Raw genomic sequence first — 66107 nt, 5'->3', positions numbered from 1 at the left:
TTGTGCACTCTCCATCCTAGCTCCATCACTGGTCTCCAGAGTTCAGAGTGCGGCCACTAAATTAAAGGCCAGTGGCAAGCCTGACTAACAACAGTAGCTTCTTCCAACCACTCAGTCCAAAATTTCCTTGCTGTGGAAAATAGGCAAAGCACCCAATTTAAGATATTCCAAGAACTGAAGTATCTTTAAATATGGTTTTCAGGATTCAGCTTACCAAGATTTATTACATGGGATCTGGCTTTGAGAAGCAGAGCCCACACTTTCTAAAATGGAAGGCATTTAAATAAAAGACTCTAAGTAGCCAGAATTATATATCCTAATTGCCTAGAAAGTTCTGGTGTACTCAGAAAAAGCAAAGACAGATGAAAAGAAGCCAAGAGAAGAAGCTCTATTAATTCCAGTTTCCAGATGATGGATAGTTTCTACTTGGAATCCAACATCCTTTGAAGGAGACTGTTCCAAGCCTATATTGTGAGATCATCAAAATACTATACAACAGAACAACACAAGGGAATATAACTGGCAGTTGAATGGATAAAGAAAGCCAACTTCAGCAAATGGCAGAAGGATTTTTCAAGGCACCTGTGAACCTTGACTCCAAATCTGCAACTCTTTGGGGGAATATTTTTAAAAATAAAAAATATGTGCCCTTCTCTCTGAAGGGATAAAGCTAGATAAAAGCTAGAGTGGTTAAATGTCAGACAGTTACTAGAAGTTGTAGCTCTGTAATATTTAGAGGTTCTCCCCTCCTGCCTATAGTGGGCACCTGCTGAAGAAATTAATCTCTATTGGGTGTAGAAAATTCAGCATATTTAGTAGAGTACCTGTTCCCACCAGGTGTCTTCAAGATGTGTGGACTTCAACTCCCAGATTTCCACACCCTGCATGGCCATAGGTAGAATTCTGAGAATTGAAGTCCTAACAACTGGAGGATACAGAGATTGGGGAAGGCGGCATTATAGTAGTACAGTAGTACAGTAGTACAGTTACTCGGCACATATAACACCACCACTCCGTGAGCTGCATTGGTTGCCAGTGTGCTTCCAGGTGCAATTCAAGGTGCTGGTTGTCACCTTTAAAGCCCTTCATGACTTAGGACCAGGTTACTTGAGGAACCATGTCTCCCCATTTGCTTCTACCCATCCAATCCAGTCAGGCAGAATGGGTGTGCTTTGGGTCCTACCAGCCAAATAATGCCACTTGGTGGGGCCTAGAAGACATGCCTTTTCTGCTGTGGCAGCCCACCTCATGGAACATTCTCCCTCCACTGATTAGGATGGCCCCAACCCTCTTGGCCTTTCATAAGGCCTTAAAGACCTGGTTCTGGGCCTGGGCCCCCAGGTGTATGCAGGGACCTGCTACTTGGTTGTGTTAGTGATTTGGGTTGTTGTTTCTTGGCTGCCTGTATTTTAATTTTTCTAACGTTTGTTATTGTTTTTACTCTATTTTAATTCTGTTCGCCCCTCAGATTCACTCGCTGAGGTGGGCAGCCATATAAATTGGCTGGATAAATAAATAAATACCATTTTTTTATTATCTCAGTATGGATTCTTCAGATTGTTTTTAGATAACTTTAAATGTAACCATATAGTTAACATGTAGTACAGCCTCCCCAGTTTTTAATGGACACTTTAACAGGGCACTTCTCTAGCCTCAGTCGAAGGGGCTCCTGCCATGACAGACTCAGTTTGAAATTGACAGGAATAAGCCTTCACCCTACTGTCAGGGATGGCCCTTTTTGAGGGGAAAGTAGTAGCCTAGCGTCCTGATGTCAATCACTTCACTTCTTAATTCACTTTGCCACATCAGATCTTTTTAAATGTCTATTACGAATGACTGTAGGACGGTTCTTGATCACACCTTGAAATTTGGGCAGGCTCCAGAATCTGATACCAGAACCCATTAAGAAAAATGTGCAACATCCCTAGAATGAAACAATAGGACAATTCATTTAAGGATGCTTATAGACCTACATGGATATATAAAATAAGTGGGATGTTTTCTACAGTTGCCAAATGTCTTGATTTCAGTTCAAAGAAAAAGAGATAGAACACCTTTTTGCTAAACCCAGCATTATGTTAAAATATGTAATAATATCCTGGGTGTATTGCATTAAAATAACTATTATATCTCCTAAAATAAATGCATATACTTACAGTGCATTTGTGAGATCATTGCTTTTTTAAAACAGGCTTAAGTGTTTATATGACCATTAACTTTGGAAACCATACTTAGGGCAGCATCTGGACTTTGAAATATAATTTTGATGCCAGGTGGGATTGCATTGCATTCCAAAACCTACTACATGGAAATCCAAGAATAGCATTTATATCATCAATTTAACTTCCAGGCTGCATTATGAAACATATTCTCTCTCTTTCTCCACTTTATGGTTCCATATGTGTTGCAGAAGTGCCATTTGATAGCTTTTGCTGTTATGATCACAACTTGCTTTTTCTTCCAGCTGTGGATTTACTGACCCCATCATAATGATATATTCATCCTTTCCTGCATTACTGAGCTTCTGTTATTGTATTTTGCAAGTTGAGAAACACACAGCAGCTGGCAAAAGCTGTCTTTTACTGGGCAGAAAGCAAAACTGGCAATTTCCCCTCTGCTTAGATGGTTCTCATTTTCTGCTTCCTGACAAGACACTTGTTTTCATTCATTGTAGACCAAATTTATTTTGAACAATTGACTTTCATTCCAAATCCAGCCCTGATCTGAGTCTTGCTGTGCCAGCAGGTCAGTGCTCAGCACAAGACACAGAGTGTTGTCTGCTCTGCTAAAACCCAGAAGCTGAATTTTAAAGGCAATACCATATTTTTCCTGAAAATGAGCAGCCCTTCCCTGTTCTGTGATTTTTCACAATTGCCTGGAATGATCTAAGAGATGTTTAGCTATTTAAAGTGAAAGCAATGTTTCTTGATTTGGCGTACTTTCAAGGCCAACAGCATCATTTAGATCATCCATGGAGCAATGTGAGTTATAACTACTTTCCACAGTATTGTCACCAGTGTTGCTATGGAGCTATCATAATGTTAATACTAGATAGTTTGTGCTATCCATTTTTGTGAAGATGTAAAAGATGGAGTATAGGAGACCCATTCAAAGCAGGTCATAGAATTTAGGGAATTATGAAGATATGGTTCTCACAACAGAAAAAGGTTCCCAAATTAACAGAAAGCTCCCATGTAAACTAGGAAAGACAGTGGAACTCAGCTGGAAAAGTACCAGCAGGCAAGAGAAAAATGCTAACAATGGGCTAAGCCTTGTTGAAAGCTATCAAACGCTGGGAACTGTAGTCCTTTGGAGTCATCACACAGAATAAGGTACCAGACATGGCGGGTTCCCACCTCAATTCTTCTGGAATACAAGCCTAGCCTGCCAGCTAGATTTTGAGTTGACTATGAACTGTATGTATGAATAAAGATGAATAAATGAATAAAACATGAATAAAGCCGTTCATTCAGAAACAATAAAAGATGTAAACATACATTTGTCCTAAGTTTCTGGATTAAAAAAAAATGCCAAGTAGCATTGGAGGTGTCTCTTTATGACTTTTAATATGACATTCTTCCTGAGTGGAATTGCTAATATAATTAATTTGACCAGTAGCCAATATGGTAAAAATGCATCTACACTTAGGAAAAAGAGTTGTATTTTTTTAAAACACACACACACACACACACAGGGAAAACTGTCACATTAAGGGATATGGCTTTGTGCCTAAGGCAGAACTAAAACTCACTGTCCCCAGGTTTCTAGTCTGGTGCCTTAATCACTACACCAAACTGGCCTCATTCTATGTAAGTAAGATATGAAAAATTCATTGTTCTGTTTGGTTGTATTTCTGATCTCTGTATGAACTCATAGGGTGGCCAAGTATCTCAGAAATCAGTTGTGGATGCCTTAGGGCAGTGTTGTCCAAACGTGGCCACTTTAAGATGAGTGGACTTCAACTGCTGGGGAATTCTGAGAGTTGAAATCCACTCATCTTAAAGTGGCCAAGTTTGGACAACACTCCCTTAGGGAGATTTCAAATTAACAGTTTTGAGAAATGAAATAATGAGCAACAGTTAATTCAGGGATATCCACAAGGTATAGTTATGTGAGAGGGTTTCACTTAAGTTATGGTACAAACCACAGACCTGGAGGCTGAATGCTTTCCTTTGATATTTATACAGTGTTGGTTCATTATACAAAATATACACTTCTGCTATATTAACCTTAACTTCTACTCTAACAACATTTAATAAAGGTACAAGTTTCTTTTTTACCCCGTGCTATTAACATCCATCTTTGCTAGCAAAAAAGGCAGTATTACTACAATTCTTCCCGTGGCACTCACTGGGAAGGACTGGGAATTCTGTTCCTTTTACCCAGGGCTTAAAATCTTTTATCATACACTTAGCCCTATATTATCCTCCCCACTCCAGCTCTTATGCTTCACTAGGTCCTTCTGGAGGTTGAAGTAGCCTGGTAATTGCTCCCTTTTACTGATTTGCTTCTCCATCACTCAGGCCTTATCAGTTTGTAGGAGGGAGAGAACAATCAAGATCCAGGAGTTTATCATCTTTGGTTCTTGATGGGGTTGCACTACCCCAGACAGACCCGGTGCATAATCTGGGGATCCTCCTGGACTCACAACTCCTGTTCGAAGAGCAGGTGGCAGTCGTGGCTAGGAGGGCCTTTGCACAACTTCGTGTTGTGCAGCAGTTACACCCCTTTCTCGATCAGGAGGCCCTCCGCACAGTCACTCATGCCCTGGTCATCTCCCGGTTGGATTACTGTAACGCGCTCTACATGGGGCTACCCTTGAAGAGTATCCGGAAGCTACAGCTGGTGCAGAATGCGGTGGCGCGGACAGTTCTGAATGCCCCTAGGAGGGCACATATAACACTGCTGTTACGCGATCTGCATTGGTTGCCAGTCTGCTTCCGGGTCCAATTCAAGGTGTTGGTCATCACCTTTAAAGCCCTTCATGGCACAGGACCAGGTTATCTGAAGAGCCATCTCACCCCAGTTATTTCAGCCCACCTCACTCGGTCCAGCAAAAGGGGCATGTTGCAGATCCCACCGGTCAAGGAATTTCAACTGGTGGGGTCCAGGCAGAGGGCCTTTTCTGCTGTGGCCCCCACCCTATGGAACAATCTGCCTCCGGAGGTCCGGGGTGCCCCCACTCTCATGGCCTTCAGGAAAGGGGTGAAATCCTGGCTGTGCCAGAAGGCCTGGGGGCCAGATGGGCGCTCGCACCAGTGGAGGTGGCTTGTGGGGTGATTGACCTTGCCCCCCCCCGTCATCTTGAATGTTTTTAGTATTTATGTACAGGGTTTGTTGTTTAGATTTGATTTTTAATGGATTATTTATTATTTATTATTTAATGGATTATTATTTAACTATTTATGGGAGGATTTTTAATTGTTGATGGGGTTTCTGATTTTAATTGTGAGCCGCCCAGAATCACCTGTTGGGGGGAGATGGGCGGCATACAAATTTAATAATAAATAAAATAAATAAATAAATTACTTGTCGCTGGCTGTAGCTGGATTGCATCAGTGGAAGGCTTGTGAGGCTGTAAGGCTATGCTACTCCTTGTTCAGCTGTGGTAGCTCCAGAGTCGCATTGCTCACTCCACCAAATTGTTTAAGTTTCACCTCCTCCATGTACAGCTAGCATCTTTTTTAGTTCTTCAGTTCAGTCTCCTTTCTCTCTTCCACAACACTCACACCCTGGGCCTTCAGTGTTTCTCTTTTGTCTCTCTGCAGTACAGGGATGGCCCTTTGCTCTTTTAAAGTCTCTAAGGAAGGAACACAATCCATAAGGAAGAAAAAGTCAGGTCAGCAGCTTTTAAGTTTTTTCTTCCACAGGTTAAAAAAGTTAAGATGGTGACCACAACAATGCAATTGAAAGTCCATCTGTTTTTATGTAGGCCGCACATGCCGCTCACATAAAAAATGGGTGAAGTTTCAATCATACTGTCTGTTTTGACCACATCCTCCAGACACCCCGAATAATTGCTTCTTGAGTGACCAAAGGGACAAAACTCAAAGTTGAGAGAGGATTGAGCCTTGAGAGGTCTCCAATGGAAGAAGATATGTATATGAATCGGTGGCTGAAAAGAGCAGGAATCTCTGTAAAGAATGAAGCTAAGAGCCTACCATAAGCAATTTCACCAGATAGTGCTTGAGAGAAGTGAATCATGATTAGGGCAGGGCACACTTCAAAAGTGATTTGGAAGAAGTGCTTTGCACAAGCACAGCACCTCTGCTATTCATTAAAAGTATCCCCTTTTATCAGGCTTCCTTGAATAAAAGATGTAGCTGCCTTAAACTGCATTACTTTTAATGCATCAACTCCTGAAATGAATCCAACAGAAGAGAATATATGCAGCTCAGAGTTGAACTGTGGAGTTCCTGGTGCTCTCTAAGCTTGGTTGTTTGCTTGCAGATGTTTCATTACCCAACTGGATAACATCATCAGTGCAAGTGAGTGTGGGGTTTGCTGCCTGTTTATAAATAATAGCTGGCAGGACAAGGTACTATTTATAAACAGGCAGCAAACCCCACACTCACTCACTTACACTGATGATAAATAGTAGCTTGTCCTGCCAGCTACTATTGGTGGAAGTGTGGTTTCCTCCTTGATTACAGTACTGTTTTCTGCCTGATTGCTTGCCTGTTTAATGAATAGCAGAGGTATTCATGCTTGCATAACCACAAATATTTTTTAAAGTAAGCACAGCCCTAATACAAATTGCCCAGTCTCAAGGTAGGTGTTTCGCTGTTGCTGGCTTCCTTTGTAAAATATTTATGAAGCATCCTCATGTAATTAAGTTATAGTACATTTAGTCAGCACGGCTGTATTGATATGTACTTTTAACACCCAGCCCAGGATAGGGCAATCTGTAGTGGTCCAGATATTGTATTATAACTCTATTATCCATCACCATTCATCATGCTACTTAGGGATGATCAGGACTTTAACAACTACTGGAAGGCCTCATGTCCAGTTCTGATCCACACAGTCTCCATCACAGGACAATTCTGACCAAACAGCCATTTCATTTTCAAAGCATATTTCTTTTTTACGTTTGCAGAGATGGGTTGCTTTTCACTGTGAGGACTTTCTCTTGGAAAAACTCTTGTCAAATAATTTTTTCTGGTAATCAACATGGTAGAGTGATCTCAAAAGCTGCTCTCAATATTCTCTGAGGACTGAGAATTATACATTTCTCTCTGCCCAGAAGAATCGTGCACTGAATTTAATTGGAGGGAGAAATATAATTGTCCCAGAGGGGGAGTCATTTTTTCCCAGAACTTTGGGACAGAGATGCCTCTCTCCAGGAGTGTCTTTGGTGCATGATGGAAGGAAACAGCTCTCCAATATGTAACACAGCAGAGGAAATGATCAGGTGATTTTGTTTCCAGTCCATACTGAAGGCACTTCCTCCAGGAGTCTGTGAGAGGGCACTTGAGAAGCATTTGTGGGCTTGAAAATGTGCCATGAAAGACATGGCTGAGGCCCAAGGCAAACCTGACTGCTTTCATGTTCTAGTGGGGCACTTGTGGTTTTCAGCTCAGAAGAGGAAATAAATTATTTTTGACAGTCAGTTTGCTAAACTTTTAGGCAGGCAGCTGTGGGCCATCAGCAGCCCAAAAAGCAAACAAACAATTTGAGATTTAGTCTTTTTGCAGAAATCTGGCCCCCTTTTATATCCAATGTGAAACAAAACAAAACAAAAATCACTCAGGATCTCTGTGTTTTCTGATTTGTTCTATGTAAGTGGAGAGCTGTCAACATTGCTGCGTGGATGAAGGGCATGATTATCATTATTTTTCTGGTATTCCTATCCAGGGCTTCCAGTTCTGCTTCAGTCCATTCCAGCTGTGTATCTAATGACTGGAATTGCCCAGGTGTTAATTGCCTTGATGGTGTTTCCTCCACTGAGTTTGGATTTTAAGGTTTTCTTCACTATCATGATGTATTGACTACTAACCTTCTTCTTGACTTCAATGTGCTTGATATTGTCAGCTTGAAGGATACCCAGGTATAGTATTGTTATTGTTGTTGTTGGTCGCACAGTCAGCCAGATGTTTAGACTGGATCTGGCATTTTTATCCACCTATTGAGTCCTTCCCAAGGACCTGGGATAGGCAGATGTTGTTTAATAGTGTTAAAGGTATTGTCACAGGATATACTGTAAGCTGTTCCAAGTAAAGCTGCCTTTTGCAGTTGACTGATGGTGATTCTGTCAATGTTGATGGTCTTCAAGTGGTACTCCAGATGTTTTGGGATTGCACCCAAGGCTCCTATTACTATTGATACTATATTTGCTTTCTTTTGCCACAGTCGTTCTATTTCTATTAGTGTTATTGTTATTGTTGTTAGACCCAGGTAGCCTATCATTTTGGAAATATTTGTTGCAATAGTGGAAGGAAACTTTCCATCTATTTACTCCTGATTTTGTTTCTTGAAAAATTCATGCAGCTAAATTAATAAATAGATATGTGTCATTTTTATGAAATGCACATGTGTATGTATGTCATTTCTATCTTTTCAGATTGCCCATTCGGTATTTATTCTCTAGTTATCTATAATTCATTTTCTTATGGCATTTCTAATCATCTCTTTCAACAAAACATTCTTATATTCCTTTCCTGAATAGCAAAGGGTAATTGCTGTTTTATTGCCCTTTTGCCCAACTCAGTGGCAACACCTAATAAATCTTTATAAAAAAGCTAAGCAAGGCTGGACCCACATAGTACTTGGACGGGAGACCATGAGGAAGTCCCAGGGCTGCAGGCTAGCTGGGAAGAAATCAGTGGCAATCCATTTTCACATTATTGCCAAAAAAAACCCCACATGGACACTTTCATGAAATCACCAGCAGTCCTGATGATTAACAATGCTGATTATATAGAGATAGAGAATATATTTACCCTACCTGTGCTGATGAGCTAAAACATTTCAGTTAAAGGACACTATCAGACTTATGGGAACAAAGCAGCTATATTATCTTCTAGTGTTAATAAGCTGCTTTTAGTCTTTAGAGATTTCTTTTCCTTAAAGGGAAATTGACTTGATAAGTTTAACTGAATAAAATAATATGCTTGGGAAAGGGAATGGACGCATTTTGTTGTTGCAGATGAAGAAATATTTTAAATACATGCTTTGGGGAAAAGGGAGGAGAAGAGGAAAGAAAATAGCTGTGGCTGCCATCTTGACTGTACTGACACCCACACCCCCTTCGCAGATGCCACTGTTGGATTTCCTTTACTTTCTTTAGAACCTTAAACTGCAACAGAAAATTTGCCTCCGAAGAACCACTGTGTTGGAGTTCTAAAATTCTGATGATCAGTTGTGCCTGACTTGCCTGGGATGAGAGTCGTCCCATTTAAATAATGAGTTCCTGGTGGTGTTTTTTTGTTTGTTTTTTAATAAAGTAGTTTTTAAACACTCTTGGGTCCAGTAAATCTGATTTTTATTATATTGTATATCAACTGGTATCACATTTGTTCAACCATGTGAATCATTTAAAACCTTAATAATCACCTTTCCAAATAGGAAATCATCATCAATATATCTCCACCCCTTCCTAACTGTGTCCTGTAGGGTTGGTGGTAGAGAATTGAATTCTTTAAAGAAGCCCATAAATAAATTGGCAGTATCAGGAATCACAGTACAGCCCACAGTGGCAACTCTTTTGATTTGCCAATCATACCTATTTTCAGACTGAAAACTATTATTGAACAATGCTGTTTCAACTAACAGTGACCAGAACAAAATAAGTGAGCTGCAAGGTGTTTATTTTCTCATTCATTCATAATGAAATTAACACTGCAAAGCCTTATCTTAATATATCAAAGCCTTATCTAATATGCTGGTGTATACAGGGTGCATATCAAATGTTACTCACGTATCTGTATTCCTAGTGTGATATTTATGAATGAAGCCATTGGAGTCCCTATTGGTCAAAGAAAGAAAGGGATGAAATGTATTAGGAAGGAATCATTAGACTGAGATAAAGCCTCAAAACAGAATAGCTCCTTTAGACAATAGGGCAACCTGGGGGTGGGGAAATACTCTCATAAATCTTGAGTAATATCTAGAAAACAGGCATTCTCATGCTAAATGCAAAAAGAAAAATAAGTTCTGCTGGTAAATGTATCCTCTAATGTGTCCTTCTTCCAGAAGCTCTGTAATCTGTGATATGATGAGTTGTATTGGGTTTTCTGGATTTATATATTCCTTCTTAAACACTGCAAGTTTAACCTATTGGAAGCTTCTCCTTGTGGGCCATCTTAGAATTGGCACTTTTAATGCCCTTTACAAGTTGGAGGGACCAACTATCTTGGCAAGTATAATCTTTTAATAAAGAAAACAAAATTTCCCGGGGCTTTTATTTAGAGTATTTGCTTGGTTTTAATGATTTTTATTGTCACAAGCAATTGTTAAGTCACCCAGACTCACAAAATAAATAAAATTAAAAAACAGAATTTCCCTGCCTACTATACTGGCTAATAGGGAATCTAATGCCCACCAGTCCAGGCTTAACCCTCTGGATCATGCAAAATTAACCTTACCAGGGAATGAAAAATTGGAAGTACCTTTGGTAGAAAAGCAGCATGGAGTACAGAGTGTATATCTCAAGTCCAGTAAAATGATTAAATTATTATTTTTGTTGCTGCTGCTGTTGTTATTTGAGGAGTTGCAATACAAATATAATCTGTCAAAAAGTGCAGTACCAATATTTTCAGTCAAAACATCTTGGATATTTAAAAATGAGCCACCAGCCCTAAGTGCTGCAGGACACCCTCTAGCATTAGAGAATCTAATATGCTCTCTACAAAATAGCATGCCTGTAATAGTTATTTATAAGCACGTCCACAAAGCAATAAGATGCATATTTTTCTGGTGTTGAACTTTCCATTTGTCTCTGGCCACATCAGCAGCTACAAGTCCTTTTGGCTTTAATCCAGCCACGTCACAAGCATCACTGCTACTCATTCTCGCCTTCTGCTCTTCCCCTTGCCTGCCCTTCCTCTTTCCTATCTCTTTGGTGAGATACATTCTGGCCTTGGGGAGCTCATCTTCCAGTACTATGTTGATATCGTCCTGGTTGTGAATGTCATTTGGATTTCTGGGCAGACTACAGCAGTGGGCTACCATTTCCTTCTCCTATGGATTGTATTTGATCTGACCCCACAGCTATGATGTGCCCACCACAGGTAACATTTCTGGGAGTATACAGTTCCAATACATCAAGGCATCCATGGGGTGCACAAGCTTTTTCCCCACTACAAGACAAAGATCCTCTACGGCCACCCTTCCCAAACTGTGCACTGCAGCACCCTGGGGTACTAGAGCAAACTCACAGGGTACTGTGGGATATTTTAATTTTTTGCAGCATCCATTTGTGAAGCTGGGGCCTTGGTGGTCTTTTGGCCTTGAAGTGCCATGAAAAAAATAACTGAGGCACCAAGGGTGCCGTGAACCAAGAAAATTTAGGAACAAAGGAGATAGTACCTTTTAAGTAAAATGCCTGAAGTTTTAAGAATTTGTGTAACATGACAAGAATATATATGTAAGACTAGTTTTCCTTAATATGCAAGAGATGTTTGCTTTTGTGTTTTCCCCCTAACAGCAACAATTAGAGTAACAACCTCTGAAACCAAAAAAAAGTCCCTTATGGATCATGCCTCCCATTGAATGAGATTGAGAAAAGTAAAGCCATCTGAGTAAGGAAATATATGTGTGAGATTTTACCACAGAAATCCCTAGACAGGGGCAATAATACTGCCTTTTCTGGCAGTGATGCACAGTCATTTTGAAACTGAAGTCCAAAGTAGACATGACATGTAATTAACAATTGCATGAATTGCCTTCTTTTAAAAAAAGTAAAATGAATTACAGATGGGGAGGGCTGGTATAAGGAGATTTGAATTCTCTCTCTCCCTCACACACATGCACACACAGAAACATACCACACATACATTAGACCTGGTCTATATCAAGTCCTTGCACTGCAATTTAGGTTTTTTTAAGCTTTTGGCACAGTCGCTAATTGCAGGAGTGCTGTCTGTCACCTTCAGTTTCGCCTTTTATGTATCTTAGACGTCAAGTTCCCAAATTCATTCCAACAGACTGAACATGGCAATGAAAGAGAAAATGTAGATTGAAACCATCAGTCAGCTCTGACCCTTGCTAAATTCAGTGAGAATCCTGCAGACTGGAATCAACATTCAATATATTATGAAGCACACAAAGGTTTTTCATGAAATGCATGGGAAAACATCTTGTTGCATTCAGATTGGGGAAAAAATAATATTTAAGGCTAAAAATCTGTATGTGTGTGTGTAACACACTGTATCTATATATACTGTATCTATATCTATATATCTATATATACTGTGTATAGCTACAGCTATAGTTATAGCTATAGATATACACATACATATATATATTAAGGGGTTTGCTTTCCTAAAAGCTGTTCTAAAATTACACCGTGTGCACAATTATTAGGCAAGTGAGTATTTTGACCATATCATCATTTTTATGCATATTTTCCACCCCCAAGCTGTATAAACCTGAATGCTTATTGGATATAAGCATATCAGGTGATGTGTATTTGTGTAATGAGGGAGGGTGTGGCCTAAGGAGATCAACACTCTATATTGAGGTGTGCATAATTATTAGGCAGCTTCTTTTCCTCAGGCAAAATGGGCCAAAAAAGAGATTTAACTGACTCTGAAAAGTCAAAAATTGTAAAAAGTCTTTCAGAGGGATGCAGCACTCTTGAAATTGCCAAGATATCGGGGTGTGACCACAGAACCATCAAACGTTTTGTTGCAAGCAGTCAACATGGTCACAAGAAACATGTTGAGAAAAAAAGACGCAAATTAACTGCCAAAGATTTGAGAAGAATCAAACGTGAAGCTACCAGGAACCCATTATCCTCCAGTGCTGTTATATTCCAGAACTGCAACCTACCTGGAGTGCCCAGAAGTACAAGGTGTGTAGTGCTCAGAGACACGGCCAAGGTAAGGAAGGCTGAAACTCGACCACGACTGAACAAGACACGTAAGTTGAAATGGCAAGACTGGGCCAAGAAATATCTGAAGACAGATTTTTCAAAGGTTTTATGGACTGATGAGATGAAAGCGGCTCTTGACGGACCAGATGGATGGGCCTGTGGCTGGATCAGTAACAGGCACAGAGCTCCACTTCGACTCAGACACCAGTAAGGTGGAGGTGGGGTACTGGTATGGGCTGGTATTATTACAGATGAGCGAGTTGGACCTTTTCAGGTTGAAGAGGGACTCAAAATCAACTCCCAAACCTACTGCCAGTTTTTAGAAGACACTTTCTTCAAGCAGTGGTACAGGAAAAAGTCTGCATCTTTCAAGAAGACCATGATGTTTATGCAGGACAATGCTCCATCGCATGCATCGAAGTACTCCACTGCGTGGCTAGCCAGTAAAGGCCTCAAAGATGAAAGAATAATGACATAGCCCCCTTCCTCACTTGACCTAAACCCTATTGAGAACATGTGGGCCCTTCTCAAGCGGGAGATTTATGGTGAAGGAAAACAGTGCACCTCTCTGAACAGTGTCTGGGAGGCTGTGGTTGCTGCTGCACAAAAAGTTGATCGTCAACAGATCAAGAAAGTGACAGACTCCATGAATGGAAGGCTTATGACTGTTATTGCAAAGAAGGGTGGCTATATTGGTCAGATTTTTTGTCTGAAATGTCAGAAATGCTTATTTGTAAATTTTGAGTTGTTTGTTCATTATTCTCACTTTAACAGATTAAAATAAACAAGTGATATGGGGGAATTTTCGTTTTTCATTTAGTTGCATAATAATTCTGCACACTAATAGTTGCCCAATAATTGTGCACACATATATATGTTCCTAAGAAACCCAAAACCTCACTTTTACTTTCTTAAATATTCAGGTTTGAGGTTTATTAACATTTTCGACTGACCAAGAGCACTGTAGTTGTTCAATAATGAAATTCATCCTCAAAAATACAACTTGTCTAATAATTGTGCATGCAGTGTATTTACCTCATGGATATGTGGTTTGATATCCTCCAGAGGTTTTAGATTTTAGGCAACAAGGCTGATAGCAAACACTGTGGGACTTCTAGCCCCAAACATCTAGAAAGTTTCATGTTGTTCACTATGATTTGCACTATGATACATACACAGTATCTTATTTTAGCAATAATTCTGGCCTACTACATTTCATTTTATTTCCTTATTTGAAAAGCTTGGATTTAAGAATATGTACATATTTAAGGACTGCTATAGGTATAATTGTGTAGAACTAAAATATCTTTTTTAGTGTTAAAGATGTTAATAAGTTAAATTATGTCCTGAAACTTTGGAATTTGACTGTTTTTGAGGAGTTATGATTATATTGGGTGTTCTAAGAGAATAATTTTGAGAAATTGGAAAAGTAGTAATATTCCTGATATTAAGGATTGGATTCAAGAGATGTGTCTTATCCATTGGAAAAGGCAATTTTATCTACTAATCAAAAAATGACTGAATATGGTTTTCCCCCCCTCACTGGAGACCTTGGTTCTAAGTATTAAGCTTAAGACAGAAACCTTTATTGTAAAGTCTGATGCAAAATTTAAACAATGTTAAGCTTATCAACATTGACATTTTAGAAATCATTGTTTCTATTGATATAAACTTCTTTTTCTTTATCTTTAAAGGTTTAAATTATGTAAATATTACACTGTTAATAATCTCTAAATATTGTATAAATACCACTGTACTCAATATAATGTACTATCTATGTTTTATAATAATACAATAAAACAAATTATAGAAGAAGAAAAAAAGAATATTTTTCTTCTGTAGCTTAGACTTTATGGTATTTTGTAATGTTAGAGGGTAATTATTTTTCTCCCTAAGGTAGATTTAGAAATCTGTTTGACATTTGACTAATGTGTAACATACCGATAATTATCCCTTTTTGGATGGTTGGTTGGTTGGCTTTGCTTTTGTAGTTTTTTATGTATTTTCTGCTTTGTTTTGTTTTCTTTTTCATATTTTGCATTTTTTCTTCTATTTCTTTCTGTAAAACTTGTCAAAATATTTAAATAAAATAATAATTTAAAAATTGATCAATCAGTGCTATTATTCTAAGAAGCCATTTCTTAAGAATGGCCAACCCCAGGTAGAACTGTACTGTGTCCTAATGACCTCGATGAAGTGTCATGATATTTTCTAGCCCCCAAGATCAACCAAGCATAGCATCTCTTCCTGTTGGCTTGGCTGACTATATCTGCTATAGGAGTTATACAGTAATACCTCAGTTCACAAACGCTTCTGTTCATGAACAATTTGGTTCCCAAACAGCAGCGTTCACAAAATTTTGCTTCCGTTCGCAAACTCCGCATCGGGTGACGAACACGGCCCGTGGCCATCTTCCCTGCTCTGACACATGGTCGTGGCTTCCTCTAAGCGAGATCACGGTCGCAGACAGACACTTACTGTGAAGCTTTTTGGTGTCGCCTCAAGCAAGGTTAGTGTTCTCTCTCTTCATACTGTACCGTACTGTACTTTGTTTCATGTTTTTGTGGTTAAAAAAAAAATGCATATGGTCCAGAACGGATTAACCTTATTTACATTGAACCTTACGGAGAAATTTGATTCAGTTCGTGACCAATTCGGTTCGCGACCAGAATCGTGGAATGAATTAAGTTCATGAACTGAGGCACCACTGTAATTCTAAAACATCTAGAGGCCCACTGGTCCCCCACTTTTGCATAGAACTTGTACTAAAAACAGCTCAAAAGAGGATTCCTCTCATTATTATGCACGCATGTTTTAGGACTTACTACTAGAATTTAGCAAAAACAAGGATAAAGTCCCTAATTAGGCCTATCATATTTTTTTTCTGTTCCAATGACCAAAAATTCCAATGACCAATAGAAAGCATCAGCTGCCAATTTTTTCCAAACTCTTTGCAAACTACCTGCTGGTCATTCAGAGTTTTTGCAGTCCATTTATAGTAGGTCTTTTCCTAAATTTTCTTTGAAAAAGGGTGTCCCAGGCTACCCTCTGACAGATAATATATCCTGAGCTATCCAACCAAATTAAGGATAAGGATCAGATTCTCTCTGATTCCACTTGGAGTGAGTTAAATTTATATACCAACCACACCTGTGAAACAATCAACACCCAACTCTTCTGCAGTGACTCTGGTCTTTCCAAAGATAATACATGGGGATTTTTGCCCAATTCTGTGGCGCCTTCATTTTCGAGTCCTGCAAGGATCCCGCTAAATCCTGAGCAGTATTTCCATTATACCATTCAGATTTTATCTTTCTTTTTAATCTGAAGCACTCAGTGTGTCAGTACTCTGGATATCCCCTCCCACACACACACACCACTCAAGGAGTCATGTGTTCAAGTGCAAATGTCTGCAACAACAAAGTGATCTTGAGTTGTATATAGTCTAGGATTCTAACAATACCCTAGCCTTGATAATATAATTGTATGCATGAAGTCTTCGATGCTGCAGATATTTGTACTCAATGCACAATGGTCAATGTCATCAGAGCAGCATTTCTCAGCCTCAGCAACTTTAAGATGTATAGAATCCCAGAATTCCCCAGCCAGCATGGAAGTTGAAGTCCATAGGAGTTGAAGTTCCCTAGCCAATTCTGGGAGTTGAAATCCATACATCTTAAAGTTGCTGAGGATGAGAAACACTGCATTAAAAAGATGTTGGTAGAGGGATTACTGTGAGTTTTTATGGGTTGAATGTCTGAGTGGAGCTATAGAACACTGTCATTTCTGGACTTGGAATCACGGTATTGGTTGATAATGGCTTCCCTTTCTGAAACTCAACGTTAAGATTTGGCTCATCATTTGAGAATTAACTGTCATATCACAGCTGTCCTGTGAGAATCACTTTAAACAATTTTCAACAACTCCCTTGATTCTCCAGTACTGGCCCTTGGGTACGTGAATGTGGTTAAATATCCTTCCAGCAAAACTAAGAAAACCTCAAGGCAAATCAGACTAATTCCACTCATATGTTCAAAAACTTATTGTTTTTGTCTTATTGATAAAAAGTCTTATTGATAAAAAGTTTTTGAAGAGGACTGAAGTTCTTCTGCTAAGTTTATTGCCTGATAATAGAAATTAAGCCAGAGTTAACATAACATATAATGATAAAAATCCTAGGAAAAGAGCAAATTGGTTTAAATCAGAACACTGTCCAGCTTCACTGTTTAGTTTTGTTCCATTTAGCAGAAAAATATACAAAACCCAAAGAATCCAAGTTGTTGGCAGCTTGTATTGATTTAACATCAGCCTTTGATCAAATTTCTCTAAGCAGCTGTGGAACAAATTACTACTATGGATAAGAGATGGTTGTTTTGGATCCAAGCTTTAAATTAGAAAACATCAGCTCAAGTGTACTGTAATAACTATTACTGAAGTGATATTTTCAGTGGATGGTGCTTTTGGCCAGAGAAATGGAGGGACAGCTATGTCTGATCAGCAACAGTGGTGGTTGAGAAGTCAGCCATGCACATCACTAACTGGTCTAGATTTGAATCTCCCAGGTGCAGTTATCTATCCCTGGAGATAAAGTAAGGCTACATGCTTGGAATCAACCATTCTATTCTAGGCTGTTCTGTGGCAAAGACCTCCTGAAGACTAAAAATCAAAGTAGAGGACTACGATGAATCAGGCACTGCACTGACAAGAAACTCCAGTGCTATGTGGATGTGACAGTACAGTAGACAATAGATTATAAACATTGTTCCTACCACCTAAAATTTCTTTTTCAGGGAAGGCTATATGATTATGGCTCCCAAAAGCACAGCTAAACAATCTGGAAAGAAATGGGGAAAACACTCATTTCTTCACTAACTTGGAACAGATGTTAGAGGAGCAGTGGCTTCTTCCATCCAGCCCTCAATGAAGTAACATCCTTTCCTCATCAGTTTCATTTCAAGGGCAGAAGTCCACCCAAGAAGAAACACCCATGGCCCTAATAAGTCATCTCCACCATCAAAATAAGCAAAACTCACTCCATCGTAGATTCTCAGGCATGACTTGGCTAGATACTATAAACAACAGTGAAGCCAGATGATCTGCTAATTGCAGTACAGAGAAGTCAGAAGCTTTACAGAGGTCTGTGCTCCAGGGTTTAAAGTCTAGGGTTTTTGCTCCTCCAACTGTCCATTTTCTTGATGGCCATGTAGATGTGACATATGATTTTTTCTAAACTGGAAGTTTAGTTTCTGCTTCAGCAGCTTCATTCCATACAGGTTCATCATGAGGATGCCAACAGAGGTTGATGGAGAATATCCACCAAAAAAAAAAAAAAGGGAATGATTCAAACAACAGGGGAGCCTTGGGAAGACCTCCTTATTAGGAATATGTTTCCCAGAGTTTTTCAGATTCTAAATGATTGATGGATATCCATTCATCTTATCTACCTGGGTAGCCCCAGCGCATGGGGATCAAACTGCTTCCAAGTTTAATTAAAAAAGCAGTTCAAGTATTGTTAAAGCCTAGGAAATATTAGGTAGAAAATAAAAGGCATTAGCCAGCAGGCTTACCAAGCTAAATCTCCTAAACATCTTTTTAACGGTCCGAGATCTCTCTCCACTGCTTGGTTATTATACCAAAATCTAACTGTGTTTTATTTAATCACCATAAATTAAACTGCTACCAATATCCAGGAAAAATCCAGAAAAGTGAGATTCCTAGTCATAGATATACAATAACCTCGATAGCAAACTTAAAGGCAAGACTGCTTAACTCACTTCAAGGCCAGATCTACTCTTTTAGGCCAAAGTTGTCAGAATGAAACATTACTGAAATTGGCTAGAACAGATAACCACAGTTCTCTGCCCCTTTTTTCATAACTTTTATCAACCTGCTTTAGTGATGAGAGCATTCTCTGACTGTGAATCTATTCATTCACACACACAGAAGGATAGACCGGGGAAAGCTATTATGCATGTTAAGTAGAGCTGTCCTTCTTACAAGATCAACATTAATAAATTCTAAGCCTTGCTAAATCACCTGAATGCATGGGTATTCAACCTTAACCTGCACAAGAGGCATGCCTAGTTCTTTGCTCAGCATCTCATACTCTCTTATTTATTCCATATGATCCATCATATTTGAAGGGTCAACTAAAAAATAAATAATCAAGGTAATGCATACTGTAGGAGCAGTCCATTTCCTCCTTCAGAGATCATTTGAGGAAGATGTTAAATGTTTATTGAAATGTCCTGTTGGTGTGTCTCTCTTTGTCCTTGTACCAAAAATCATTGCACATGAAAATCTAGCAGATGGAAATACTGGGTATGGACTAGGAGGAGCTCCAAGGCAGACTATATGGCACCTTCTTGTTATAAAACCATCCAGCCCTACTTGCCCAAATGAAGCTAATCTCAGGATCAAGCAATATATGGCAACTAGAATGGCCTCAGCAGAGAAACTCCTGTATGAATTTGCATTCATTTATTTTATGGGCCAAATGGAAAAAGCCACTCTACCAGCTATGCCTTTTCTGGTAATCTCCAGAGCTGAGGACTAAGTTATGGTTGCTAGAAACTGTAACACTCTCTTCTCCTAGGAAAAGATATGGAAAATTGAAGTTGTTCCAAAAGGGAAGTGTATCGAAACAGCCAAAATCAGGTTTCCAAACATATCTTAAAGGCAAGGTCTGCAGCAAAGAATGGCCAAAATTCAGTCCCTGGTTCAGAGATAGAATGTACAGTCCAAAGGATCAGTTGAGCATCATCCTTTGAAGGAGGTTCAAAGTCTAGGTGAGCAAAGCCAGGTCAGAATTCTAACACCTTGTTTCTAAAACGCTATTCCAGCAGCCTGACTTTTCTTCGGCAGGATTTTTATACAGGAAGAAGGGGAGCCCCTACCACACTTAGCTGGCATGGGCAGTGGTGGGAGGGCAAATGACAGCATGATGATGTCACCCCTTCTTATTTACAAGGCTTGATTTGGATACCAAGGTGTAATATGCCACTTCTAACAACAGAAGCTAAAGGAACATTACAAAGTTACAGTTGATAGAAAAAGAGCCATATTTCCATCTCTCCTTGTGGGATAACTTCCTTTAGCATAGGCTGAAGCAGTTGCCACAACCATGATTAAACTTATGGCAGAACCTGATATATTTTCTCTTGATTGTGCTGGTTGAATCAACAAAAGGTAATTTCAAAGGTTATTGAACAATAATTTTTGAACAAGCAGAAATTAAACTTCCGTATTGCTATGAGCATTTTATGATTCTTCTTGAATATCAACTACAGACTCACCGAGAATGCTAGGAAAAATTCAAATAAAAATTGCAAGGTGACTCTTTGCTCGCCAGCAGATAGGTCAGCATTCTTGTCTTCTGGTCCTGCCTTGCAAATTACATCCAGTGAAATTAAAATTGTACTGGATTTAATAAATACAAGATTGATCTCCAAGTGTGGATTTCTTATGTTAGGTAATCAGTTATATCAAAATGTTTATAGTTCATGTGAATGAGCTATAGAGCTAGTATCAAAATTTCTTTAGATACCAAAGTGGATGCGGAAAAGGGAACAGAAAAATTTAAAAGCCACTGGGCGGGACGTTCTCCCATAGGAGACCACACATTTGCATTCTCTGAGCCAACAAGCATTCCCAAATACTATTATAGCTTTGCAGATGTTGCTGACAATTCCAGCCTCAGTTGCATCAGTTGAAAAGAACTTCAGTGAACTGAAATGTCATTTGTCATCATTGAGTCACGTCCAAACAATAACTACATTCCTTAGTGGTAGGAATACAGAGATCTTTTTAAATCCAATCCGATTTTAGTTCTGCATATATTCAGTAATCAGTTCATTTCCTCAAATATTTACATTAAACTGTTTTGTTTTGTTTTTATTTTTTAAAGTCTGAGACAATTTAAAATTTTGCACTGAATTTATTCTAGTGTTTATATTTTGGTATAAAAGTTTTTAATTGAGAACTACACATTGCCAGGCCTGCAGAAGCATGGAATCCCCTGAAAAAAGTATTCTGATTCACCAAATACCTTTTGCTGCCTTTCTGGATTTTAGGCTTGCATTCGACTTCATCTCCAGAGACAAGCTGTGGTCCAAACTTTAGGATTCCACAGGACAGGTAAGGAAAAAAAACTTACGGCATTATCTAGGGCAGCTTTCCCCAGCACTGTACTGTCCAGATTCTAAGAACTGCATTCTGAACTCACTTGGACAGCATCAAGAGGGAGAGGCTGAGATAGATATTGCCAGTATAATAAGCCACACCCCAAGATAATAAGGCCCAGGGATAGTCTCTCTGTCCATCATGCCTGTTTCTGTATGTAGGTCCATCATGCCTGTGGGTCCATCAAGCATGTTTCTTTATGTTCAGTTTTTCACTGTCAAATTCCCTACTTCGGAATGTTTTTTGCTATGCCAGGAAATTGTTTAGAGTGCTGATTTTGACCTGTAACGTCCTTTTGGATTTGGCACGTGGATACCTACAGGTTGCTGCTCCAACCAGAATTGATCCAACCTATTAGGTCATATAGGGAGAAACTACTCCCGGTGGCCCACTTTTGGAAGTAAAGGAAGCTGAACCCAGGAGATGCTACTTCTTGGTTGCAGTGCACATGCTAGGGCCTTCCTATGGAGATCAGATTGGTACTCTCCCTGACTGTATTCAGGGGGATCCTGAAGAAGGTAGCCATTCTAATCAGTTTGGCTATATTTTTGTTATATTTTTCTTGAAGTGTTGCCTTTATTGTCACTGAGATTTGATTTTAAGCCTACTGCGGATGTTTAAATTGATCCATCATGATTGTGATGGGATATAAATGCAATAAATAGATAAACTGGCACACAATGAAGAACTTATTAGAAGCAGTAATTTTAAGATAACTAAGAAACAAGATTTTGAATCTTTCTCCAGTGAGAAGATGGACTATATAGGTCAAAAGATCATTGACTTAACAGCTGTCTCAGCGATTACATTGTTAATATGCAGAAAAAGGACCCAAGACTACTGCCAATTATCATTCCCTGAATCTAATTATCTAGATAACGGGGTTTTTGGTAGAGTGAAATAAAGATTATTAAATGGGGGAATGACACATTTTAGATAAGGTGATATTTTGTCACCCTGAATTCCTAGGGTCTCTTAATGAGAGAACTCAATATGTACTCACACAAAATAAGAGCTAGATAGAAAGAAGACTAAATCAAGTTTCCTTCTTTCCTTTGACTTAGTCAAAAATGATGGCATCAGACCAGCCAAAGAAGGTAAACTCAGAAGCGTTCAACTTTCAGACTCTTCTAGAACAGCCAAATAAGTGAGGAAGGGTGTAGTGAAGGTCAAACAGTATCCAATGTGATCCAGGTCAAATAATACTTTTAACAGTTATATTTTAGACAAGCATATGCTTTGGGTTACTGTAGTCTAAAGATGGGAAAAATAACACTACCTGGAATTGAATCTTGATAGTGATATATCCATCACCCTGAAACAATAGTAAATATATAACACTATATTTCAAGGTTTGAGGAAACTGGTCATTTATGCAAATATTTAACAAGAGCTAGTAACTGCTTCAAATGAGCTTATCATTCAGCATAAATGTACTATGCCACGTACATATTAAAAGCAAAATAAATGCCACATCACAGTTGCTTGGAGACACACACATCACAAAAGCTAAATTTGTGGAAAGTAGTCAGGATCCTTCAGGGAAGTTATTGCTATAAGCAATATTGCTCTAGCTATAGCTGAAGAGTTCAGAACCTTAAATTTTAGTGGAAACTACTTGAGTAGAAGGACAACACCAGATGGATATTGAGCAGGCATAGTGATCATGTAAGAGCCACTTTGGCATAATGGTTAAGGCACCAGGCTGGAAACCAAGAGACTATGAGTTCTAGTCCTACCTTAGGCATGAAGCCAACTGGGTGACCTTGGTCCAGTCCCCCTCTCTCAGCCCTAGGAAGAAGCCAGTGGCAAACCACTTCTGAAAATCTTGCCAAGAAAACTACACAACTAGTCCAGGCAATTGCCAGGAGTCGACTGATTCAAAGACACACACACACACCAAAAAAACCCTGATCATGTATCAGAGATATACACTGTCTGAAAATAATGGCTGCCTTCTGCTGAATGAGAAAGAGAGCACTGTTAGACATTTAAAGCACCCTAAAAAGCCTCTGTTTAGGAGCTGAGTTTCATAAGTACTAAAAGTGTGAAGTGAACAGCTACCATATTTGGGTTGTGAAAATCCAAAGGACTACTACATGGCAAAACCTCAATCCCTTTGTTTCCCCCTATTTATCATCTGCAGCCTAGGCAGAGTCAACCTAGACTTCTGCAACTGTTTACCCTCCAGATGTATTGACCTTTCAGCCAACATGTATTGCTGGTTAGAGGTGAAGGAATTTGTAGTCTAAAACATCTGTAGAGTGCGAGGTTGAGGAAAGCTGGCATAGGATATGGAAAACTTTTCATCTGTGAATCATCGAGATGGAGAGGAGAATCTTTGCTGAGGTGGTAGGTTTGATCATTAAACAACTGTAAAACAGCAGCAGCCAAAAAGAGAAAATTCTTTAATGTCAGAGAGAGGGTGGAGTCTGAAACAGAGTCAGTCATGTTCTTTTTTCAGCTGGGCTCCATTTTTAGCTAGCGCTTAATAACCATTCTCGATTTTTACAATTATACACTAAGAGTTTGAACATGGACATGTGTACAGTAAATAGTAGGCCAGTAATTACAGCTGTTCTGGTCCAGTAAATATATTTTACCCCTGATTTTTAGATGAATGTTATAGTTACGGTCAAAACTGGATAGTACAGAAAACAAACAGATACAACAGACACATTGCATTTAGGTGTGCCAAACATCTTTTTCAGTTCCCAAGTGGTTTTCAGAGTTTTTTTCTTAGAGTGAAACTTAATGTAAAGTTTGGATAAACCTAGTCTAACTCCACTAATGGTTTTATTTGTGAATATAGCAGCTGGTGTGGCACAGGGCAGAGTCAATGGGGGGGGGGGGGCATTTAAACTAGCTCTCTCTTGCCTGTAAAGATCAAATGGAATATACTATAGTGTGTTAATCATTAGGTAGCATCTACTCAAACTTAAGAATAGTGTTATGGAAATTTCACATTTCTATGTCTTTCACTCTGTTATATTTTTGCTACTATAGCTTTAAGAAGTATTCTCTTTTTGCTCCTTGCATTGATTCCATCTTAAAATTGCCCTTGCTTACTTCTGTAACAGAGGTGCACATTTTCCTGGGAATAATAGCCTACTGGCACCAGTGGATTTTGAACTTTGCAGAACATGAGGAACAGAACATCCGCCACCATTTAGACCTTTTGTTCACTTCCAAATAGATTTTGTTCAAATGCCCAAGTGCCAACACTGGGCATACATACCATGAAAGTTGGACATATTTTCAAAAGGGATAGAAGCTTCTCCCACAGCCAAAGCACATATTAAATCAATGTGTAAATATCTCCTTTAAAAGTTATCCTTAAAATGCTATCCTGCTTTGGGATGCTCATCATATTGGGAAGTGACAGACACACACTTCACAAGCCAATAGTTCAGGAGCTCTGTACTGCCCTCCATATTAAAAAAAAATGCCGTTGTGCCCGTCATCCAGAATCTGCTGGGGCTGTGGAACATTAGCATGGTACATTAAAAGTAAAAACAGCAAGGATCTGTGCTGCAACTGGTCTAAAATGACCAAAAGCACTCTGCCTTTGGCCCTCATGAATATATGTGCCACCCAGACAAATGGTTTTTCAGAATAGGTAAGTTTTAGATCAGATCTTGGCACCCAAAGGTAGGGTCTGTGCAATAACTGAAAGAGAATGGTCTATTTATTTATTCATTCATTCAATTTGATGCCACCAGACTCCAAACAGCTTTGGCTAGCTCTCAGTACACTGGGCATTATAAGACAATATAATAGGAAACAACAAAGTCAAACTAGAACAAAAGAGAAAAGAAGAAGAGCAAGAGGGAGAACTAGGCAGATACCCCAAAACATCCCTCCAACTATTAACATCCAGCAGTGGTGGCTCCAGCCATCCAAGCCTGAGGCCTGGGAGAACAGCCTGATCTTTATGGCCCTTCAGAATGCCAACAGGGTGGGAACCCTCTGGATCTCCGGGGAACCTCATTCCAGAGGGTAGGCCCTGCGAGAGAGAAGGTGTGCTTCCTGGGTCCTGACAGATGATGTTGTTTAATCGAAAGAACCCAGAGTGTGCCAACCCTGTCAGCTCAAATTGGCTCAGAAGATACACAGGAGATAGGCTGTCTCTCAAATAACTGGGACCTATGCCATGTAGGGCTTTACAGGTCATGACCAGCACCCTGAATTGCACCCAGAAGCAAACTGACAATTAGTGCAGCTGGCAGAGCAGAAGTGTCACATGGGCATACCAAGACATACCCATACCTGCCTACGCTGTTGCATTCTGGACCAGCGGAAGCTTCTGAGAGGTCTTCAAGGATACCCCCACGTAAAGTGCTTTGCAATAGTAGAGCTGTGAGGTGACTGTCTCTACCTACGTACCTGCTCATCAAGATCATAAACCATTTACAAAAATTCAAAAAGCTGCTGCAAAACTACATGGAGTGGAGCCTTGGACATCACAGGGAACAGGGAAAGGTGCAGGTATGATCAGAAAAGTCAGGGTGACAGCCATGACAGTGTGAATGAAGCTCTGCTCATTTTTATGTGCATCACATGTGACACATATAAAAACAGGTAGAGCTTTCATTGCGCTGTTGTGGCTACCATTATGATTTTTTTTATCACACTCTGCGAATACCTCAATGAGGAATATTTTCTTGGCTGAGAAACATGGGACAATACATTGTACATGTACTACTAATTTTAATTTTCATTCTTGTTATAATTTGCCTTGCATTCCTTGTAATCTAGTGTGCTTTCAAGTGTTGTTCAAGAAGTACTGAAAAAGCATTGCAATTGCCTGTTGTTCCTCTGCAACAACTGGATTATGGACAATGCTAAAGATGCAAAGCTCATGAACACAGAATAGTAATTAAAGTTTATACTTTTGTTTAATGAGGGGGAAATAGTTACAGAAATGTAATATTTCTGTGTCTTTTACTTTGTTGCATTTTGTTATATTTTATGCTATAAGAAGAAAACCTCTTCTCACTTCCCTTTGTTTTTTCTGGCCATCTTGGGGTTTAGAAAAGGAGAGGCCTACTTCCACACTTTCTTCCATCTTGTTCCTTTACCCTTGAATTTCTCTCCCTGCTTTTCCATTGTTATTCCAATGGATCCTCAGCATTTCTGGGTCTTTTCCTACCACTGAAGAGATTCAGGCTCTCAGCATCCTGGTATATAGCCCTGTCCCTCATTGCTGTTAAAAACTTGATCTCCTGAACATAAAGTTCATCAGCTTGTTCCCTCTGTCACGGTTTCTATGATTTCCTCTCCTTTGTTTGCACTGCCCTATTGTCTTTAAAGCTTACCTATCTGCAAAAAAATATATATAAAAATCTTGTATCAAAATGCTGTAAAGGAAGAGGGCATAGCAAGATCAAGGGAGAGAGATTCCTGTGCTATTCATCTTCCAATTCCAGAATTTAAAATCAAGGATCATTGCCCTTTGCCCTGTCTGCAAATGCTGCTAATTTCCTTAACAATAGCATCCTGCACTTGTTCAGAACTGGGTATTCTCACACTTCAGCCTGTTCTTAGGAAAAAGGGTACTGTACCTTCAACAACCCATTGCATATAAGGGGCAAAGTGAAATAACTGAATTGTTCGTTTCATTAGCATATTTTCAGTCTTTAAAATCACATCTCTTTTCATGATAGAAGTTTCCCCCAAAGTAAATGCAAGCAGGGAGCACATGATGACTGTACAAAGCACATTTGCCTACCTGGTTGTAATTATGCTGATGTCCTCTAGAAGTGAAGAGTTAGAGTTTTCGGTGTCTCTTTGCTGCCATCTGGTGGTCACTCAGATTTATGCAACCCAAATATGGTAGGCCTACTGTAGAAACTGTACTGGGAAAGAGCAAAAAAACTAATTTCCCCCCATGAAAAGCTTTAATAAGTCTGAAGCTTCCATTCTCACATGTAGGTGAAAAATAGCAGAGTGTTGCTGTTTCTACAATAATCTGCACACTCAAAGCATTCCTTCAATTCTACTGCCAACAATTCAAGGCAATTTCTGCATGTCTAGTCAGAAATAAGATCCAAAGGATAAAGAACTACAGAAACAATATCCCTTACAAGCAATGCTAAGATCACCACCTGCTCAGTTTAGATGTTCTTTTTCATGTTAGATATAAAAGTCTCTGTGAGCATCTTTCTCAGCAGAACAGCTGCATAAACAGTACGAATGTTATGCCTATACCTGTGTGCTTAGTAGTAAAAGCAATGGAAATTACTCCAGGATCTGATTAAAGATTTACTGTTAGAGTGGTACACTGAATAGCTTTCTTGCAGCTCTGTTTCCTGTATCTGCTAACCTATTGTGGGAGCGATTATGCAATAAATATGTTTAGCTTGGAAGTTGTGCATAGTTGAGTAGAGGGTTGTACAATTAGATTTCACTATTTCAGAGCTCCAGCTGAGAGCCTAGCTATGAACACAGCCACACAAAATTGTTACTCATAAAAAAAGGGGTGGGGGAAGCAAAGTAAGACAAAAGAGTTTAAAATGTGACAAACTATTTGTTTTAAACTGTAACATTTTATGGATATCCCATATGACACTTGATCACACGCAAAATTGACATAGTACAGCAGAATAAAGGGTTCACACCAGACAGTTAGCTATCAGTGAGTTAATCCATTTGAGTTTGCATAACAAATGAACCATAAGCTCATGCTAGGAGGTGGGTTTGCACAACACACTGAACTAAGACATGTTGCTCCACAACATGGGTTAGCTGTTTTAAAGTTCAGTGTGCCATGTGGACACAGCCAAGCCAACAGACATTCATTAAGAAAGTCTTTCTCTGGAAGGTGTTCCATTCACAGACCTTGAGGAAGAAGCTATACACACAGTACTTTGGAATGTGGTTGGAAATGCATACATTTCCTAACTCTGCCCTTGAAGAGTATCCAGAAGCTTCAGCTGGTGCAAAATGCAGTGGTACAGGCAGTTATGTGTGCCCCTAGGGCAGTACATGTTACGCCTCTGCTCCCCAAGCTGCACTGGTTGCCAGTTTGCTTCTGGGTCCAATTCAAGGTGAATTGACCTTTAAAGCCCTTCATGGCATGGGGCCGGGTTACCTGAGGGACCGCCTCTCCCCAGTTACATCTGCCCGTCCCATCAGGTCTGGCAGAGAAGGCATGCTGTGGATCCCGTCTGCTAGAGAATTACATTTGGCGGGTCCCGGTTGGCAGGCCTTCTCTGCTGTGGCGCCTGCCTTGTGGAATCTTCTCCCCCCAGAAGTGAGAGTAGCTCCATCCCTCTTAACATTCCGCAAGTCCCTCAAGACCTGGCTATGTGATCAGGCCTGGGGCTCCCAGGGGACCGGGGAGATTTTGTGATGGCTCCCTTATTGATTTTATCCCCTCCTGTTTTGTGTGTTTTTACAGTTTTTTATGTGTAATTGTTTTTATGTATTCATTTTTTTAATCGTTGTACGCCACCCAGTCACCTTGTGGGAGATGGGCAGCTATATAAATATGATAAACAAACAAACAAATGTAATAGACACCACTGAACTATGTGCAATGTATGTTCCAATATACCCTATTTCCCCCTAAAAAAAATCCTATGGGGAAAAAACTGGGGTGCATCCCCCACAAAGTCAAGTTTTCAACAACCCTGTTCTCTCCTGATAGCACTACAGGTACAAGATTTCATCTGTGCTCTCCTGATAGCCTCACAAGTACATCCTATAAAACCTTTCCGGAGCTTAGCAAGGAGTTCCTGTGTACCCCTACAGAACCAGCCAATTGCTTTTTTAATTCTGCAGAGTAAGCTTTAAATCTTTTTTCTACTGGTTCAGGTTCAAGGACAGGCAGTGGAGGGGAATTAACCTTAAACTCAGACAAATTGATCAAATCCTACCAGTATATAATTCAAGACTTTAGTCAAGGTTTCCTCCGTAATTTTTATTCTTTGAATACTTTGAATACTATTCATAGGAAAAGAATGTTTCTATTTTCCTCTGAAAAAAGTATTGAGGTCTTTAAAATTGTTTCCATATACAAAATCAAGTTTTTCTCATTTGGGTATCATTCTTTATTGAGAATGACTTTTAGTGATTCTGTCAGGCAAAACAAATAAAAGGTATATTCTGCTATAATATGCATCATACCTGGCTGCAGATATAAAATTAAACCAAGATTTAGAGTTTGCTCTTAACAGAATCTCATGAGAGAAAACATCAGCAACCAGTTCCTTTTCCATTCTTTGTAGTAAGGAGACTTGTGGTGATGATGATGATGATGATGATGATGATGATGATGATGATGATTAATTATACTTTGCTTTCCTTTATCTATCAGAAAGAAAGCATTGAAGTCACCAGTGATGAGATCTGTTTCAAGAAACCAAGTAGATCCTAATTTCTAAGAGAGCAGATGCCCGGGGCTCTTCAGGGGAAGGCTAGAAAGGACAATTGGGAAGGAATGGCAGAGAATAATTTTGTTTATTAGCATCACCCACACACAACACAGGGCCTGATGTTTCTTGGCACATCAGAGAGGAAATAATAAAAGGCTTGGAGAAAACTCAAAATCAGTTGGAAAATAAAGGCTCTGAGGACCTTAGCCCACCTTTGGTGGGTGTACCTGTTATGACCCTACCTGAACCAGGATGCCCTGATATCAGTAACTCACATCTTGATCACCACCTGATTAGACTACTACAATGTGCTATAGATGGAAATTACTTTGGAGATGGCTCAGAAGCTACAGCTACAATACAGAGCAACTGAGCTCTTAAAATGACAACCTCACCAATGCAGTATGACACCTAATATTAAAATTGTATTGGCTGCTGGTGGCTTCTGGGCCTACTTTAAAGTAGTGGCCATTACTTTTAAGATCCTAACAGTGCAGCACTCAGCTATATCAGGCAATGTTTTGCCAGAGTCAAATCTGCTCATCAGGTCTGATCATCCAGAGAGGGCCTGCTCTGTTAATGTCACGCCTCTTCACAAATTATGTGAGATGTGAGTGAGAAGGCAGGCCTTCTCTGTGATAGCCCCCACCCTATGGAATACTGTCCCTCCAAAAGTACATCGCGCTCCAACTTAGCTGATGTTTTGGAAATAAATCAGTTCTATTCCAAGGAGACTTTGACTTCAATTGACCAGTTATGGGTGCCTATCTTGAGTTTGTTTGTGTTTTCTGACAATGCTGTTACTCTGATATGGCTTGGTTTTGCTTGTATTTGCAACTCAGACTTCTTAGAATTGGGGCAGATTATAAGTATCATTAAATAACTAGACTTTGCACAAAAAAACAGAATATTCAGGAGATGAATGTCACTCTGGAGTCACAGCTTGACCACTGCTGGTATAAGTCCTCTCTCCTTGTCCAGAGAAGAATTCTGAGAAGCCAGTCCATTCATCAGCTCCTCGTTCTGCCACAGTTGTCAGCTCTACTCTCAGCAGAGCTGACTTCAGTTAGCCATTGCTTCCCTGGAAGTCAGTAAATTCTGATGTTTCTTGTTAATATATTCTGGAATTATACGTAGTGAAAAGAACTGTCATTTCATTTCTAAAATTTTCTGGATGGTACTGTATGTCTTTCCAATATTTTTTAGAGTTTTTTACTTCTACATATTTTTGGTCTTCTAAAGACTTTGAAGTACAAGTTTAAATGCATTTCCCTTTAATCACTACCGATTTATAAAAATAGGTGTGGAAGATTCCAGAGGAACATCAAATAGTTTGTTTAATCTTCATATTATAATATTAATCCTTCCCTCTGGAAACATATTTCAATGTTATATTTTCATATAGTACTGAATAATAGAGGCACCTCTCAGGAAAGGAACTTAAATCTCCTTTTAATTCTTAATAAACAATGATATTGGAAATCTTCTATTGTTCGTGCAAACTGGTATGTCCTGACATACAGTATACCTGAAATAGCTTCTCATTTCCTTAGGGAGGGTAAAGTATCACAAAAAAACATATTTTATATACAGCAACTAAGACATGATCCATCACAGGTATAGGTAAAGTCTTCATAGCATTTGGGGAGTCCTGAAAAACTAACATTTTATTAAACCCAAACTAATTCCTCATGTTATAGTCTGAATTATAGTGGACCACAAGAAGTCAAGCATCTAACAAGGATCACATCCCCACTGTGATTAAATGCATTATAGTCTAGGATTTTGCAAAGCAATGGCTCATCCCAGAGCAAGAACACTCTTATGCTTCATATCTATTTCTTAGCGAGAATGGGATTCCAGTGATAGTAATCTGATATATGCAGATAAGTAGATCAATCTTCTACTGGCAATTCCATATTGTGTGGCTTGAAAACCAATTTATTCAGCCTTACTCCAGTCTGTTACCAACCTCAAGCCATGATTATGCTTCCTCCTTCTCATATACTACCACACAATATGCTACTGAAGCTGGGGAAACCTTCCACAGCAGACTCTGGATGGAAGTGCAGGGGACACAGATAGAAGAAAAGAAACTCCTATTGCACAAGAAGAAATAATATATGTAGCCCAAAATATCCTACTAGACTTGATAGTAAGGGAGTATAGAAAAATGCTGGGTGAATCAGCATACAACCACTTCATTCCAAAGTCTTGCAGAAACTCATCCAAGGATACAAGTAAAGTTCATCTCACCAGGATCAGAAGCAACCTTTGAGGGCTCATAAATCCACCCTTTAAAGTGAGGGAGTGGGAAGATGAATTTTGCAAGGCTCCAAATTCTTGTTTAGCTTGAATTTAAATTAGAAGTGGAAAATACCCAGTCCACACCTCTGCAGATCATTCAACCTGATTAATGCCACCCTCTCAAATTGGTCATGACATAATTCTCTGAAAGTATTTTTTCAGAGACTAGTAATATATAAACAACAAGCAGAATCTGAAGCATCAATTTCATTTTAGATTCCAGAGAAACAGGTTTTCTGCACTGATTCTCATATGTGTTGTTAGGTCACTTAAGTAACTAATCAATATGTTATATATTAAACCGTTCAGATATTGGAGTTATTACAAAGGATGGAGATAGGAATTACATTCAACAAATGGAACTGACAGGTATATAGGCATTTTATTCATGGTTTGGAAAAATAAAATGCATGTTGTACTTTTTTTCCCATGTACTTTGTAAGTGAACAAGGACTCCATGGTTCCAGAATGCCTATTATTTTCATAGCTAAGTTACAAGCAGGGCCTTTTTTTTAGATTTTTTTTTTATCCCACCTTTATTATTTTTATAAATTACTCAAAGTGGTAAATATACGTTAATACTCCTTCCTCCTCCTATTTTCCCCACAACAACAATCCTGTGAGGTGGGCTGGGCTGAGAGAGAGGGACTGGCCCAAGGTCACCCAGGTGGCTTTGTGACTAAGGCAGGACTAGAATTCACAGGCTCCCAATTTCTAGCCTGGTGCCTTCACCACTAGACCAAACTGGCTTCAGTTCCTTTTCACTGAAATAACATCTGATTTTTGAATAATGAAGACCAGGTTGCCCAAATTATACAGATAATGCAGATTAAATAAATTTGCCTCTGGCTGTGCTGTATTTTCAGGTAATTCTTGCTCTGTTGATTGTTGATTTGTTGAACAAATTGTTGATTCTGGAACCTATGAACAAAGCACTTCCCCATCACTGAGATGAAGTACTATTCACCCATCCTTGAATCAGCAGCATGAAACCTTTCTTCTCCATTATCCATCCTTATCCTGCTCCTCTTGCCTCTGTTTCAAGTCACAATAGTCACCTGACTCCCCTGCACTCAGATTTTATACAATGTGAGGCTGAAAATGGATATTGTTGGAATAAAGAAGGAAGTACTATTTTAACACCAGCATGGCTACAGAATACTTAAAGCTTCCTTACTCACGGGAGGAGACAAGATGAAGGCAATATCATGGGGACAGGGCAGAACACTGAATTTGCCATGGCATGTTCATGCTATGATTAGGTTCAAATAGGGATGGGCCCTAAGAAAGTTTTATCTCCACATTTGCTGGGGATCTTTTCTGAGAACCAAGACTCAGATAATTGCGGGGACAGCTGGCAAAACTATGCTTTATTTTATTTATGGCTTTCAGAAAAGATCCCCTTTTTTTGTGTATCTTAATTCTCCTCTGCCAGAATTCTTAACCAACACCTACACTGATTTAAGGAAGTAAAATAATGAGATTCACTGACATCTCACAAGAGCTAATGTGAAGACACCAAGGTCTCTCTAGATTACCCAAATTACCCAATTCTTTGCAAGAGTTTTGTTTGTCTGGTTGGTTGGTTGTTGGCTGGTTGGTTGATGCTCAGCTTCTTGTGCAAGATGACATGATAGCACTTGGTGGCTAAATATATCTTGCTTATACTACTACTGTTATAAGCAAGATATATTTAAGAGGCCTACAATGGCAAGAAGGGTTGCTTTGTATGGATACTGCTGAACCTTCATCAACTCAGTCTCAAAGACTTCATCAAAGTTTCAAATTCTGTCTTCTGTGGCTTGAAAATTGAGAAGGTCCTCTATTTCTTGGGCCCGCACAAAAACAGCTGTTGTAATGTTGTACTGCTGAAATTGCCTCTGAGTTTTTTTGGGGGGGGGCAGTAATGAACTAAATCCACTAGTGCACATCATTCTCAAAATTTCACATTCAAAATAGAGTATATATTTATGAAAAATGGGTCTAGAACTTCACATATTACAGACAGTTGCAATCAGACTATATGCAGATTTTCCAGCCTTCAAACATTTGAGAGTATGGAATAGACAGAAATGTGCAACATTGATACAGACCAGATTTAGACTGAATATCCCTACATTAACTAGTACTGCATTAATAGTATTTAGCCAACATTCTTTTCTTGCTACCCAGAGATTCCAGTTGGAATGCTAAGGAATGGTGCTATTTGCTATCTGCATAATGCAGTCTTGTGATCTTGATTCATCTGATTGTTTTCAGATCTTGAAATATTTTCCCTTTCTGACTTCATGGAGCTTCACAATCCTGTAAAGTAGAATAAACTGGGATAAATTGGCTATTTAATAAATCATAGTGACAAAGGAATATATGAGAAGCAAGCAAAGATTGCTCAGTGTGCTTTTCCTCTAAGTTAGTCCTTTTAGGATATCTTTTTAATCTTCTGTGAATTGTATAATTGATATTGTTTTATATTGTGCTTATTATATTTTTATCAGTTTATTGTAGAGGGCCTTTAAAGTATTTCATGCAGAGAAGCCAGACATGTTAAATAACAGTGGCAACTTGAATAAGATTACTAGTCACCTTTTCTTTAATCTTACATTTAGAAGGCTGTTAATGCTATATCACATCCTGCCACTTTACAAAAATGAAGTATAATTAAGGAACAAATTGACGGGCTCCACTATTTCGACAAACTTTAGGCAAAATTTTTATGCAGATTATTACATGACAGAAAGCAAGTCTGGGTTTGTTCAACAAAATTGCTGAGAAGAAAGCAGATAAATATCTGCAGAGTGCAGACAGAAGTAGAAAATGCAATCTGAAATCAAATGTTAATATTGTTTCTAAAAGGATGCAATGATGCATCAGTGCCTCCTGGTGGTTGTACAGGTAAATTACTTACCAACATTTTAGATGTTTGTAGAAAATTAAACATTAGTTGCTAAAAGGTCACCAAATAACACATTAGGATTTTATTGTACTGTATAACATCAAAGATCCAACTCAGCCTTGCACAATTCTGTCAATGCAGCTTTACCATAAAGTAGAATTAGCTCATCTGGTTGTGATTCCTGTCTGCTCTACCTGCTAAGGCTGACATCAATCTTGCAAGTCTCCTACTCTCTCCCAAAGAGAATTTCAGGAATGGCCTGTGACCCTCAAGGAGCTCTGCTATCCGCCAAGCATCTGGCAGCAGCATTGCTGCAACACCAGCAGCAAGTAGATGCACAGATGACCAATTTGCAGAATGTCATAATATAACTAATGCAACAGCTGGGGCAGAATTTGCCCCAACCCGCAGCAGCACATCAACTTGCAGCTCAGCCAATGCTCCTGCATTCCCATGGGAACTTGCTGGAGAAGTTTGGAGGGGACCAGGATCAATTCCAGACATTCACAGCTCAATATGAAATGTTTATGGCAGGTAGGCTGGTGGAGTTTCCCACTGATCACATCAAGGTGACTTTTGTGCTGAGTTTGCTGAAGGAAACAGCAGCTAAGTGGGCAATACCATTCATTGAGGGGAACAATTCAGTGCTGAACAACTATCAGGACTTCATGGATAAACTGAAAGGACACTTTGGGGATCCCATACAAAGGATCATTGCTAGTCGAGAGATCCGAAAGCTCAAGCAGGCACAGAGGAGAGTAAGGTCATGCATTTTGGACTTTAAATTACTTGCTGGAGATGTAGGATGGAATGACTTAGCTCTGATTGACCAGTTCAGAGAAGGGCTGGCCAAGGACCTAAGAGAGAAGCTAGTGAGGCAAGGCACCCCAAATACCCTGGAAGAGCTGTATCAGTGTTGTATAATAATAGACGCCCAACTGGAGGAGTTAAGGCAGGGAAAGAACAGGAAGGGGAAAGAACATGCAGCCCGTCTTCCCCCATTCCCCGCCCCCAGTGGCCTCCTCAGAATCCAGCGCGACCAGCTTCTTATTATATGAGAGAATTGCTGGAGTGAAAGTTAAAAAAGAAGTAATTATATTAAGGGTATTTGCCAATGATTTCATTTTAATTCTGGAAAACCCCATAGAAGGAATAGCCATATTAATGGGGAAAAAATTCAGAATTTGGTGCATTGGCTGAGTTTAAAATTAGTAAGGAGGGGAAAAAAAAGATGTTGACAAAGAATAGGAGCATGGAAGATCAAACAGAATTGTCTGTAAAAACTGGGTTTGAGACTGAGAAAAAAAGGGAATTATTTGGGTATCACTATGACTAATATGAATTCTATGTTATTTCAGAATAATTATGTTAAGGAATGGGGTGAAATTAAGAAGGATTTATCATGATGGGAAAAGTTACAATTATCATTGCTTGGAAGAATTTTTGTGGTAAAAATGAATGCATTACCTAGAATGATGTTCTTATTTCAGACAATACGAGTTTCGAGAAATGATTCATCTTTTAAACAATGGCAAAAAGGCATATTCAGATTTATATGGCAGGGGATGAAAACAAGGGTTAAATATAAAATTATCAAGATGCAAAGGAAAGAGGAGGATTGGGACTGCCTGACTTTAAATTGTATTTTGCTGCCTGCTGTTTGGTTTGGATGAAGGAATGGCTGTTGCTAAGAAATAACAGAATGTTAGAATTAGAAGTGCATAGGCTGAGGTTTGGGTGGCATGGTTTTTTATGGTATAATAAAATTAAAGTTAATGTAGATTTCAAAAATCATTACTGTATATTAGGAGTGCCATACTAAGAATATGGAATAGATATAAGGCCAGGCTGTGCCCAAAAATATTTTTATTGGCCTCAACACAAGAAGCGTTTTATAGAAAAGAAACAGCGGGCAAGGAAAAATGGCTAACATATCAAGATTTGCTGGTATGGGAAAATGGAGAACAAGTTGAAATCAAGAGAACAAGTGGCTGCAGAGGGATTTACTTTTCAATGGTTTTCATATGCACAACTTTAAGGAGAGGTTTAATATGGATATAAAGCTACCAGGTATAGAACAACTGAATTTGTAATGGAATTTCAAATGGAATTATGTATGAATTATGAATAAGTAATTGCTAAAATGTATAAATAATTGTTGAAATGAAAGAACAAGTAAAAGAGTGCCTGATAAAATGGGCTAAGAATTTTGGTTATAATCTACAGATTGATCAATGGGAAAGTATGTGGTTAAAAGGACTGAAATTCACATTTTGAGAGAATTTTTATAAAACGATGCACCGTTGGTATATGTCACCAAAGAGATTATCTAAGATGTATAAAGGTACTTGTAATTGTTGTTGGAAATGTGAAAAGCATGAAGGAACATTTTACAATGCATGGTGAACTTGTGGAAAAGCAAAAAAATACTGGATGTACTGATGATGCAAAGAATTTTAAAAATTAATATTCAGCTGAAACCAGAGCTTTTTTTAGTAGGACTTATGGATAGCCAATTAAAAAAGACTCCTGGACAGCTGGTTTTGCATACATGGTCATCACCAGACACTGACTATTCAAAATACTATCAAAGATCTACAGCTGTTCAAGACATTCAATTACTCTATCAGCCTTGAACATCTGGCTTCTCCTTGCGTAAAGACAAGCTTGTAAATGAAGACTTCAACTATCAGCTACAGACCATATAATGGACAATCACAGTAGCCTGCAAGGAACCAGAAAGGCCTACACCGGAATCCACGCAGCAAACACTATTACAGAATCTGGTGTGGTTTCAGATGCATGAGGGAACTGAACTGAGCCTCACATAGCTTAGTCAGCAGAATGAAATGTTAGAACCACTCGAGAGATCATAAAGGAAGCCCAGCCAAGCCAGATGTCTACTTTTACCTACTTCTTCAGTGGTTATTATGGCTTCTTTGTGAGATCTTTAGCCAGAAACTGCTTCTACATTCAGAACACCATTCCATTTCTGCTTAAAGAAAATGTAAATACAGTGTAAAAAATGTTTTCTACCTGCATTATCAGATACAAATTCATGTTTTACTATGCACATTATCTTAGCATAAGAAAGCCATAATATGCTACTGAAGAAGTAAATGTGCCCGGCTTGGGGGAACCTCCTTTGATTCCTATAGCTGAAGCATTCCAGCCTGCCTGAACTCATTTACAGTGGAACAGATGTTTAAAATTGGATGGTACATTCATATATAAGAGCTTAAAATATTGGTCTGAGAAAAGCAGGAGAAAAAACCCTAACATAATTATTCCTGCATCTGTGGGTTCCTCCTTTTGTTATTAATATCTCTAACCTTTCCCTGTTCATGCTACTGTGTATTGTAATGCCTTGTTAGTTATACTAATACTTCAAGTTTTAAAATTCTGTGCATAGTATGAGCTGGTATCTTACTCTGATCCACTCATTTGATATTACTCATATAAAAACTAGACCCAAGGCATCCTTTCCTATGTATTTTCCATCAGATGTTTTCCTGACTTCCTTTGTTCAGTCATTCATGCATTCATGCATTCATTCGATTTATATGGCCACCACCCATGTGCAATTCTGGGCAGCTCACAATAATTAAAAACAAAAATAAAAAACAGATTTAAAAAGAACAAACATATTGCACCCAGGTAATAACAGCCTAAGGCAAAATGCACAAGATGATCTCACTCAACATCCTGGCTGCATCCTCAGGGACAAGCCAGGTCTTCAATGTTCAATGAAAAACCGGCAGGATTGGGGCCATCCTAACCTCAGGGGATATGCTGTTTTATAGGGCGGGTGCTGTGACAGAGAAGGTGTGTTTCCTGAATCCCACCAGATTGCATTGGATGACATTTTAATTCTTCACTTAATACGTTAAACCAAGACTGGAAAATATGGACGTTGTTTTCTTCCTTTCACTATGGCTAAGTCTCTCAACTGTACACAGGCAAACACAGCTGGATCCTAAACACTTATCGTATATAGCTGCTAAATATTTCAGCTACTTGTACACTCCCAGGAATGTTTCCTGCAGTATTCATATATGATTAGACAAATAGCCCATCTGTAACTGAGTCAGTTCTCCCACTTGCACCCACTGATCTTTCACGCACCCTGTCTGTTTCTCCATCACATTTCCCTTGGTTTTTTAGTGCTGGCTATGCTTAGCTGTTTTAGAGTTACAATGATGTCATCTTTCAGAGCTTTCCTGTCAGATTCCAAGAACAACAGCAGTAAGCAGGGAAAATGGAAGAAAGAGTTTAGCATTTTTGTTCCATTCTCCCAGACCAAAGCAGCCTGATTCCTTCAAGTATGTTCTTCCAATCTAGCTCTGAATAGCTCAAACAATGAAATTTTTCCATTGCCCCTAAGAAACAGTGCCACAGTCTGAATGTCAAAGTTAGGAATTTCTCTCCCACCCCCTCCAAAGTCTCAGAATTAAGATTTCCCTCTGCTTTTTGCTGTTCCAAGATTGCTACCATGGGTATTTCTTTGTGCTGTTTTTTCTTCATTCAAACGTAGCTCAAAGTGAGTCTTTCAAAGCCGTTGGAGTGGAGGTTACATAACCACACAATGTATTAGAAGAAATCTGGAGATCTGAAATGTAAGGCCTGCAATCAGATATATATGCTTGGGGGTCTGTATGGCATATGGATTTTAGTGGCCTCGCATGGTTGCAGTTCTGCTGGTGTGTCAGCAAAGAGAGTGAGGAAAGGGGAGAAGAAGCTCAATTCTGGCCTTGAGGGACAGCTGGGCTGTCCCGAGGGCTGATGAGCTGACCTGGCTGCTAGCCACAGCTGTTGTGGGGGCATGTAAAGGCAGCAGTCCCATTGCTAAAGCCTGGTATATAGGTGTCGTAGAGCTCTGGGGAGACACCTACCTCCTCAGTTGCTGGGGGACATACTGCCAGTCTGACTAAAAATTGGAGAGAGAGAGAAGGAGAGGAGAGAAAAAGGCTGTGCAAAACTGAGTGGCTGAAGAGAAAAGTTGAAGAGTGAAGTTACATTAGTGTACAGAGCAGTTGGTGGTTCTTGGTAGGGGAGGGAGAAGAAAGGTACATGGGTGGCTTCCCTGGAAGAAAGGAAGTGAAGACCCAGAGGGAGGACATCTTCACCCAAGACCCAAGACGGGAAGCAGGGATTGTCAGTCATTGACGAAGCCCTGGTCTCTGGGCAGAAGACTCTGAGAGGTTCTTCCCCCAGCGGAGAAGCCGAAGGTGTTCAGCTGGGCAGATCCAGGAGAAAGTCAAGCCATGTTGAGCACACAACAGTAATTCCAGTCCATTTCTTTCTTTTCACTCTCTCTTGATAAGCCCAGAAATGAGGGAAGGAGGAGTTGGAAGCAGGCGAGGAAGCAGGCGAGCTAGAGGGGGGGACAGTCTCTGGGAGGGAGACTTAGGACACTGGGTAAACTTCTGCTTCTTCTGCTGCTTCTTTTGCATCTTCTGCTCCTGCTTCTTCTGCTCCTGCTTCTTCTGCTCCTGTTTCTTCTGCTGCTTCTACTTCTTCTGCTTTTGCTTCTTCTTTTGCTTCTTCCACTTCTGCTTCTTTCTTTTGCTTCTGCTTCTTCTGCTTCTTCTTTTGCTTCTGCTTCTTTTGTTTCTTTTGCTTCTGCTTCTGCTGCTTCTTTTATTTCTTTTATTTCTTTTACTTCTGTTTCTTCTGCTTCTTCTGCTCCTGCTTCTTCTGCTGCTTCTGCGTTTGCTTCTTCTTTTGCTTCTGCTTCTTCTGCTTCTTCTTTTGCTTCTGCTTCTTTTGTTTCTTTTGCTTCTGCTACTTCCTCTTTTGCTTCTTCTTTTATTTCTTTTATTTCTTTTACTTCTGCTTCTTCTGCTTCTTCTTCTTCTTCCTCTTCCTCTTCTGAATTATTTTAATTTTGTTTGGCTATGGATTGGGGGGGGGGTACATTGGTTATTGGCTGACCAGAGTTATATTTAAGATGGGCAACCATATACATTTTCTATGAAAATAAGTAAATATACAGACATAAACACACAAACACACACACATTCAATTAGTAGTTTAGTAATTTAGTATTGAATTCACAAAACAGCTTTATAATTCAATCAACTGTACTTGTATTTATGGTGTCTTATAGTTTGAACCATTTTATTTATTTCTATTACAGGCAGTCCTCACTTCACAACTGCCCTGTTTAGCAACTGTTCAGAGTTACGACTGTGCTGAAAAAGTAACTTTATTACCAGTCCTTGCACTTGCGACTATTGCCGCATCCCTGCAGTCATGTGATTGAGATTCAAGCATTTCGCAACCAGAGGACATTTACAACTGTCACTGGTCACATGATCACCATTTGTACATTCACAGCCAGCTCTAACAAGCAGAGTCAATGGAGAAGCTGGCAGTAAAATTGCAAGTTGCGGTCACCTGATGTCTCACTTAATGACCGTGGATGATTTGCTTAACGACCATGGCAGAAATAAAGTTGTAAGTCCATCACAGTCACGTGATATCTCACTTAGTGACCACAGGTGACTTGCTTAATGACTGTAGCAGAAGTGAGGTTGAGAGTCCACTGCAGTCACGTGATATCTCACTTAGCAACCATGTCACTTAGTGACAAAGTTGCCATTCCCAACTATAGTCATTAAGCAAGGACTACCTATAATCATCTAGAAAATGTCTATGTATCTAAATTTGAGTCCTGTAATTTTTATTTATTTATTTATTTATTAAATTTCTCCCCACCCAAAAGTAATCCTTTTACTGTACTGAAATTGTGTAAAATTCTGGACAGTGACCATAATAACACAGATAAAAAGTTGCATTCCCTTCCATGGTTGCTAATTCATGATTAAAATTGAAAAGTTTGACACACAGAGGAATAATAACCATATATGCAATATTTTAGAAATGCCCAGTTTGCTGGAAAATACAAGAAACAGAATACTCAGAGTATTTGACTCCTTGCAATTGGTTCATCCATGACAGCCACCACTAAAATTCTAAGGTAATGTACTTTCAGTACTTGGATCTATTCTACCTATGCCAAGTGAATATTTATCGTCTAGTTCTACCTAAAATGTTAGCCAAACAGTTGCCATATTGCTACCAACAATCTTCTGCTGACTGTTGATGCATACTAATCCATTTTCCTCATCCAACCTGCATAAATTATGTCACCAAATAGTTTAGATTTTATACCAGTAGTCCCCATGTTGCCATCTGGGTTCATTATTTAAGAAAATATATTAAATTTGACAGACAATAAAATGGAAAAAGACAGGAAGAATAACCACCAATGTTGACAAGCATTTGCAAGCCTTCATCCGCTGAGGATACTCAGCTCCATTTCTAATATTTCCAAAGACCATGAAATTCCAGTAATTGCATGATACCTATTTCCCAGTACATTTTCAATACTGTGATAACTGAATGCAATAAAGATAAAAACAATAATAACTATAATAACAATATCTACTGCATTGTCTCAAGCTTCAAAAAATGCAACTGCCATGCAAAATGCTTGAAAGCAAGAGACAGATCAGATTTAATGATAAACTCCTACATTTCTACGCCTTCCTATATATCTTTAAATCTATTAAATAAATTTATTTTATTAAAATGTTTAACTACATCATGTCTGCATAGAATTGTGATTTTTGAAAAACATTCAGGCAGAACATCTGTCTTTTTAGAAGCAAATGACCTGCGATACAAAATCATCAAGTGCTTTCAACTCACTATAAGAGAGCATTGCAGAACAGTTGGAAATTGATTTACACAGTTTTCCTAGTGGTGAATTTGTAAGGTTATCTTTCCAACAAAGTAATCTGTTCAATGGTTTGCTTTACGCTATGGCTCATGCATTTTTAAACATATTTAAAGGATGATTACTTTTACAAGAAATAGTCATGTAGATCTACAGCTGAGTACTGCTTGTGATCATTTTATAATAAAATACTGCGCCTATATTTTATTTCTGCAACCGTTTACTGTTGGGCTGGAAACAACATGTGTGGATGTTCTGCTGAGTTTCTTTGCAGCTATATCTGTTTCCATTGGAATAATTGGAATAAAAATAAAATAATAATAATAATAACTTTCTTCCTTTGAGCAACCAGTGTTTTGCTGAAAATGGAGCATGCACATATACTTAATCTTTATTCTGTATATGTAATTAGTAACCATGAACCTGCACTTCCAAAAGCTCCTAAAATTTTGGAAAGGGCACAAGTACCTCACCCTACTGTTTCTATACTTCAGAAAGTTTGTTGCTGTATCCTTTCCTGGTCAACATTTCTCATATATTTGTACTGAGGAGTATCTACTAGATAAAAACACTATGGCAGGATATCATAAAATCAGTTGCAATGTGAAGAACCTAGTTACCCAGTTTCACTTAAGCACATCTTTTTGCAAAATACTATGAATGCCCAAAAGGCTAAAATGGCCCACCAAAACTGAGTGAAAATTATTGTCTTTGCAGGGTTTTCAGAGTGGAAGGTCTTCGGGGGATATAGATGTGGTCTGTTTTATCTGGATTTTATTAGATGTACTGTGTTTTTATACATTTTCTATTTTTATTAGTGTAAGCTGCCTAGAATCAAAGGAGTTGGTGACATATACATTTCTGTAAATAACTGAAGCAATTTTTCGCAATTAAACCAAGCCAAACCACAATTGTGGTTTAGCAAGGCTGACATTTTGAGTCCATTCACGATGAGACCCTTTCTCCACGGAATAAGGCAAAACTACTAAAAGTCATGATAGCCCCAGGGTTTTCAGCCAGAAGAGTTTACAAGAAAGGATTAATTCTTTCCTCTTCCTTCAGTTTTTAAAAATAAAGACTCTAAAAAAAAGCCATCAATCTCATCATCATAAACAGGGGCCTTCTTTCATTCTTCCAGACCACTCAAGTCACAATAGTCCTCCAGATATCCCTGTAGGCCTTTCGAGGCTCAGGAAAATAGGGACTGGCTCAGACAGAGGAGTAACATCCTCAAATCCCTGCAAAGATTTTTACCCCCATGGTTCCCAAACACCTCCCCAAATTCATGGTTGCTGCAAGTTTTAGAGTATTCTAAAATCTGGGGCCATAGAAAACAGTATCTACAGCAGAACTTTTCTCTTGTTTCTTGTACTCTTTCAACAGCAAAGAACAACTGAGACTGGAGGACTAACCTGAATCTGAACTCCTTGAACTGTTAAATAAGCTCGGGTCTTTCAAAATGGAAACCTTAAGGGTCCCTGCAAACGTTATCCTTCCGGGTAATATTTTGACAAATGTGTGTCTCCACCTTCCAGTCTGGCTGTCTCACCAGAGTTTTCTCTGGGGATTTTGCACAGGGCTTCCAGCGGTTTCAGTTCCAAGCATTTCCACCTCGTCCCTCTTCAGAATCTTCCCCAATGTCGTGTCCCGGCGCACCAGGACAATTCGCCGATAGCCCTTCCTTGTTCAGGATGGCGCCCAAAAAATCCAGTGTCTCCGGCTCTCGCGCGTCCTGGTCAAACGCACAGGAGGCTACAGAGCTTCACTCAAGGAGCGAAAGGCAGCCTGCTCGCCACTAGGGGGCGCTGCACAGCAACAACAGGGCTGATTAGCAGACAAACCAAAACGCTGTTGTGAGGTTTGGAAATGCTTGCCAAGTCAATCCTCTGCTTCCACACAGGAACAAGACTGAGAAAGAGTTGAGGCAATCAGGGGCGGCTGGCTGAGTGAAAGACAGGAAAAGAAATAGATGACGAAAGCCAAGGCAGAGAGAGAAGGTCCTGGGTAAAGTACAGCTTCCTTCCTTTTCTTGAACTCTGCGTTGAACGGACGGTGGCAAGACAGACTGGAAACAGCGTGGCCTGGTTCTGTTCACCTTGTCTCTGAAGATGCCAGCCACAGTTGCCAGCAAAACATCAGGCAATCTGTTGTCTAGACCATGGTCACTAAACCCTGAAGCCCAACATTGCCCAAACTGAATTATATTGGCCGGCTAACAACTGTACATAAAATAAATCCAAATGACCCAGAAATGTAGTTATTAATGGGAATATACAATAAAACATAGTTATGCATTTTTATAAAATGGGCAATACAACAAAACATGGATTGTATTTTCAACTCCCCCTTCTCCATAAGGAGAGAGCCTTAAAGAATACGGGATTTACTTGTACTTTCCTTCCTGCTAGGGTTAGTGTTCTCCTAAATATAGGGATGCGTATTTGATTTAAATATCTTGCTGGTCTAAGAAAAGGAGACCACCTATTTTAAAAAAATATCTAGGGATGTTTGCCTTTCTACATCCATAACATCATGTATGGGTTGACACTGCCTGAATATAGCCCATCATCAGTAATACATCCTGTGAAAAGCCATAACTCTGCAATTTCCAATTAATCAGTCTTCTCCAGATTGATTCAAAGCGATCAGCCAGGACCAAGGGATCTAGGTCCACTAGAAAAAGCAGGCGTTTCAACCAGAATGAAGAGATACATAGCCATATGTTAGTCTCCACTTTAGAGCTGCACAGCTGCACAAAGAAGGTCCGCATTAGGAACACTTTACATCACTTGGAAAATAACCCTTAGAAATTTAGATTTTACCATGGTGGAAAGATTTGACATTACCCACAATGGAAGAGTGGATCATGAAGATGATGGACTTTGCTGAGATGGCTAAATTGACAGCTTTAATGCCAACTGGAAACCCCTTTTGGATTTTTTGGGTGAAACAGAAAAAAATAAAATGATGGAATACGGGTTTGATGATTACAAAAAATATTAGTTGATAGAAAAAATGAAAGTTATGTTGTAACCCTAGAGTAAGAGTTCAATTTAAATTTATACCTATACTGTTGTAAAAGAAAATAGGAAGTCTTTTTTTTTTGCATTTCTTTTTTCTTTCTTTTCTTTCTGCACTTTTGGCTTTCTTTCTTTCTTTCTTTCTTTCTTTCTTTCTTTCTTTCTTTTCTTTCTTTCCTTTATCTTAAATATTAGTTCTTGTTTGTTTTTATCTTTCTTGTTTAAAAATTTAATAAAATTATTACAAAAAAAAAAAGAAACTTAGATCGTACCCTCCCTAAGGGAGCCAAAATGCTATTCGAGTCTAAGAGGCATGAACTTTTGCTGCAAATAGTTTAAAAGCAGCCAGTATAAATAACACCCCTCTAAAGTAATAGAAAGATTTCAGGGCTATTGCCAGTTGGGGGGCACTTTGAACAATATAATTCCAATATTCACTACCCCCAAATATTTAAAGATTTTAACTTGTTCAATTGGGCTACACTGGAATCTTTCATACTTCTAACCATCTTGTCTATCTCTAATCCCAAAGTTACAGAGAACATGAAGAGCAACCACACTTGTCAGGAAAAGAGACTGTCCAGATAAAAGCAGTATATATATCATGCTTGCTTACTTGTTTATTTAACAATATTTACAAGCCATTCCAATCCATACCGATTCTGCAAATATCCCCCCTGCAAAACCTTTCAGCAGAACATAAAAACCACCCTGGCTCATGCAAGACTGTGGCTGTAAATGAGATTTTAGCCACATGGACTCCATCAAAACACCCCCAGGAAATCACCTGAAAATCTGTCAGATTAATGCTAGTCAATGCACAGCCATGTCAAAAAGCAGAAAGGACTTAGATGTAGCTGCAACCCCAAGGTGCACTCAGAAATCAAACAAGAATGGGAATTAAACTTATTATTACAATCAGCAGTCAACTATAAATTGCTTTTTCCCTTTCCGTATGGAAATGATGCATTATTTTAAGGGTTTACCCATTTGAGCCTGCTTTTATGTGCATTTTTTATCATTGTAGCTATTTCAGTGGTCATTGACCTTAAATAAATAAAATTTCTATTAAGGTTTATCATTATGTCAGTCCCATCCCTGCATTCCTCACTAAACCAGTAGTTTTGTAAAGTGGTCCTCAGACCACTTATTGGTGCTAATCCCTCACAAATGTTGTGTTTCCAGAAACCATGGCTCCATAATTAACAAACTGAAGAGCAAATATCCTCCACTCAATGATAGTCATAGATGTGGCTTTTTGGTCCTGAAAGTTTTTGGTCCTGAAAGAAAGTGACCAGGCTGCTATTCTTGACAAGTGCCATACTTATGTTCTTGGCATGCCTCCAGGGAATGAAGAACATCACAGAAGTCCTCCCATGGGCTCAGGCCCACTCCTGATCATCACAGTGTTTGGGATTCCTTTCTACTGTTTACAAAACTGTCTGGTTGTAGCAAGGAGGAAAAAGTGTTGGCAGGTATCCTCTTGTCTGAGGGATGATATGGAGAACAAGTCAGGCTGGGCAGTCAGGTATTAATGAATTTAGAAGCGAATATGTGTAGCTCAGGGTTGAACTGTGGAGTCCTTTGTGTTCTCTGAGCTTGGTTCTTTTCTTGCAAACGTTTCATTACCCGGCTAGGTAACATCTTCAGTGCTAGAATGGGATGAGGTTTGCTCTCTGTTTATATACTGTGGCATGCCCTACCAGTGTTGATGGGGGTGCGGGTTTTGTTTTGTTTTTTCCTCTGGTAGTTCCTTGATTAGGGTATTGTTTACTGCTTGATTGTGTGCCTGGTGGTAATCTCTGCTTATCTGGGTGATGATTGCTGGGGAGGAGATGTTCTGGTCTTTTGTTTTCCTTTCTACTGTCTCTCTTGAATAGTGTGTAGATGTTGTTTATCTCTATGTGCCTGTTGATGGCTGCCTTGTCTGAATACCAAGCTTCCAAGAATTCCCTTGCATTTTTGGATTTAGCTTAGTCTAAGATGCTGACAATTTCCCAGTTGAAACTATGGTTAAGTCTGTCCATGTGTTGTGAGATTAAGGAGTTTTCATCATGTCTTCTGACTGTTAGTTGGTGTTCATGGATGCACTCTGCCAGTCTTCTGCCTGTCTGCCCTACATAGTGTTTGTTACAATCCTTAAAGTGTATGTTGTAGATGACTCCTGTTTTTTCTTCTTGGGCTATTGGGTCTTTTGGTTTGCTCAAGATGTTTTGGAGGGCTTTAGTTGGTTTGTGTGCTACGGAGATGCCATGTGGTTGTAACAGTCTGTTGGTAGTTTCTGAGGCGTTTCTGGTGTATGGCAGTGTGATCCTTTTCATAGCTTGTGTTGGCTGTGTTGTAGTCAGTTGAGTGGTCAGGCACTTTTTGATAAAGTTGCGTGGATATCCATTTTGTTGGAAGATGTTGTATAGGTGGTCTGTTTCCTTTTTCTGCTGTTCTGGGTTGCTGCAATGTGTTTGTGCTCGCTTGAATAATGTTCTTACACAGCTCCTCTTGTGGGAGGCTGGGTTATTACTTCGGTAATGGACTATTTGATTAGTGTGGGTTGTCTTCCGATAGACTTGGGTTTCTAATTTGCTGTTGTTTCCTCTGCTGATGAGGATATCCAGGAAGGGTGGCATGTTGTTGTTTTCTTCCTCTCTGGTGAATTTTATTCCTTTGAAGATGTTGTTGATGGTTTCATGTGTTTTCTCTAGTTGTTCCTTTTTGTCTTTGATGGACAAATATACCAACAAATCAGAGGCACACCCATGGGATCACCACTGTCAGGACTCATAGCAGAGATTGTAATGCAACGCCTAGAAGCTATAGCACTTCCACACATACAACCTAAAGTATGGATTCGGTATGTAGATGACACCTTTGTTATAATAATCTCATAGATTATCCCAAATGAATAAAATTCACCAGAGAGGAAGAAAACAACAACATGCCACCCTTCCTGGATATCCTCATCAGCAGAGGAAACAACAGCAAATTAGAAACCCAAGTCTATCGGAAGACAACCCACACTAATCATGTACTCCATTACCGAAGTAATAACCCAGCCTCCCACAAGAGGAGCTGTGTAAGAACATTATTCAAGCGAGCACAAACACATTGCAGCAACCCAGAACAGCAGAAAAAGGAAACAGACCACCTATGCAACATCTTCCAACAAAATGGATATCCACGCAACTTTATCAAAAAGTGCCTGACCACTCAACTGACTACAACACAACCAACACAAGCTATGAAAAGGATCACACTGCCATACATCAGAAACGCCTCAGAAACTACCAACAGACTGTTACAACCACATGGCATCTCCGTAGCACACAAACCAACTAAAGCCCTCCAAAACATCTTGAGCAAACCAAAAGACCCAGTAGCCCAAGAAGAAAAAACAGGAGTCATCTACAACATACACTGTAAGGATTGTAACAAACACTATGTAGGACAGACAGGCAGAAGACTGGCAGAGTGCATCCATGAACACCAACTAGCAGTCAGAAGACATGATGAAAACTCCTTAATCTCACAACACATGGACAGACTTAACCATAGTTTCAACTGGGAAATTGTCAGCATCTTAGACTAAGCTAAATCCAAAAATGCAAGGGAATTCTTGGAAGCTTGGTATTCAGACAAGGCAGCCATCAACAGGCACATAAACAACATCTACATACTATTCAAGAGAGACAATAGAAAAGAAGACAAAAGACCAGAACATCTCCTCCCCAGCAATCATCACCCAGATAAGCGGAGATTACCACCAGGCACACAATCAAGCAGTAAACAATACCCTAATCAAGGAACTACTAGAGGAGCAAAACAAAACCCCCACCCCACCAGCATGGGCAAGGCAGGCCACAGCACATAAATAGCGAGCAAACCCCATCCCATTCTAGCACTGAAGATGTTACCTAGCCAGGTAATGAAACGTTTGCTAGAAAAGAACCAAGCTCAGAGAACACCAAGGCCTCCACACTAATGAATTTGGGAGACATACATGTTGATGTTGTTTTGTCCTGCCAGAGCATTGCCATTGCTGAATTCAGAGACTAAAGCCCAGATAAAGGACTGGGGAAGAAACAAGGATGATTTAATGATGTAGGAACATACTGAACTGGCATGCATGACTGAAACCTGCTTGGGCAAGAGTGGGGATATTGCTTTGTCCAGGATTTGACTTCCTGAGTTCCGGTGCTTTAGCAGCTGTGACTCCAAAGCTGGGATAGGGGGTGACATGGGGTCTTCTTTGAGGCTGTGGCTGTGACCTAATACTCCACTCCACTCCACTCCACTCCACTCCACTCCACTCCACTCCACTCCACTCTACTCTACCTAGGTGTATGTCCCTGTACTTGAAGCAGGGCTGCAGGGACAAGTTAAGGATACTGTTAATGTACTGCCCATCCTGCTTTCCAGCATGTCTCTTTCTGAGGTCCTAGATCTCATTGCAAGGATGCTAGTGGATTTTTCCTGGCCATTAGTCCTGGGGCGAGCAGTATGCAATTTTTGTAATAATACATAATAAATCCATCATCAAAGGGCGGATTGAGATCCCAAGTCCTCCAGCAGGAAGCTACACAATTACTGTCACGAGCAGAATTTACTCTACAAACCATATCAACTGAATGCATGATGGGGTGGGATTCTTGAACGTTTAGGTGAATTGTTTGAGTTGCTAGCACCATTTTCAGATAGAGGAGTCTTTCCATTCAGAAGCATTTCACAAAATGGTTGAGATGGTGGGAACAGCTGCTATATGATCTGTTCAAGATCACCAGATTCTACTTCCATCATCAGGAGAGGACAGAGGCCTCCATGTTGGTTGTATACCTGTCTACCAGTCCTCATAATATGAATTTTGGATTTCTTTCCCATCATTACCAAGATTGCAATGAAGAAACAGTGTTAGCACTCACTGAAGAGCTAGCATCCTCTTGCCATTGCTATAACCCAGAGCCTCCTTCTGAGCAGAAATTCTTGGCTAGGAGCTAGCTTTTTGGCTTGGAAATCATCTCCTCCTCTTCTTAGTATGATCTCATAACCTCTTTATCATCTCCCTGCTGGCTGGTTTCCACTCACCACTTTCAGTCAGTGTTATTCACTTCTCTAACCACACACATACATATCTCTGTATGAAAGATAACGACTTGGAGGACAGATCACAAAACTATCCTCCCCTTACTATTGCTTGTTTGTTTGAATAATCTTTTAGAAACAAAGATTATTCTCAATTAAGAAGGTAGCCTCTCATTTAAAATAACCTCAAATCTCCTCCAGTATTCATTTGTTTTCAAAGTTCAATGGCCACTTTCCTCTGACTCTTCCCTTGTGTTACCCCTTCTGTATTTCACTGCAATTTCAGTAAGAAAACAAAACTGGTATGTTATTTCTGTGTGACGTGTGCTTCAACTATCATTAGAGTAACTATGAAGATAGAGTACTAAAATGAGAGTGGAAAGAACCATTCAGTATTGACTGCCATATTCATTTTCAAAATTTCCCACCAAGTATGGAGCATAGCTTCCTCACCATCATATCCTCCCCTTTTTAGACTGACTTTAAATGACAATCTCTTGGCAGCAAAATTGTTTTCTCAGTATGAAACTCTGCCAGAACAGCTGCTCAAATTTCAAGTTATTCAGCTGGGGCTGGAGAAACTGCTATGCCAGTCTCTGAAATGTCTTTTTTTTTTTTAAAACCCTGGGTTGTCAGGAATTGGTTCATAGTAAAATCCAAGAGGACAGCAGAATAGAAACCCCCTTTCTCATTAATATCGTCAAACTCTAAAGTTAAGGATTTTGCTCATGGGGGAAAAAAAGCTGAAGAAGATATTTTACATTAAGAATATATAAGTATGTGACCTCCATAGAGCATATGCATCATGTAATCTGCTTGTTTCTACAGAAATTCAAAATAACGATGACTAACTTTAAAGTCAGATCCAGGATGCTTTAGGGACAGCTGCCTCATATTGGCCTGCCCATATCTTAAGATTGACTGATCTTTATGATCCAGTGTTGAAATATTGGTGGAGACCAAAGAAAGGTGATTCTTACTGACCTAAATGGGAGAATTCCCTGCCCTAAGAAGCCAGGGTGGCATATTTTCTAGTAGACTTTTGGCAACTGGTTAGTTCTTTTGACAACTAGTTAATCGTTTAGGAAGGCATTTGTTCCCCAGGCAATATACATGTTACCTGATGCAACAGGTTTTCTGCTGTATCTGCCTGCTTCTTTGGAAAGGTTTGTGTCTTCTTCACGTTTTGCTCTTCTGCCTAAGTGTTAATGTCAGCAGAAGAAACCTCCCTAAAGATACATTCATTTCCTGGAATCCTTTTGTCAAACACCTCCTGACTATGTTCTTCCCAAGCTACAGGATGTGCTCCCTCAGGAATTATGCTCAGCACATTTTCCTTTCTCACACATTGAGCTGGCCATCTACAAAATTGAAGTTTCAAACTTTGATCTTGGTTTGAACAGATCATAAAATTTTCCAACAGTGCTTTGAATCAGTACCTATGCCTAACCATGTTTTGAGGATCTTTTCTTTTCTTTTCTTTTCTTTTCTTTTTTTCCCTTTTCTTTTCTTTTCTTTTCTCTTTTCTTTTCTTTTTTCTTTTCTTTTCTTTTCCTTCCTCTTTTCCTTTCCTTTCCTTTCCTTTCCTTTCCTTTCCTTTCCTTTCCTTTCCTTTCCTTTCCTTTCCTTTCCCTTTCCCTTTCCCTTTCCCTTTCCTTTCCTTTCCTTAGTGCAGCTGAGAAAATTCCTGGTACAGCAATAAGACAAGTAATGAAATATGGGGAGTTTTGAACTTAATGACTTCCCCTAAAAAATTGGCAACTGTACAAGAGGTCTGTAGGCATTGCCTGAGTCATAGATTGCAGTTAGTATTGGACAACATCATTTGTGACATAAACCAGGTTACGATATGGTATCATCAATCAAATAAAAATCAAGCTGCGAATAATACAACTGCAAATGCTTAGGTGTTCAAATAAGTAAATAAGGCAGAACAGTGAGTCTTCATTGGGTTCCTGGTATTTTGTGTGCTGCCCTAGAAGTCTGAAAACAAAGAACCTCTTCTTTGCAAGCATTTTGAAAACCAAAATTAGTATAAAGGGCTGAAGAAAATACTGCAATCTATCAATTTATCAGAGATTTAACACATATGATTGGTATTCTTCAAGAGCTCACCTGTTTAACTCAAGTCCTTAGCAGCAGCCAACTGTTCGAGGACTGTTAGAAGTTACAGTATAAAAGACCAGAAAAGTGAATTGGAACTTAAAGTCCCTACTCTCACTCAGTTCAAGGTCAACATGTTTTTTAGAAGAAAGCACAATGAAACAATTACCAGACTACAGCTAAACCAGCGTATAACTGACCATATCATAGTGCAAGAGCATGGTTAAGACCATGGTTACTAAAGAGGAACTAAAGAGAATATAAACAATATTCTTAACATCTTGTATCAGCAAATAAAATATTTGAATCAATGATTTTTGTAGTTTTATAGATGAGGCGTCCCTGGGGGTGAAGGAGAGGGAGGGGGTCAAATGTACGTATGTATGTATTTATCTGTATGGCACCAAATCCAAACGCATGGCAGCATACAAATAAGGAAGGCAGTATCACACCGTAAGCTCCACACCTTCTGTATGCACATGTATGATCATGATGTTCCATGCACACATGAAAGGGGTGAATTTGTGGCATGATGACATGGTACTGTTTTTGTTATTTTGATTAAAGCCCTGGATCCTACAGATGCCTCTGTTCATGTTGTTGTTGTTGTTGTTGTCATTGTTACGTTCCACTGAGTCACAGCCAACTCCCAATGACTCTATGGATCAGAGCTCTCTGAGCTGTCCTATCTCTGTCACATCACATAGTTCTTGCAGATGCATTCCTGTGGCTTCCAATATCCCATCTATCTACCTCATGCACTGTCAGCCTTTTCTTCTCTTTCTCTCCACTTTGCCCAACATTATCATCTTTTCCATAGATGTATCAGCCCTCTTAAGGTGGCTGAAGATAATGGATTTGTTTGATGATCTTTGCTTCCAGAGAGCATTCTGGTTTGATTCCATCCAACATTGAATGATTGGTTCTCCGCCTGTCCAAGGTGAAGCAACTTTCTCCAGTACCATAGTTCAAAGGACTCAATCTTTCTTCTCTTCCTCTTGTACAGAGTCCATCCCTTGCATCTGGACATCATAACAGGGAATACCTTGGAGATGACCATTCTACCTTTTATCTTGATTGAAATGCCTTTTTGCCCACTGTTGTTCTTCTCTGAATGTCTTTTGCACACCCACCATCTTTATTAATTCTAAAGCCTAGAAAATTGTAACTGACAACCACTTAGTTTGCCTCACCATTTATCTTAAATTCCTCTAGTTTTCCAGTTGACATAATCATGCTTTTCTTGATGATCAAAGAAAGTCCTACCTCTTCCTTCTGCTGTTTTATTTTTAGAATGATTGTTCTTAGGCCTTCTTCAGTTTTCACAACCAAAGTAATGTCGTCCACATTTCTCAGGTTATTGAAATTCCTTCTACCAATTTTGACACCAACCTTAATTCTTCCAGACCTGCATCCACATGATGTGTTCAGTGTATAGACTGAACAGGTATGACAAGAGAATGCAGCCCCATCTGACTCCTTTTCCAATGGTAAGACATTCGGTCTTACCAAATTCCATTCTCACTGTGGCTTCCTGGTTATTGTAGAGATTTCAGAAGTATCAGATACTTGGGTATACCCATTGATTTTAGAGATTTCCAAAGTCTTGAATGATCAACACAATCAAAAGCTTTGGAGTAGTCTATAAAGATGTAGATCTCTTTCAGATATACTCTTGCTGTTTCTTCCATCCACCTAATATTAGCTAAATCATCTATTCCCCTCAGAGCCAGTTTGGTGTAGTGGTTAAGGCATCAGACTAGAAACCAGGAGACCATGAGTTCTAGTCCCGCTTTTGGTACAAAGCCAGCTGGGTGGCCTTGAGCTGGTCACTGTCTCTCAGGCCTGGGATGGAGACAATGGCAACCCATTTCTGAAATCTTGCCAAGAAAACTGCAGGGTCTAGTCCAGGCAGTCACCAGGAGTCAAAACTGACTTGAAGGCACCCCCACACACATATGCACACTGTTCCCCTATTCCTTCTGAAACCTTCTTGTTCACATCTCTCTCCATACAGGCTTCTAATCTCTTCTGCAGAATTTTCAGCAGTATCTTGCTGGAATGTAGTATTATGGCTATTGTCTTGTAATTAGAACATTTCTTTAAATCTCCCTTTTTAGAGATTGAGGTATAGATGGATATTTTCCAGTCTTTGGGTCTTGCTGTTTTTTTTCCATATTTTTTCCATATTCCATAGCAGATGTGGGTGTGCTTCAGGTCCCCTCAATTAAACAAGCTAGTGGGACCTCAGAAGCATTCCTTGTCTGCCACAACATCTGCTTTATAGAAAGGCATCCCCTCACAGAGATCCCTATAGCTCCCATCTTGATAACATTCCAAAAGGAATTGAAAATCTGGTTCTTTTCCCAGGCCTTGGGGCAGGGTGGTGGTGAGCCTCTGTAAGATTTGATTTTGTTTGGTTTAGTTCTTTTTTCTTTTTTTGAATGAATGAATGAATGAATGAATGAATGAATGAATGAATGAATGAATGAATGAACATCATGCTATTCTTCTAGCTTTTTCATAATGTAAAACATTCAGAATTGTTGGAAGTTGGGCATTCTTTAAATCTATCTAAATAAGTAAATAAAGGACTAAATAAATGATTTTTTATCATTTCCTTGCCAGCCTCCTTTAAAAATGGTGGGGATTTCATCAACCTCTAGGGCTTTCCTAATTCCTAATTGTTTTATTTCCCTAATTCCAAATTGTTTTATTTCCCATCTGATTTCTTCCTCAAGCACCATGGGTCCCTCCTCAGATTCTTCTCTCTCAGATACAATATCATCTGATTTGGTGTTCTTGCACAGGTTTTCCATGTGTATCATCCATCTTTCTTTCACATTATGTTCCATCATTAATTCCATTCCATGCATGTTTCTTATGACATTAATTACAAGGCTGGACTGTTCCTCTGATTTTTCTGATTTTCCTAAGTAGATCCTTTGTTCTTCCTATTCTGTTCTTTTTTTCTTTTTGTCTACATCCTGAGTTCAGGTATACCTTTTTATCTCTTCTCACCTATTGTCGGAAGTTTGCATCAAGTTCTCTAGCTTTACCAAGAGTGCCTCTGGCTTTTGCCAATCTTCTTTCCTAAGCTATTTCTATGACCCTATTCTTTGTTTCTTTCTGACTCTTGTTATATACTTTCCAGATTCTTCTTTTACAATTGTTTGAACTTCTTCCCACAGTTCTTCAGGCTATCTGTCCACAAGATCTCTGAATCTGTTTCTAACTTCAATCTTATATTCTTCAGGAATGGATTCATTGGGATTGGCTCTGTTCTAGTCTTTTTCAGTCTGATACATTTTTCTATTATTAAAAGGTGATGGTCTGATCCACAGGCAGTACCTGGCAGGGTTTTGCAATTCAACATAGAGCTTTTCCATCTGTTGCTACATAAGATGTAATCTATATTATAGCATTGACTTTTGGAAATTTCTAGGTCTAGAACTGTCTTTGGATTGTTGAAATAATGTGTCAGAATGAACAGCCCACTTTCTACACAGAGGTCTGTCAGCCATTGCCCTGCATCACTGTGGGTTCCTAGTCCAAATTTTCCAACTGTTTTCAATATAGTTTCCTTTCCAAACATTGTGTTAAAGTCACCAATAATTACTAAAACATTCCTTGGTGTCTGATCTTTAACTTGTTATGATCTTCCATTGAGTTCAGCAACCTCTTCTTCTTCAGTATATGCCCTTGATACCTTTTTGTTTTCCCCAGTGCCTTCAAGACAGTCTTGACTCCTGGCGACTGCCTGGACAAGTCCCTGCAGCTTTCTTGGCAAGATTTCAGAAGTGGTTTGCCCTTGCCTGCTTCTCGGGGCTGAGAGAGAGGGACTGGCCCAAGGTCCCCCAGCTGGCTTGGTGCCTGAGACAGGACTAGAACTCGGGTCTCCCAAGTTCTAGCCCACTGCCTTTAACCCCTACACCAAGCTGGCTCTCCATTGATACGTACAGTTGTATAATCGTGAAACTGAGTGGCTGTCCTTGAACCCTGATAGAAATTATTCTGTCCCTGGTTGGGTTGTATCCCATTATGCTTCCCTGGTACGTTTACCATTGCAAGTAGTACACAAAGAAAAAGAGGAAGAGTGAGGGGAGACAAAAAGGGAAAAAATTCTCCCTGCACAAAACTGCACTTGCCAGGTTTCTGTGTGAAAACCTGGCAGCAGCTGCTACCTTTTTTTCCAGTCGGGAAACTTGCTACTGATTTGCACATGCATAAGCAGGCTGGGGGCTGTTTCCACTCATTCAAGCATGTGCAAAATGGCTGTCGTTACGGCATATGAAGTGCAGCAGCAGGGCCAGGCTCACATTAGTCTTCTGAGAGCATTTGGAGCGAGGCAAGTGGTCCAGGGACTTTTATTGGAGCAATAACCTCACTTCCTAGCTACGTCAGTAGAGACTGTTATCCCATTCCATCTTTTAAAGCAGGCAGCACACCAGGTAAGTACAGATAGTCCTTGCTTACCGACCATTCATTCGGCGATTATTTGAAGTTATGACAGCACTGAAAAAGGAGACTTAAGACTGGTCCTCGAAGTTCTGGCTGTCCCAGCACCCTTGCAATCACATGACCATGATTCAAGCTCTTGGCAACTAGCTTGCACTTATAATGGTTGCAGCGTCCCACACTCATGATCACCATTTGTAACCTTCCCTGCTGGCTTCCCACAAGCAAAGTCAGTGGGGAAGTCAGTAGGGAAGGTTGCAAGTTGCCTCCACTCTACCCCACCCAGCAGCAGCCACCCCTGGCACAGCACCTTACCTGCCTGCTGGCCTGCTTGCAAGCTGCCTGGGACTTGCTTAACAACTCATGATTCTCGCTTAATAGCAGCAATGGAGGGTGCTTGGATTGCCATCACGAAGTGATATGGTCACATGACGTTGTGCTTTACAACCACATTGCTTAGCAATGGAAATTTTGGACCCAATTACCGTCATTAACCAAGGACTACAGTACCTGTAAGGGGGGAAGTCTAAATCAGTGGCCTTTTTGAGGAGTTTTGCAGTAGGAGAGGAGAGTGGTGTGCGCTCAACAAGGAAGTTCTCTTCATTACACTCTTTAAATTTCCATGTTCTGTTTCCTCTGGGCATAGTCTGTTGGTGTGGATTGTGTCTACCTGTTGTCTATCTCACCGTTGAAATAGTTTTCATTTACACTAGTCAGGATGGTCAAGCCAGCACTGATATCTAGTGACCAAAAATGAGCCTGAAGAACCTGCTAGGAATCATGTCTTTTCCCAGAAATTCACTTCTAGGATCTCCTACTCATTTATTTATTGCATCACTGAAAATTATGCATTTCCCCAGGAGGTTAGGAATCCTTATTCCAGACTAACTGGTTTCTCAGAACATGTGTCAGTAGAGCTGGAATTATCCTGAGTTGCCCAACATAGATGTGCTGTAGTGACTAACTTACCTCAAAAGAAACCCTCACCCATTGTAACTGCTACTTGATTCTAAGCAGAAAATTTTCAGTGCAGAATGCAAGTTTAACTTTGGCTTTGGTGAACTGAGAGGAAGAGAAAAAACACAGCTTTCTGGATTAAATGTCAATTTGATTTATTCCATAAAGCAAAGCAGCAAGCAAATATGTTGATACAAAATTGAGTAAGCTGTTAAATCTAATATATCACACACAATCTTTGCTCAGTTACATTGCTTCTCCTAATTAGATGGTCAGTCTAATTAGAGAACAGAAGAGAACAGGACAAGAGATAGTGAGAAGAATACACCCAAGGTTGCCATTTTTCTTCTTTTCTTTAGGGTCTTGGTCCTTACCTCTTGCTACATCTGATTGGTCCAAGGTTCCAGATATGTTTAGTGCACTGGGATTTGCCAAGATCATTAGGGTACATTCAGCTGAACTTGGATGCTAATTAGTTGGCTTTCCTCAGGTCATTCAGGATCAGGAGCTGTTCCATCCTGATAAGGTTCTTGGGTTTTCCATCTTGTCTCTTGCTGGTTCTAGGATACCTCCTTACTTCTATCACTGCCTCCATCAACTCTGGTTCCTCTGCTGGGATTCTGATAAGGTGTTTACATAAACTTTTGCCCTCTCATCATTCTCATTTTCTTGAGGAAACAAGTTATCTAACTAAGGCCTATAACCTCCTATGCATCTTCTGAGGTCTGAACCAGCATCCAAACCCCTCGCTTATTTTGCCTATCCTTATTTATCAAACAATACCAAACAATAATCTATAAAAGTGCTTAACAGCACCCTTAAACAACATGATACAAATATGTGACTCATTTGTGCATAATAGAAGGTGGTCCCACTGAGCCCACTCCCACACAGAAAGAGCCACAGCCAAGACTGGGGCCAGAGGGACCCTAACAGGAAATCCTTGGGGGACCAGCTGAGGCATACTCAGGATGGACTGGTCCCCTGCCGCCAGGTTTCCTGTGGGTCTCTCCAACCCACAGGAAACCTCAGGCAAACTCCACTCAGCCTGGTCTCTGTGGTCTGCCCAAAGGGAATCTTTTCCAAACCTTCCCACAGGAGATTGACTCTGGGACAAAACTGATGCTCTACCACTTTCTTTCTAATTTACATTTCAATCCAATTTAAGCAAAGCAGGGAGCCAGGCAGTGAAGCACTGGGGTTAGCTTTGTCATTAGTTTAATTATTGTTACTTCAGGGGGTTAAAATGGAAACTCTTCTGACCTTAGGAGAATACGGATCTGGAATCTCAGACAGATCAGACAGTGTTCACCCATATCACTTCACTGTTTTCTTACAGTCTAAAGTAAGTTTATTTTTACTGTTCTAATACCAACACAAGCTAAAGACATGGATTCCTGGTGCGATAGAAATGAAGATTCTATCAGCACAAAGCTGGGAGAAATGAAGAGATGGAATGATGAAAGACCATACAAAATATGCATAGCTACTTTCTCAGATGTTTAGATTTGTTTTATCTTGACTACCTGCTGTCAGATTATGTTCTTTTATGTTTCTAAACTTTGTTACAAAATCCACAGAACCCAAACAGAGTGGACTGATAAGTATTAGAGTTATCTTCTAATTGATGTTATTAGTTTCCCTTAGCAATCTGACTAATTTTGTGAATCGCTTTTATTTTCTAAGCTGGCCAGTTGCCTTTTTTATTCTATGTTTTTTATCACTTTAATTATAGTACTGTAACTTTTTTTATTTCAATTTGATGTTACTGCATTTACCTAATTAATATATTAATTGCAGTTTTGTTTTTACTGTTCTCTGGTCTTATCATCATGGTTTGCCTAATTATGGCTTACAGCTAAGGTTGTCCTTATTGGATTGGGTGCAAAATTTGTTATATGCTGCTTCTGTGATGGTCTATGATGGTAATAAAAATATCTATCTCCCCTTTCTTCAGCTCAGAAGCATTTTTCTGTGTTTTATTCTCCATTCCCAGTGAAGTGAAGCCTGTGCAAAAGGTGGTTCCCCTTACCACAGGTTTGTGTGTGTGTGTGTGTGTGTGTGTGTAAATACTACTTCTTATCAGTTTTTTCCCTCTTTAGTGTGACAGAAGGCCTCCAAAACTCTGTCTCTTATTTCTCTTTCTGCCTGCTTCTGTTGCCGGACATTGTGTAAAATGAATCATTTTTTGAAAACTTCCACATTTCCCATGCCACTCTCTGAACTCTGTGCCTCCCTCTTCCCCCCCTCCCGCCACCTCTCTCTCTGTCTCAGTGAACTCAGTTTACTACTCTCTGAACATCTTGGGTTATTTGTTTGTTTGTTTATTTAGGTTTTAATCAATTCATGTGGCCACACAGCTTGCAAACATGATTCTGGGTGGGTAACAAAATTTAAAAAGTCAGTACAGAATAAGATAAAACCCCATGACCTTAAAGGGCTTCTGAAAGATCAGCAGGGTCAGGGCAACCTAACCTCAGACAATGGGGGAGGAGTAAGCAGGAGGGCAGGAGTAAGTGGAAGAAAGAAGAGGTCCGCAAGCAGCCTGTCCCCAGAAACAGGGACCACTGGGATCAAGGCCAGCGACTGAACAACAACTAGCTCAAATGAGTTGAGGCAGCGTTTGGAGCCGAGACTGCAGGAAGACCGGAAAACACAGCTCCAGTGACCACAAGAGCAGCAAGACGAGGAAGAAGAGGACGGAGCAGAAACCATCGCCTGGCAAAGAGAATCAGGAGAGCAAAGAAGCTGGAGCTGCACCAACAGGGAGGGAAGGCTAGGGTAAGGAAAATGGGATTGTGGGGCAGATGACATCTTTCGAGTGTGTCCAGGTTGTTTTCCCCCCAAAACTTTCTTTTCTCCAATAAATAAAGGACCATAAGACAGAATACCTACACAATGTTTCTGGATTGCTGCCTCTAAGATCAATAGATCTAGAAGCGTTTGAGTTTGTTTGTAGTGTGTGTATGTGTGTGCGCGCATGTGCACGTGTTCGTGTACTGTATGTATATGTCTTGCTTAACAGTCATAATTATGAAGGACATTGTTTTATACCTGCACATTGTTTCGATATTGTACATCTTGTTCTTTAATCCATTGGCTAAACAGTGGTATAGAAATATGTTTAATAAGTAATAGTTCCTCAGGGCCAAATGGTATATTATCTATGTTTTTTGTTGCCTTTGTGAGGCAAACAACAGCAGTCTACAGAATGGTGTAATTTTGATCAGAAAAGTATCATAGGAAAAGACTAAATATTCCTTTGCCTCATCATGACATGCTTCAATTAAACTTCAAGCAATGCAGAAATAACAACAAACAGCTAGAAGATATGATCCCAGATTTCCCACATCATTTGCAGTTTGGCCTTTATGGCTGTGTTCTCACAATATGTTGAACCATAGTTTACAAACCACAATGGCAAAAAAGGAAGCAAGTTACCATAATGGTTAGGCCAAAAGCACCAATTTACATTATGTCTTCACACGTTAACCATGCCATCATAGTTAAGACATAACGTGATTGTTCTGGCTTTGCATGTGAATGCAGAAATTGTGGCTTATTCATTTGCTGCTGAACATGAGAACACAGTTCATATCTTGTTATGAAGGATCAAAATTTGCTTTGTCTTGAAAAGATCCCAACTGAAATCATTGGCAACACCTTCCAATGCTTTCCTCAGATGAAAGCATCATTGCAGCATTGTGCCAAAACTCTGCCCTTTTGGGAATATAGGGGATAACACAATATATGTAGATAAGGGATGGGGCTCGGGTTATGACACCACAATGCTGCTCACACACACACACATACACACACACATACCTGCCGCCTCCCTGTGGACACCACTGGCTGTAATAATTGGTTTCTAATGTTGCTTTGATAAGATTGGAAATGTTAAATATCTTTGTATGTTTTCATTGGAAGTGTCAATTTGAGATCAATCTCCAAAGCATAGTAACTGACAAGTCCCACGGGAAAAAAGGGCTTACTCTTAGGCTGCCAGTTAGTCTGTTCATCCTTGCTGGGAAGGGTGATTATTGATATTTCCTTTGCGCCTTAACGGAATCCTTTTTATTGCTGTATAATATACACTCTATACATCACACATTCCACAGGGGGTTGCATCAGCTCATTTATGCAGCTGTGCTTGACCACACTGCACAGAACTAAGTCAAGTGAAAAACTAACATGCAGAGAAAAAAAAATATTAACCTAACGTTTCACCAAATGTGCTAGATTAATTTTGGGAAGCTTTAACAGGTGCTATCTGAGAAAATGGAGAAGGTAAACACCTCTGGCATTCTGTCACGTGACATCCCAGACATACACATCGGGGGCGTCTGCAGCTGGATGGGGGGGGTCACATTCATTGCACAGGCATGAAAAATGGAAAGGACTCTTGATTTTTATTTTTTATTTTTTTGCCTAACCCCCTTGCCTGCCAAAATGTCCCTGATATACGCTGTACTTGTAGGTGACAGATAAAGAGCAACTCCAGATAAAGTTTTTCCAATAAAAGAAATCCATATCAAGAATCTATCAGAGAAGGCTCTCTCCTGTATTCCCACTAAATGGATTTTTTGGGGTGATGTGGTATACAATGATGTTTCAGTTGAAGACAATAAAGTATGGACAAGTTTAGATAGGAGGAGGCAGTCTTGACACAACTAACACCTTGGACTAAGCATAAAAACAGTTTAGAAACCACTATAAGTGAGTATAATATAGTCTTTTAATTGTGGAGTCCTTGGGGTTCTCTGAGCTTGGTTCTTTTCTTGCAAGCGTTTCATTACCCAGCTAGGTAACATCTTCAGTGCTAAAATGGGATGGGGTTTGCTCTCTTATATACTGTGGCCTGCCTTGCCAGTGCTGGTGGGGATGGGGGTTTTGTTTTGCTCCTCTGGTAATTCCTTGATTAGCATCTGTTTACTGCTTGATTGTGTGCCTGGTGGTAACCTTTGCTTATCTGGGTGATGATTGCTGGTGAGGTGATCTTCTGGTCTTTTGACTCTTTTGATTAGTATGTAGATGTGTCTGGTAATTGCTGCCTAGTCTAAATACCAGGCTTCCAAGAATTCTGTTGCATTTTTGGATTAGCTTGGTCTAAGATGCTGACAGTTTCCCAATTAAATCTATGGTTAAGTCTGTCCATGTGTTGTGAGATTAAGGAATTTTCATCATGTCTTCTGACTGCTAATTGGTGCTCATGGATGCGCTCAGCTAGATGTTACCTAGCCAGGTAATGAAACATTTGCAAGAAAAGAACCAAGCTCAGAGAACCCCAAGGACTCCACAGTTCAACCCTGAGCTACACATATTCACCTCTATTAATCTTTTAATTGTATATCAAGCTAGACTCTGAACCAGTATTGCCCCATCAGGACTTTCCAGGCATTATTCAAGGCTAGTCTTGTGTAATGCACACCGTAGTAGTCCAAACAGAAATGTGAAGATCTTTTTCAGGATGGAGAGCAACTGGCATACCATCCGAAGCAGAATAAAGGCACTCCAAATCATGTCCACCATCTACATCAGAAACAGAGCCACTCCCAAGCTGCACATTTGTCTTTTGGATCAAAGATCAAACGCTTTACCCCATTCGGAATAGACTGCATTCTTAATCCCATCTCAGACTCATCAAATAATCAAGATTTCTGTTTGATCAGGATTGAGTCTCACCATTATGATCTCGAGACCAACAATTATATCCAGAAAATGACGAAAATTCCCAAGCGTCCTTAGCAGCCAATGAAAAAGAGAGAGGTGATTTATCACTACAGTGATGGATCTCATCCTGAAGAACCTTTTCTAGCCGCTACCAGAAGAAAAATAGGAATAGAATCCTGAGGAGCTGAACTGAGCAATCATCTCCCCAAAGAGGGGAGAACTCTTCCACCAACCGTTTCCTTCCATGTCCAATAACAATTGATTATTTTTTATTTATTTATTTTATTTATATTTCAAATTTGTCATCGCCCATCTCATTATACTGAATGTGGCTGACAGTTTCAGGGGAAATAGCATGAACTTGTCTATGTCAAGGTTTACCAGGCCTGAATCCAGATTCGAAGGTATCCAGATTAATTTATCCAGGTAAACCTGGAGTCTTATTACAAACATGAATTATTTACAAAGGATGTTTGGGAATAGGCCAATAATTATCTAGCAAGCTGGGATCTAAGGGTGGTTTATTAATTATGTTTACAGCTTTTTCTGTTAGATGAAACAAAGTTCTCTTACACATAAGCATTTGTAGTCCCACCCATCCCTCTTTGGCAGTTCTTCTCAGCCAACAGAAGGATTTGCTCTCCCTAAAACTTGTCCGTGTCCTCAGTCCATATAAAATTACATTCATCCATTAAAACTGGACAAACTTATGTTTTAGTCACCATCACAGAGTCAAGTCTATTTTTACTGTGGAATCCAAGTGGGAATGGATGTGAATTATTTAATAGATAGAAATCTTTATTGTCATTGTACTACTTGTACAACGAAATTAAATGCCACCCCAGTGCAGCTTTAAAAATATAAAAACCATAGAACACATAAAACACATAACACACATAAAACACATATAACACAACCTTCACATTCCATATTGCACAACCCCTGATGCTGCATTAATACTGCACTATATGATAGAATTCACTATAGTTACAGCTCTAAGATAGAAGCTATTCTTCAGCCTATTCGTCCTTGTTTTCATTATCCTGTACCGTCTGCCAGATGGTAATAGTTCAAAAAAAGAATGTCCCAGGTGGGATGGATCCTTAAGAATATTCTGAGCCTTCTTAAGGCAGCAGGAACTATAAAGTTCTTCCAAAGAGGGGAGAGGGCAACCAATGATCCTCTGGGCAGTGATGGTAATCCTCTGGAGCGCTTTCCTATCTGCCACTGTGCAGTTAGCAAACCATACACAGGTGCAGTAGGTTAAAATGCTCTCAATGGTACAGCGGTAGAAGGTCACCAGCAAAGCGTTTTCAAACCCCTCACAGTGCCTCAAAATGGCTTCCTTTCTTCTTTTTGCTTGTTCGTTCGCTCTTTTTCTCTTAAAAATTACAGTGGTACCTCGGGTTACGAACACCTCTACTAACGAGCATTTCGGGTTACGAACTCGCCTCGATTTACGAACCGGATCCACGGCCATTTTCCCTGCTGCCACGCGGTCGCGGCTTCCTGTGGGCAGGAAGCAAGGTAGCAAGGAGACGTTTGGTGAGGCTTGTGGTGTGTTTTGCGGTGTTTTGCGAAGGTTTTTGGTGTGCGTGTTAGCATGGCTCCAAAGAAAATGCAGAGCAGGCTTGGCGGGAGTAAGGCTCTGAAGAGAAAATTGCCTCGGGTTGCGACCAAATTTGGGCGGAGGGCGGAACGGATTAACCGGATTTACATTGAACCCTATGGGGAAATTTGCCTCGGGTTGCGACCAAATTCGGAGGGCGGAACGGATTAACCGGATTTACATTGAACCCTATGGGAAAATTTGCTTCGGGTTACAACCAACTCGGGATACGTCCAGAGTCACAGAATGGATGAAGTTCGTATCCCGAGGTACCACTGTATAAATGGTTTCCTGTTTGTTCCTCAGAGACAGACTTACTATTAAAGCTTTGCCTGCAGAAAATCAAAGAGAAGCAAGATGACACTGACATTAAATAAGCTTTAACTGCAGAGGAATTGCATCTGCCACCGTTGGCTTTAATTATTTGCTGACATTTCATGCGTGAATAAGTGAAAGTGAATAAGTGAATCTTGCAGCCACTACAAGTCCCGCAAAGCAAGTGAGCACTACCTTCTAGTGGGAACCATGAAGCAAGACAACCATAATTTCAAACAGGAAAGTTGAACTGTTGTTGTTTTTTCTACTCTAGGATAAGCTTTGCTTGCCTTTCTCAAACAATACAAATATAGCTTCTTATGAATCAAGGACTGGTTGATGGAACCCTTTGTCCCCTCTCCC

At 39.7% G+C, this 66107-nt stretch overlaps 1 long non-coding RNA gene across 1 annotated transcript; it reads right to left on the bottom strand.

The window, feature by feature from the left end:
* Positions 1–5535: 5535 nt before the first annotated feature.
* LOC148216541 (uncharacterized) lies at positions 5536–44400 on the bottom strand. The gene is made up of 3 exons (XR_015795234.1): positions 43952–44400; positions 9920–9967; positions 5536–5800 (listed from the first exon to the last, which is right to left on the bottom strand). It is a non-coding gene; the product is annotated as an uncharacterized LOC148216541 (long non-coding RNA).
* Between the last annotated feature and the right edge of the window lie 21707 nt (positions 44401–66107).

The sequence above is a fragment of the Python bivittatus genome, unplaced genomic scaffold (genome assembly GCF_059951505.1).
Source record: "Python bivittatus isolate LINGU-HERP-01145 unplaced genomic scaffold, Pbiv_v1 ctg000200_np1212, whole genome shotgun sequence".
Taxonomy (NCBI): Eukaryota; Metazoa; Chordata; class Lepidosauria; order Squamata; family Pythonidae; genus Python; species Python bivittatus.
This window is presented reverse-complemented; position numbering and strand designations above follow the sequence as displayed.